The sequence below is a fragment of the Oncorhynchus keta genome, chromosome 27 (genome assembly GCF_023373465.1).
Source record: "Oncorhynchus keta strain PuntledgeMale-10-30-2019 chromosome 27, Oket_V2, whole genome shotgun sequence".
Classification (NCBI taxonomy): Eukaryota; Metazoa; Chordata; class Actinopteri; order Salmoniformes; family Salmonidae; genus Oncorhynchus; species Oncorhynchus keta.
This window is the reverse complement of record NC_068447.1, coordinates 38,473,003-38,545,091: the sequence shown is the minus strand read 5'-3', so window position 1 is coordinate 38,545,091 and position 72,089 is coordinate 38,473,003. Positions and strand designations below refer to the sequence as shown.

Sequence of the window (72,089 nt, the reverse complement as noted above, 5' to 3'; positions counted from 1 at the left end):
GGCGTTTTTGATACCATTACATGTATTCCGTTCTAGCAATTAAAATGAGCCCGTCCTCCGCAATTAAGGTACCACATACCGCCTGTGATCTCTGTGTGTGTTGCCACCAAATAGAGACAACTGTCAGAAGAAGATTAACTGCACAGCCGACACGGGTCATGTCTACTGTCATGACTACACTACAGCATACCAAACATTAGGAACCCGATCGAACATCTCTGGAGAGACCTGAAAATAGCTGTGCAGCGACACTCCCCATCCAACCTGACAGAGCTTGAGAGGATCTGCAGAGAAGAATGGGAGAAACTCTCCAAATACAGGTGTGCCAAGCTTGTAGTGTCATACCCAAGAAGACTTGAAGCTGTAATTGCAGCCAAATGTGCGTCAACAAAGTACTGAGTAAAGGGTCTGAAAACGTATGTAAAAGTGATATTTCCGTTTAATGTTTTTTCAAATTTGTTTTAGAATAAGGCTCTAACGTAACAAAATGGCAAGAAAGTTAAGGGGTCTGAATACTTTTAGAAAGCACAGGAAAATAACTTTGAAAGTTTCTTCAAGTGCTGTTGCAAAAACGATCAAGCGCTATGATGAAACTGGTTCTCATGGTGACCGCCACAGGAAAGGAAGACCCAGAGTTACCTCTGTTGCAGAGGATAAGTTCATTAGAGTTACCAGCCCAAAAAATGCCAGCCGAAGTAAATGGTTCTCAGAGTTCAAGTAACAGACACACATCAACATCAACTATTCAGAGAAGCCTGCATGAATGAGGCCTTCATGGTCAAATTGCTGCAAGAAACCACTACTAAAGGACACCAATAAGAAGAAGAGACTTGCTTGGGCCAAGAAAAAGTAGCAATGGACATTAGACCGTTGAAATCTGTCCTTTGGTCTGATGAGTCCAAATTTGAGATTTTTGGTTCCAACAGCCTTGTCTATGTGAGACGCAAAGTAGGTGAACGGATGATCTCCGCATTTGTAGTTCCCGCCGTGAAGCACGGAGGAGGAGGTGTGATGGTGTGGGGTTGCTTTGCTGATGCCACTGTCTGTGATTTATTTACAATTCAAGTCACACTTAACTAGTATGACTACCACAGCATTCTGCAGTGATACGCCATCCCATCTAACTTGCGCTTAGTGGGAATATAATTAGTTGTTTAACAGGACAATGACCCAACACACCTCCAGGCTGTGTAAGGGCTATTTGACCTAGAAGGAGAGTGATGGAGTGCTGCATCAGATCACCGTGCCTCCACAATCACCCAACCTCATCCCAATTGAGCTGGTTTGGGATGAGTAGGACCGCAGAGGGAAGGAAAAGCAGCCAACAAGTCCTCAGCATTTGTGGGAACTCCTTCAAGACTGTTGAAAAAGCATTCCAGGTGAAGCTGGTTGAGAGAATGCCAAGAGTTTGCAAGGCTGTCATCAGGCAAAGGGTGGTCACTTTGAAGAATCTCAAATAGAAAATATTTGGATTGTTTAACACTTCTTTGGTAACTACATGATTCCATATGTGTTATTTCATAATGTTGACATCTTCACTATTATTCTACAATGTAGAAAATAGTAAAAAAATAAAGAATATATATGCCATTTAGCAGACGCTTTTATCCAAAGCGACTTACAGTCATGTGTGCATACATTCTACGTATGGGTGGTCCCGGGGATCGAACCCACTACCCTGGCGTTACAAGCGCCATGCTCTACCAACTGAGCTACAGAAAGAAAAACCCTTGAATGAGTTGGTGGCAGCTTCAATCAATTGTCCCTGCAAAACTTCAGTCTCAATGTCAACAGTGAAGAGGTGACTCCAGGATGCTGGCCTTCTAGGCAGAGTTGCAAAGAAAAAGCCATATCTCAGACTGGCCAATAAAAGATTAAGATGGGCAAAAGAACACAGACCCTGGACAGAGGAATTCTGCCTAGAAGGCCAGCATCCCGGAGTCACCTCTTCACTGTTGACGTTGAGGCTGGTGTTTTGCGGGGACAATTTATTGAAGCTGCCAGTTAAGGACTTGTGAGACATCTGTTTCTCAATCTAGACACTCTAATGTACTTGTCCTCTTGCTCGGTTGTGCACCAGGGCCTCCCACCACTCTTTCTATTTTGGTTAGAGACAGTTTGCGCTGTTCTACATTTACATTACATTTAAGTCATTTAGCAGACGCTCTTATCCAGAGCGACTTACAAATTGGTGCATACACCTTATGACAACCAGTGGAACAGCCACTTGCATCTAAATCTTGTTGGGGGGTGAGAAGGGGGGGTGAGAAGGATTACTTACCCTTACTTCTATGAAGGTAGTAGTACACAGAGTTGTACGAGATCTTCCGTTTCTTGGTAATTTCTCGCATGAAATAGCCTTCATTTCTCAGGACAAGAATAGACTGATGAGTTTCAGAAGAAAGCCTTTGTTTCTGGCCATTTTGAGCCTGTAACCGAACCCACAAATGCCGATGCTCCAGATAGTCAACTAGTCTAAAGAAGGCCAGTTTTATTGCTTTTTTAATCAGTGCAAGTGTTCAGCTGTGCTAACATAATTTCAAAAGGGAATTCTAATGATCAATTAGCCTTTTAAAATTATGAACTTGGATTAGCTAACACAACGTGCCATTGGAACACAGGAGTGATGGTTGCTAATAATGGGCCTCTGTACGCCTATGTAGATATTCCATTAAAAATCAGCCATTTCCAGCTACAGTAGCCATTTGCAACATTAACAATGTCTACACTGTATTTCTGATCAATTTGATGTTATTTTAATGGACAAATGTGCTTTTCTTTCAATAACAAGGACATTTCTAAGTGACCCCAAACTTTTGAATGGGAGTATACATATTGTAAATATAAAAATAGAAACAATATTTCAGACCTACCGCTTGCATGTCAAGCTTAGATTTACTTTTATGATATCCCCCTATCTGCAAGCATGACCAATGGCATAACACCTTATTGATATGTAAATTCAAACAACCAATCGGAACACATAACATCTGATACATTCAGTGGGGCAAAAAAGTATTTAGTCAGCCACCAATTGTGCAAGTTCTCCCACTTAAAAAGATGAGAGAGGCCTGTAATGTTCATCATAGGTACACTTCAACTATGACAGACAAAATGAGAAACAAAATCCATAAAATCACATTGTAGGATTTTTAATGAATTTATTTGCAAATTATTGTGGAAAATAAGTATTTTTTCAATAACAAAAGTTTATCTTAATACTTTGTTATATACCCTTTGTTGGCAATGACAGAGGTCAAACGTTTTCAAAATCTCATGGCCCCATTCATTCTTTCCTTTACACAGATCAGTTGTCCTGGTCCCTTTGCGGTTGGGAGTGGGAGAACTTGCACAATTGGTGGCTGACTAAATACTTTTTTGCCCCACTGTATTTCTGCAGTGTCAAGTGGAAACATACCCAACCCTGTTGCATTCTCATCTGCTGAATTCCACTTGCACACTATAAACAAAATGAGAAATGCAATACCCTGCTCATCAAAACACCCACATACAATCAGTACAAGACAAAAAAATGTTGGTCGGTCCCATGTTCTTAGCACGCAATCACTCCATCACGTTTGTGACTCTACAAATTTCTTGGATGCATTTGCTCTTTGTTTTGGTTTCAGATTATTTTGTGGCCAATAGAAATTAATAGTAAATAATGTATTGTGGCATTTTGGAGTCGATACGAGTAGATTGTATTTCTGAACATTTCTACATGAATGTGGATGTTACCATGATTACAGATAATCCTGAATGAATCGTGAATAATGATGAGTGAGAAAGCTACAGTTGCACAAATAACATATCCCCAAGACATGCTAACCTCTCACCCTTACTGTTTTTTTCTGGGGGGCACGCATCTGTAACTCCCCTTTTTCTCCTGTAGTACATGATCAGCTCCTTGGTCTTACTGATGTTGAAGGGGAAGTTGTTGTCCTGGCACCACACTGCTAAGTCTCTGACCTCCTCTCTGTAATCGTAATGATACATGGGACGTACAGTATATAGCGCTTTTCAAGGACTCAAAGTCGCTTTACGATTGTAGAAATGAAAAGAAAAACAAAGAGAGGATTTTAAAGAAAACATCAGACCAAACAAAAACATGAATAAACAGAGGGGTCAAAGGGAAAGAATGTGTTGGATCAGTGTATAGGGAAGGAAGGGCTGGGATTTAGATATGAACCCGGTTTAGGGTAAGGGGCGGGATTGAGGTTAGGATATAAATCCAGTTCAGGGTAAGGGGAAGGATAAAAGTGTTGGTTAGTTGCTGCTCAGCATGATGAAGAGAGGAGTGGTGGAGGGGGCGGGTAGTCCACCTGGGGCAGGCCTGTCGGGAAGTCCAGGATCCAATTGCGAGGCAGGTGTTCAGTCCCAGGATCCTCAGTCCCAGGTGATGAGCTTGGAAGGGACTATGGTGTTGAACGGTGAGCTATAGTCTGTGAACAGCATTCTTACATACAGTTGACATACACCTTAGCCAAATACATTTAAACTCGGTTTTTCACAATTCCTGACATTTAATCCTAGTAAAAATCCCCTGTCTGTCACACCCTGACCATAGTTTGCTTTGTATGTTTCTATCTTTTGGTTGGTAAGGTTGTGATCTGTGTGGGCATTCTATGTTGGATGTCTTGTTTGTCTATTTCTATGTCTGGCCTGATATGGTTCTCAATCAGAGGCAGGTGTTAGTCATTGTCTCTGATTGGGAACCATATTTAGGTAGCCTGGGTTTCACTGTGTGTTTGTGGGTGATTGTTCCTGTCTCTGTGTTTTGCACCAGATAGGGCTGTTTTTGGTTTTCCACGTTTATTGTTTTTGTTAGTTTATTCATGTCTAGTGTCTTTATTAAAAAACATGAATAACCACCACGCTGCGTTTTGGTCCGCCTCTACTTCACCTAAAGAAAACCGTTACACTGTCTTAGGGCAGTTAGGATCACCACTTTCTTTTAGGAATGTGAAATGTCTGAATAATAGTAACGAGAATGATTTATTTCACTTTTTATTTCTTTCATCACATTCCCAGTGGGTCAGATGTGTATACACTCAATTAGTACTTTGTAGCATTGCCTTTAAATTGTTTAACTTGGGTCAAACATTTCGGTTAGCCTTCCACAAGCTTCCCATAATAAGTTGGGTGGATTTTGGCCCATTCCTCCTGACAGAGCTGGTGTAACTGAGTCAGGTTTGTAGGCCTCCTTGCTCGCACACACTTTTTCTGTTCTGCCCACAAATGTTCTATAGGATTGAGGTCAGGGCATTGTGATGGCCACTCCAATACCTAGACTTTGTTGTCCCTACTTTGGAAGTATGCTTGGGGTCATTGTCCATTTGGAAGACTCAAGACCCATCTTGAGATGTTACTTCAATATATCCACATAATTGTCCTCGTGGTGCCATATATTTTGTGAAGTGCACCAGTCCCTCCTGCAGCAAAGCACCCCGACAACATGATGCTGCCACCCCCGTGCTTCACGGTTGCGATGATATTCTTCGGCTTGCAAGCCTCCCCCTTTTTCCTCCAAACTTAACGATGGTCATTATGGTCAAATAGTTCTATTTTTGTTTCATCAGACCAGAGGACATTTCTCCCAAAAGTACGATCTTTGTTCCCATGTGCAGTTGCAAACCAGTCATTTTTTAATGGTGGTTTTGGAGCAGTGGCTTCTTCCTTGCTGAGCGGCCTTTCAGGTTATGTCTATATAGGACTCGTTTTACTGTGGATATAGATACTTTTATACCTGTTTCCTCCAGCATCTTCACAAGGTCCTTTGCTGTTGTTCTGGGATTGATTTGCACTTTTCGCACCAAAGTACGTTAATCTCTAGGAGACAGAACGCGTCTCCTTCCTGAGCGATATGACGGCTGCATGGTCCCATGGTGTTTATACTTGCGTAATATTGTTTGTACAGATGAGCGTGGTACCTTCAGGTGTTTGGAAATTGTTCCCAAGGATAAACCAGACTTGTGGAGGCCTTTCTGAGGTCTTGGCTGATTTCTTTTGATTTTCCCATAATGTCAAGCAAAAAGGCACTGAGTTTGAAGGTAGGCCTTGAAATACATCCACAGGTACACCTCCAATTGACTCCAATGATGTCAATTAGCCTATCAGAAGCTTCTAAAGCCATAACATCATTTTCTGACATTTTCCAAGCTGTTTAAAGGCACAGTCAACTTAGTGTATGTACATTTATGACCCACTGGAATTGTTATACAGTGAATAATAAGTAATAATCTGTCTGTAAACAATTGTTGGAAAAATGACTTGTGTCATGCACAAAGTAGATGTCCTAACTGACTTGTCAAAACTATAGTTTGTTAACAAGAAATTTGTGGAGTGGTTGAAAAATGAGTTTTAATGACTCAACCTAAGTGTATGTAAACTTCCAACTTCAACTGTAGTTATTTCCCCTCTTCTCCAGGTGGGATAGGGCATTGTGGATTGCAGTTGAGATTGCATCATCTGTGGATATGTTGGGGCGGTACGCGAATTGGAGTGGGTCCAGGGTGTTCGGGATGATAGTGTTTATGTGTCATGACCAGCCTTTCAAAGCACTTCATAATTACAGATGTGAGTGTCTACAAGGCGATAGTCGTTTAGGCAGGTTACCTTGGAGTTTATGGGAAAAGAGACAATGGTGATCAGTTTGAAACATGTTGGGATTAAGGACTGGGACAACGAGAGATTACAACTGTTTGTGAAGACACTTGCCAGCTGGTCTGGTTATACTTTGAGAAAGCGCCCTGGTATTCCGTTTGGCCCGGTGACCTTGTTTAAACAGGTTGTAAGTGGTAGCTCTAGCTTTTAGCCCAGCACGGATATTGCCTATAATCCCTGGTTTTTGGTTGGGATACATTCTTATAGTCACTGTGGGGACAACATCATCCATGCACTTATTGATGAAGCCTGTGACCGTTGTAGTAAACTCCAGTCTGTATTAGGAAAACAGTCTTGTCGTCTTGCGTCTGCTTCAGGCCAGAGAAGCTATGACTGTAGTGACAGACTAAGGACAAGCATAGCCACACCTCTGAAGACAAGTACTGGCCAATTTACTGACACATCACTCATCACTCTGGACCCAGGAACCTGTCTTCACCTAGCAACCAAACAGACCAGAACCTTGTTGCCCGATAGCAATGGAACTTAGGCTTACGAGTGTTTTATGAAGCATCTTTCCTACATCAGACAAAGATGTAACATATGTTTCCCAAAACACCACGCAGAGAGAACGTTCGCGAAGTGTTTCGTTGAGGCACGTGTCGATCCTGATGGGATCAAAAGAAAGGCAACGCTGCTCTTGGATCAGCAAATCCCATTCAGATCTTACCTTAACATTATAATTATTTCACAATACTGATGACGGCTAAGCTCCTAGGAAGATATCACCTATGGCTGCAAATATTGGGGAGTCTTGTTCTATTCTAATGCTTACCCTATCATGAACCACGAAATCAAGATTTGTCACATCTGTTGTGGAAAATCTTACTCAGGGACACTCAAAGTCAATCTTAAAGGAATCATTGTTCATTATCAGTTAACTGGAGAGGTTCCAACAAACTTGATGCACCATAGTGAACATCTGTAAGGAGCTCCATCGGGGGGGCAGTCCCGTTAGATCTCTTATATAGAGACAAGTTATAGTTGCATGATTTAGCTTATTCATTTGTCATTAATTCATCATTAACGTTTGCTTCATTCATGTGACCGACCAATACTGGGTCATGCGTGTGACAGACCAATACCTCACAAGGATTCTTGTCTCTAAGCTGAGACCTTGAAACAGAGAGATCTTTCATTCTCAAAACAAGCATCTGGGCGTACTGCCAAATTGCAGATACTGATAGTGAGGATTTGTTCAATCAGTCACTTGCATGAACACAGAAAACTGTTATTAGAAAAGCACAAACATTCAGTGGTTGCTCAACAAAAAGTTTTGCGATTATGCTGTGGGACTTACAGGTAATTTATGGTTTAGTACGGTACACTGCATCACTACTTCATTGCTCCAGACCAGTGCAAGGGGAGTTAGAGCACTGATTATACTTTTAGGCCCCAAGGTGGGTTGTGCCGTGGTGGAGATCTTTGTGGGCTATACTCGGCCTTGTCTCAGGATGGTAAGTTGGTGGTTGAAGATATCCCTCTAGTGGTGTGGGGCTGTGGTTTGGCAAAGTGGGTGTGGTTATGTCCTTCCTGTTTGGCCCAGTTCAGGGGCATCATCGGATGGGGCCACAGTGTCTCCTGACCCCTCCTGTCTCAGCCTCCAGTATTTATGCTGCAGTATTTTATGTGGGGCTAGGGTCAGTTTGTTATATCTGGAGTACTTCTCCTGTCTTATCCGGTGTCCTGTGTGAATTTAAGTATGCTCTCTCTAATTCTCTCTTTCTTTCTCTCTCTCGGAGGACCTGAGCCCTAAGACCATGCCTCAGGACTACCTGGCATGATGACTCCTTGCTGTCCCCAGTCCACCTGGCCGTGCTGCTGCTCCAGTTTCAACTGTTCTGCCTGCGGCTATGGAATCCTGACCTGTTCACCGGACGTGCTACCTGTCCCAGACCTGCTGTTTCCAACTCTCTAGAGACAGCAGGAGTGGTATAGTTACTCTTAATGATGGGCTATGAAAAGCCAACTGACATTTACTCCTGAGGTGCTGACTTGCTGCACTCTCGACAACTACTGTGATTATTATTATTTGACCATGCTGGTCATTTATGAATATTTGAACATCTTGGCCATGTTCTGTTATAATCTCCACCTGGGACAGCCAGAAGAGGACTGGCCACCCCTCATAGCCTGGTTCCTCTCTAGGTTTCTTCCTAGGTTTTGGCCTTTTCTAGGCAGTTTTTCCTAGCCACCGTGCTTCTACACCTGCATTGCTTGCTGTTTGGGGTTTTAGGCTGTGTTTCTGTACAGCACTTTGAAATATCAGCTGATGTTCGAAGAGTTATAAAAAAATGTTTTAAAAGGTGCTACTTTGTCTCTAAAAGTGTTACTTTGTCTCTAACTGACAATGAATGGGCAACATAAACCAAATAGAAACTGATAATTGTGCACTTACCTACTAAAACTGTTGTTCCACTAAGGTTTTTATTCTAAGAGAAACAGTACTGTGGTACTGTAGCCTACTCTACTATGTTGTACAGTGCCTGTGAGGCGCAGTGGTCTAAGACAGTGCATTGCAAACTGTGTTGCTACAGATGCTGGTTCAGTACCTGTGCTGGCTGCAACAGGGAGACCCATGAGGGAATGGTGGGCTTTTGGTTTCTCTCCCTCTAAAAACAGAAATAAATCATTCTAAATAACAAACTGGCTTTATTTACAAATTAGTAACTACTGTATGTCTCACCCCATGTTCAAGAATAGCCTTTTTCTCGCTCACTTTAGGTTATTGGAAACTAAATCATCTCCAAAATATAGTTATTTTTTAAACAAACCATAGAAAGTTGGTTGTAATTTCAGTTTAATCCACCAGAAAAGATAGAACAAATAATACAACAACTATTGTGGTTCATAATATACTAATTGATAAAATGCCCCTTATATAAATGTAGAATCATCCAATCCTCTAAATGTAATTATTGGCGGGGAGTCACATCAGACATTTTTGTTGTTGTCGTTCGATATACTGTAGGCTTAATGTAGGCGACATGAGTCTCACTAGTGTTGAGTATTGTGCTTTTAAAACTGGTGAAGGTCTTATTATTTTTCATGTGTATGCAGCATTTGTGTTGGAGTCACTTTTAATTCTTAATTGATCTACCATTTCTATCGTAGGCCACTGTAATCGATGGGGGCTCAGGGCGGTACCATTCTGCTCATCTGATGAAGATGCACATGGCTCCGATTCAAACTTCGAAGACCCGAGACCGAGTCATTGAAGGCAGACCAGCAGAAAGAAAAACATTATCTGAGGGCAGAGATACGGGCGACAGCTGATGCATTGGTCCAGAACCAGGCGGCATTGGCGGAGAGTCACACGTCATTGGCGGAGAGTCACACGTCATTGGCGGAGAGTCAGGTGGAGAATGACGTGTTGAACAGGGCGAGGAATGAGATGTTGTCACAATCCATGCCAGGCATACCTGTGAGCTCTGGAACTCCACTTCCAACAGGAAGAGTCAACATAACTGGCGGGTTCGTCAGGTCGTCGGTTCACCCTGACATTTCCATTCCTCTTCTGACAACAGAACTTGACCAACTGCTCACCAGGCACAGCAAGGGCCGTCTGGACCGTTAATGCTGTTCTGCTATTCCAAGGATGTGTACTTGTCAGACTGCACAGTAGCCTAATAAACAAATGCAGGCGGCTTCTATCTTCAAAATGCTTTAAATGCTTTATTATCCAAATGTTTAAAGTGTGTGCAGGCGACCTCATGCAACCGCAAAAATGTCGGATAAAGCATCTACTGTACAGTACAGTACTATATTTCTTCATCAACATCTTTGTGCTTTAGTTAAAAAAGAATTATAAAAATACTCTTTCAAAATGCAGATGTTAAAACTGTTCGCTGCTCTGGCTCCCCAATGGTGGAACACACTCCCTCACGACGCCAGGACAGCGGAGTCAATCACCACCTTCCGGAGACACCTGAAACCCCACCTCTTTAAGGAATACCTAGGATAGGATAAAGTAATCCTTCTCACCCCCCTTAAAAGATTTAGATGCACTATTGTAAAGTGGCTGTTTCACTGGATGTCATAAGGTGAATGCACCAATTTGTAAGTCGCTCTGGATAAGAGCGTCTGCTAAATGACTTAAATGTAATGTAATGTTAATTTCCTTAGAAATTCATAACAAATTACTATGGGAATAAATATCACTGAATGACAGAAATAATGGAAAAAAGTAGGCTAATGAAGGTAAACACATTGTTGCCTACTGGAAAATACTCAGCATTCAGAGGTCAAGCATGGGGAGACAAGCATGGGGAGACAAGCATGGGGTCTGGTCTTGATAAATCAATAAGATTTTTATTTTCACTGAATCTCCATTTGGGTAATGGTTAATCTACGATTAGGGTGTGGAAATGTTAGGATTATTTTGCTCTTACTGTAGTACTGTAGCCTACTCCCGACCAGTCACGATTTACAGCGCCATTATGGGCTATTAGCAGGACAATAGATACTTTGTGCAAGGCAATTGATCAGCATTAAACATTAGTGGATGGGACCTCCCGAGTGGAGCTGCGGTCTAAGACACTCACTCTCAGTGACGTTGCTACAGATGCTGGTTCGATACCCGTGCTGGCCGTGACCGGGAGATTCATGAATTGACGGTGGGCTCTCTCCCTCTAAAAACATAAATAAGTAAACTGGCTTTATTTACAAATTAGTAACAATTTTCAAGAATGGCCATTTACTCGCTCACATTAGGTTATTTGAAAATTAAATGTCCAAAATATTTTTTCTTTAAACAAAGCGATTTATTATTATTATTAATTCATTTATAATTATATAAGATATTCTCACAGATCAGATTTGCCCTTAGATATGCCACTTAGATATTAATTTAGAATCCTCCAATCCTAATTATTGGCTAAGAGTCACATCATTTTAAAAATTTATTTGACCTTTATTTAACCAGGCAAGTCAGTTAATATTCTTATTTTCAATGACGGCCTGGGTTAACTGCCTGTTCAGGGGCAGAACGACAGATTTGTACCTTGTCAGCTCAGGGGTTTGAACTCGCAACCTTCCGGTTACTAGTCCAACGATCTAACCACTAGGCTACGCTGCTGCCCCATCATTAAGAAGAAAAAAAATATATATATATATATACTGTTGGCGACATGAGTCTCACTAGTTTTGAGTAATGTGCTGTTAAAGGTCTTATTTATTTATAAAACATATTGAAGTTAGAAGCAATAGGATTTGAAGCGATAGCCTACCCACTGTGGTCAACTATTTCAGCACCGTTCCGTGCTGCTCTGAGACATGCATGGGGACAGGTCTTGACAAATCAATGAGATTTTTATTTTCACTGAATCTCCACTAAATTTCTTAAAATCAATCTATATACTATGTTCTTACAAAAAACGGTTTAAAATTCTCTAGAACAGTCAATATTGAAGGCTATCAAGTGAAACTGTTACAAGACAGTAATTTACAGCATGTTGAATATACTATGCTATTGTTATCAAATGTCAACATAATTAGATATTGTACATAATATTAGTATCTACATACATTATTGTTTAATTTAATTTCACATATATATTTAATTGTTTCCAATTTCATTTAATTGTAACATTTTGGTTCAACCATAATGCATTATAAGCATCATCAACAGGGGAAACATATTGGGTGTACGCTGATAAGCTGTAGAAATAATATATTCATTTATAAGACTTGTTAATAAAAAAGAGAATTGTTCATAAGAAGGGCCTGAGATCAAAGGCAATATTCAGACCACTAGGGGTCAATGTTGGTTAGGATAACCAGGAGGCCTCCCTCTGTAGTAGTAGGGTCTCAATGTTACCGCCTCTCCTTGGTAGGGTAACATGCTCGATACCTGTGTATTTGAGGGAAGAGATAGGATGTGAGCTGCTACTGGATAGTCAATGTTCTTACACCTGATTGAGCTGCGGTGTTTTAATTGTCTTGTCATTAATCTTATGTAGGCTTTCCCACATGGGCAGGTGATGATATTGATAACTCACTTTGTCTTGCATGAACCATCATTTTATAAGTTGCTGGTTTGTATCTATTGCAAAGACATTGGCAACTTTGTTTTGAAGTTATTGGAGGTCAGAGAGAGGTGGATAAACCATGTGATTGATTCTATGTTTGACAGAGCTCTTCCGTGTATAAAGTGACAAGGGAGGGCAAAAAAACGAAGCATCAAACGATGCACTTAGCTGTTCTACGAGTGGTCTGAGGCAGGCATTAGATTATGTGCGTTTTCAATTCAAATCATATCAAATGTATTGGTCGCATACACACATATTGTATATGATGGTGTGTATAGACATTATGGACAATATATGAATAGAAAATATGTTTACAGCAGCAGTTATATAAGATGAGCCTCAACTAGAATACAGTATATACATATGAAGTACGTAAAAAAAGTATGTAAAGATGATTAATGTGATCAGTTTTCAATGACTATGTACATAGGACAGCAGTCTCTAAGGTGCAGGGTTGAGTACCAGGTGGTAACCGGCTAGTAACAGTGAGTAAGTTCAGGGTAGTAGACTTGTCGGAGGACAGCTATTGTTGACTATTTAACAGTCTGATGACCTGGGGATAGAAACTGTTTTTCAGTCTCTCGGTCCAAGCTTTGATGCACCTGTACTGTCTCTGCCTTCTAGATGCTAGTGTGGTGAACAGGCCGTGGCTCCGGTGGCGGAGGTCCTTGATACTCTTCTTGGCCTTCCTGTGACACTGGGTGCTGTATACTGTATGTCCTGGTGGGTAGGAAGTGTGCCCCCCAGTGATGCGTTGGGCTGACCGCACCACCCTCTGGAGAGCCCTACGGTTGAGGAATATACAATTGCTGTACCAGGCGGCGATAAAGCCTGACAAGATGCTCTCAACGGTGCATCTTTAGAAGTTTGTGAGGGTCTGAGGGGCCAACCGCTGTTGCGCTTTCTTCACTACACTATCTGTGTGGATGGACCATTTCAGATTGTCAGGGATGTGCATGCCGAGGAACATGAAGCTTTTCAACCTCTCCACTAAGGCCTCATCGATGTGGATGGGGGTGTGCTCTCTATGCTGAGTACAGGAGGGACCTGAGCACGTCCCGTTGTGGGGCTCCTGTGTTGTGTGGCAGAGGTGTTGTTGCTTACCTTCACCATATGGGGTCAGCAAGTCCAGGACCCAGTTGCACAGGGCGGGTTTCAGACAAAGAGCCCCAAGCTTAGTGATGAGCTTGGAGGGCATTATGGCGTAGAAGCCTGAGCTGTAGCCGATGAACAGCATTCTTACACAAGTATTCTTCTTGTCCAGATGGGATAGGGCAGTGTGCAGTGCGATGGCGATTGCATTATCCATGGATCTTTTGGGGCGGTATGCAAATTGTAATTAGTGTAGGGGAGGGGTATTTTGAGTCGCGACCCACCATAAGGGTTGAGTGGTGAAAAAACATTCAGACCTAAGAATAAGTAAAAAAAGTTATCTTGGCAGCGAAGAGACATTTTTGCAGTTTCAAAGCTAGTCTCCTGAAATTCCACACATCCTGCCATGGAGCTGAAATAAAGTTTTAAAATGTTAAAGCCAATTTTCTGCAATTCTATACATTTTGCCTTGAGGTAGAGAACATTTGGCAGTTTTCTACGCATTTTGACATGTCAAATGCTGTGTTATTCTCAAACCTTTTAACAAAATCAATGGGGGCCTTATTGTCTAGCTTTTACTGTGTTGATTGTAAATTCTGAAAAATGATGGGCTGTTATTGGAAAATGTCCATTATATTACTAAATATATATATATTTTAAAAATCGGTTTTAGTGGTTTAAGTTGACACAAAATGCATTTTTCTATCCCCAAATGTATCCCCCCACCCAACTGGTCTAGGGTGTTGGGTAAGGTGGAGATTATATGATCCTTAACTAGCCTCTTAAAGCACTTCATGAAAACGCTTACCTCATTTGACTAGTTACAGAAAGGTTGCAAGATCGAATCCTGAGCTGACAAGGTACAAATCTGTCGTTCTGCCCCTGAACAAGGCAGTTAACCCACTGTTCCTAGGCCGTCATTGAAAACAAGAATTTGTTAACTGACTTGCCTAGTTAAATAAAGGTATAATAATATATATATGTGGTGGTCAAGAAGTGGTCTTGTGATGAAGAAAAGTGCACCATTGAAAGGAGTGATCACCTGTGTAAAGGCAGGGGTGAAACGGAAGATTCACCGGGCCGATGATGCCCGCCGTCTGGTGCGACACTGACCCCGGTGGAGAGCGTGGTGAAACTGCACAGAGTGATAAGATAATGAATGAAATTTACTTCAGTAAGGTTGGCTTTGAAGCGGTCATGGTTATCAACTGTACCGTAGGAATGGACCTTAAGTCACAGAAAATAGGTGTTGTGGTGACAGCTGCAGATAAGTACTTGCTATTACAACATTTAATCGAATATTTTTGTTATAGCTGTTACAACATTTAATCGAATATTTTTTTTATAACAATCCCAAGCTAGACAACAGTCTGTCCTTTCAATTGGGAACAAATGAGTCATTGTGGGCAGAACAAGCAAGAAGGTGGGCAGAGCCAAGAACGAGCTCCTATTGGCGCATTTCCGTTGGGGACGCATTCTCGGTGAAGAGAGCGTGTGCAATAAGTCAATTCCTTTGCACTCCTAAACAACAACACTTTTTAAAACTTTGGCAAAGGGTAAAGTCTACAAAAAGGTGTCCACTCTATTCATAACAGATTGTAGGTTTGGGAAGAGAAAAACTGTATTGAAATAAAATGTTCAGTTGATGAGTAAATTAGCAGAATGTCGGCCAAAATCCATCTGGTTCCATCTCCCACTGCCGGCCACTGCTTCACATTTATACAGCCGTCTCATTGTACAGCTGTCTCATTGTTCTGTCTGTGATTTAACTCCAGAAGAGCCACAGGGGGTATTTAATGGTAGTCTCCTGTCCTCCCAGGCAGGTGGCCTGGTGTAGGATCAAATAGGGTCACAATAGTGGAATGGGGTGTAGGGTTAGTAGGTTGGGCATTCCCCCTCCTTTTCCGTTGTTGTAGCGCATTCCCCCTCCTTTTCCGTTGTTGTAGCGCATTCCCCCTCCTTTTCCGTTGTTGTAAGCGCAAAGTATAATACATTTTTACTCCAGTCCAGTTCGTGGCGTTAATGCAACATATTGGATGCCAACCGCCGTTAAACCTCACCAAAGAAGAAGAAAGTGCGCAACACAAACGTACATTTGCTACTGCTAGACAGACTGTCATTTGGATTTTTAAGAAAGTATAAAGACTTTGAACAATAAAGGTAAGACTTTTCCAAATACCATAGCTGATAATTATTGGATATTATACAACGAGTGGGTCTAATCCTGAATGCTGTTTGGTTAAAAGCGCATTCCAGACGGTGTTTATTCTACGTTAAAATGCCTCATCATCAACCCTGCCAGGCAAATTCTAAACTTGTTCTCCACTATAAAAAACATCTAGACATAATCTCACATTTTATTTTAGACTAACATCAACGGTCTATTTGGCATTATGACTTATTTGTTATAGACGGTGCCATGTACGCAAACACGGTAGTTAACTGATCCAGTTAACGTTAGCCAGGCTAGATATCTCGCAGGTTCCACCCAGTGCCAGCTAACGGGTGGGTATAATGTGAAACGTTCCAACAGGAAACTGTTCCAAAATCTTCGTGAATAACAAGGATGCTAACAAACGCATACAAAGTAGCATGATCAATTCACCTAGCTAACTAGCTGCCGAATAGGCATCAACTCACCACGTAGCTTATTATTGTTTGTCCACAGGCTACCAGAGTGAGGACAGACATTTTTCGGAATAAACGTGGTGAGTGAAAAACTCAACAAAATTGCCCGCTCTCTACCTGGTATTTTACACTGCCGCTATACAACTTTGTATGCTTTGTTTGTTGGCAAACTTGTTATTTACGACGTTTTTGGAACGGATTCCTGTTGGAACGTTCCAGAAATTATACCCACCCCCAGCTAACATTAACATAATGGTGTCTCTTTCCATGTCAACACAGTCGGATTACGAAAAGTGGATATTGCGAGAAGATCATCCGTTTAGGTGGGGAACTTTACTCGAACAAACAAACAAACCAATCCAGGAAATCGTGTGTTGCTGCTTGTTACGGGAAAAGAAGACGTCATGCTGCCTTCTAAAAACGTCTGTTGGTCCTTGATAATAGGGATGGTACAACTTGCCTTCATGGTTCTTCCTGTTCAAGGTAGGGTCAACTAGAATCAGTTATATTTCTATGCAACTCACCCTGTCTATAGTCTATGGTTTAAAGGTTTTGACTCCTGCATTTGGCTGCCTTGGTCATTAACATGAACTCTTTCTTCCACATCTTTCAGCTCAAGAATGCTCCAAACCCATAGGAAAGCCCAACATGGTTTTGACAGAAGCCTTCATCACCAAAGAGACATTTGGAGAGGGAACAATCGCAAGTTTTGAGTGTGAAACTGGATATGTCCGTGCAGGAGGGTCTCGATCAGTCACATGTACTGCTGGCGTGTGGAGTACAGTGACACTGACATGCACAAGTAATTCCAATAATTGTATTTATTGTTGTGGTAAAAAGTTGATATATTCATTGCCCATCCATAAAACTCAGTGAAATTACTAGCCTAAGCCTAGCCTGGAATCCAGACTTGTTTTGTGCAAAAAAATCCACTCCTTGACACTCCATATCATATGCCAATATGTTTGGCATATGACATGGAGTGGCATGTTAGCACAAAACAAGTATATTCCAAGCTAGCCTACATTTCCTCTGTACATGAGTCTGACTAGTTTTCTTAATGGTTTTCAGGAAAGTCATGTGGCCACCCAGGAGAAGTGATGAACGGCAAATATATTCTCGATGAAGGCATTCTGTTCGGTGCCAGAGCTGCTGTTACCTGTGACACTGGGTCAGTGCAAGGCTGTTTGCCTCCACTCTCTCTCTCTCTCTTGTGTGTGCGCACTCTCATTCTTTAATAGGGCTCAACTGAGTACTTTAACATGTCAACTGTCATGTTTCACAAAGTTCACAATTTGCAGGCCTAATACTTTTCATCCCTAAAAGCTAAAGGAAATGTTTGTAAAGCTTATACCATGATCACTGAACAACAGTATGTTGTAACCCCTTGCTATCCCAAAACCAATGGTCCAAATACTGTCTCATATTGTGTCATCTTTTTCAGCTATATGCTTGTGGGCAGCGGTGTAAGGAACTGTATGGTCGAAGGCTGGGATGGCAGAGTTCCTGTATGTCAAGGTTAGTCAAGTGAAAATAACTATCTTAAACAGTTCTATGCCTGTGCCAAGATCAAAACTGTTCATAACTGCTGTTGTGTTCTACTCTGCAGTGGTGAAGTGTGGAAAGCCCCCCACCATTGTCAACGGTGGACTTGTTATCCCACCTGATGAAGAGTACCACTATAGAAGTGTTGTGGAATATAGCTGTGAGAAGGAATTCACTCTGGTTGGAACTAAATCCATAGTCTGTGAAAAGGACGGAGTATTCCAGCCAGCTCCACCGGAGTGTAAAAGTACGTTGAAAGCTTGCCTTTTTCCCCCCTTCTGTTTTAAACAATCATAATTATGGTTATTGACAAGACATAGAACCTCCACCACACAATCATGAGCATTGTCAGGGTCCAGATGACCTCATCTGAACATATTTTTTTAATTACAAAAATATCACTATCTAGCCTGATACAAAGAAATAACATAAGCAGAGATGTGCGTGAGACATTTAAGTGATAATGCCCGAGAAGCCGGTGTTTGAAGAATGTATTGGCACGGATGTTGTTCGTTTTCGTCGAGTGCCGGCAAACCGTGCCAATATATCCTCCAAACACCGGCGTCGAGGACATTATCACTTTTATACAACGAGTTACCAACATATTCAAATAGTGATTGACATATAAAAATAAACGTTATTTTGATTCATTTCTTCATACTATTTCATCCTTCCACAAGACATATTCCTGACACAAATGTAGGATTGCTCGAGACGCAACCCAGTCATTCAGTCTTTTGTTCTGTATCTATGGACGCGACCCAGTTGTTCGTTCTAAATGCCATACTGGCTGGCAATGGTCTTGTTGCTTGCTAGCTAGCCAACTACGGCTAACTTAGTCACGTCAAAGTGCAGCCAGAATAACAGCAAAGTAGCTGCATTTGCATTTCTTTAAGTTGTTTTCTAGTTAGCTTTATTTATTCCTCTTCACGACTGTCTTTGTGGGCTTGGAACCTGTTAGTTTGTTGGTGATGTGGACACCAAGGAACTTGAAGCTCTCGACCTGCTCCACTGCAGCCCCGTTGATGAGAATGGGGGCGTGCATGGTCCTCCTTTTCCTGTAGTTCACAATCATCTCCTTGGTCTTAATCACGTTGAGGGAGAGGTTGTTGTCCTGGCACCACACAGCCAGGTCTCTGACCTCCTCCCTATAGGCTGTCTCATCGTGGTTGTCATCAGCAAACTTGATGATGGTGTTTGAGTCATGCCTGGCCATGCAGTCATGAGTGAACAAGGAGTACGGAGGGGACTGAGCACGCACCCCTGAGGGGCCCTGTGTTGAGGATCAGCATGGCGGATGTGGTGTTACCTACCCTTACGACCTGGGGGAGTCCTGTCAGGAAGTCCAGGATCCAGTTGCAGAGGGAGGTGTTTAGTCCCAGGTCCTTAGCATAGAGATGAGCTTTGAGGGCACTATAGGTCTGAATGCTGAGCTGTAGTCAATGAATAGCATTCTCACATAGGTGTTCCTTTTGTCCAGGTGGGAAAGGGCAGTGTGGAGTGCAATAGAGATTGCATTGTCTGTGGATCTGCTGGGGCGGTATGCAAATTGGCGTGGGTTTCTGGGATATTGTTGATGTGAGTCATGATCAGCCTTTTCAGAGCACTTCATGGCTACAGACTGCTATGGGTTGGTAGTCATTTATGCAGGTTCTTAGTGTTCTTGGGCACAGGGACTATGGTGGTCTGCTTGAAACATGTTGGTATTACAGACTCTGTCAGGGATAGGTTGAAAATGTCAGGACACTTACTTATTTAACTCGGCAAATCGGTTAGGAACAAATGTTTATTTACAATGACGGCCTACACTGGCCAAACCCGGACGACGCTGGGCAAATTAGGCGCCGCCCTATCTCAATCACGGCCGGTTGTGATACAGCCTGGATTCAAACCAGGGTGTCTAGTGACGTCTCAAGCACTGGGATGCAGTGCCTTAGGCCACTGCACCATTCGGGAGCAACTTGCCAGTTGGTCAGCGCATGCTCGCGCTTAGTTCAGTACGGATGTTGCCTGTAATCCATGGCTTCTGGTTGGGGTATGTACGTACAGTCACTGTGGGGATGACATCATCGATGCACTTATTGATGAAGCCAGTGACTGATGTGGTGTACTCCCCAATGCCATCAGAAGAATTCTGGAACATATTCCAGTCTGTGCTATCAAAACAGTCCTGTAGCTTAGCATCTGCTTCATCTGACCACTTCCTTATTGACTGAGTCACTGGTGCTTTCTGCTTTACTTTTTGTTTGTAAGCAGGAATCAGGAGGATAGAATTTCGGTCAGATATCACCTGCCAAATGGAGGGCGAGGGAGAGCTTGTACGCTTCTCTGTGTGTGGCGTAAAGGAGATATATATATATATATATATATTCAGTCCTCTGGTTACACATTTAACATGCTGATAGAAATTAGGTAAAATGGATTTAAGTTTCCCTGCATTAAAGTCCCCTGCCACGAGGAGCGCCTTCTCTGGATGAGTGTTTTCCTGTTTGCTAATGGTCATGTATAGCTCATTCAGTGCGGTCTTAGTGCCAGTATCGGTTTGCGGTGGTATTTAGACAGCTTTGATAAATACACAAAATCTCTTGGCAAATAGTGTGGCCTACAGCTTATGGGAGACTACCTCAGGCGAGCAAACCCTTGAGACTTCTTTAGATTTCGTGCATCAGCTGTTGTTTACAAATATACATGGACCGCCACCCCTTGTCTTATCAGAGGCCGCTGTTCAATCCTCCTGAAAAAGCTTCAAACCCACCAGCTGTATGTTTATTAATGTCGTCGTTCAGCCACAACTCGGTGAAACGTAAGATATTACAGTTTTTAATGTCCCGTTGGTAAGATATACGTGATCGTAGTTTGTCTCTATTTTATTATCGATTGATTGCATGTTGTCTAATAGGAACGATTGTAAAGGTAGAATACCCTTTCAGCGACGGATCCTAACAAGGCACCCGGCTCTTCGTCCACGATACCTCTGTCTCTTTCACCTGCGAATTACAGGGATGAGGGCCTTGTCTGGCATCTGAAGTAAATTGAAGAAAAGTATTCCCCCAGTACGGGGTGAGTAATCACTGTCCTGATATCTAGAAGCTCTTTTTGGTCATAAGACACTGTGGCAGAAACATCATCAACAAAATAACTTAAAAATAACACAAAAACATGCACAATTGGTTACGGGATCTTAAAACGGCAGCCATCTCCTTCCGCGCCACTAGTTATACATTTCCTGGCAGGGTTGATGAGACAGTGGATTGCACAGTGCGATGGAACATAGTAAATAGATTAGCAGGTGGTATCTTGTGAAATACACAGGCTAATAGAGCAGTAGCTAATAATACATAGTTTTATCCAATCAGCATTCAGGATTAGACCCACCCGTTGTATTAACATACAACACAGGCTAATAGAGCAGTCTAAAACATGGTTTATGTGTACTGTGGGCCTACTCTAAAAACCAGGATGCAACATTGAGCTCAGACGAAGTGTGTAACAAAAACTCTAGCTTATTTATTGAAGGCCAAGTTCCAGAATTCATAAATAAGTGGCTATAGCAAAATTGTGATATTGCCTTCAAATAGCCTAAAACTAATGAGACTTGGGCCCACCTTGTTCACAACAGTAGCTAACGAAATTGCTCTTTGCTCTTACATCTGCAGTGGTTTCATGTCCTGCTCCTGTTGTTGAGAATGGCGTTAGGATTCAAGGTCGTCTGCCCCCCTACCAGCACAAGTCTTTTGTGACGTATAAGTGCAACGATGGATATAAGATGATGGGAGAGGCCAGTCTGACATGTGAAATAGAAGGCTGGTCAGCTTCTATTCCCACATGCAAAGGTAAGACTTTGTATTTTGGATCAGATATTTTGTGCGTCATTTGGTATTTAGTGCCAGATGACCAATGTGTCAGCAAACTGACTTTCTGAATTGACCCTATCTTATGTAAACATATTGAGACTTTTGATATCACAAAATGGTATGTGTGGTAGGCCTAGTCTTCATGCTAATCATTATTTTTCACCATATGCATGACTGCATAGCATCTTCAGTTAATTATTTTCCCAGTATGCATTAGTTTGGATTTGGTCATTTTGATTTCCATCTATTATTTCCTTCTAGTCCATTCCTTGCTACTCGCCTGCATGGTTTTTAGGGCTGACCCCAATTATTTGACTGATTGATTGTCTGGTCAATAATGGGCTGTTGGTCGACCAAGATTTTTATTTATTTTTTAGTCGAGCAGTAAAATAAATGTATTTATTTATACGGCACACGACACCGGTCTTATTCACGCCCATCTCAGTGAACAAATCTATTGCGGAGGCCGCAGAGATGGCACAGTCCAAGAAGGGGAGTGTGGCTGCACAATGCACGTCTCCCTTCAGAATGCGCAAACTCTCTCTTCACCTCAAACAGCAAGAAAACAAAGTCTGTTTTTACATCCATTGAGCATGACAATAGTTCCTCAATGTATTTGAAATATCTTTCCAGCTCTCTCCCTTTCGAGAACCACTTAGCGTGAAAGGGGAAAATGTTATGCTCTGATCCAGTGGAAATTTCATAAAATAGGCCTACCTGAATAATTCTTATCCCTTGCGCAAATTCCTTAGAGCTGTGTCTGTCCTGAGCTCACTGGTGCAGCAAACTCTTGAGGGGCCCAAAATATTTTATACAATGACAGTCTGGACCCAAGTAATAGTTGATACAATGTTTCAAGTTTGTTGCGGACTGGCCATGCTTAGCCTATGTAATTTATAGGGTATTTATTTTTCATCGGGATATTTTCTACCTACAGGCTGCAATGCTTTTACGTAGTTTGCAATAGATGTTACTTTTTAGGGTTGTAGAATTTATTTGGATAGACTTTTGTTTAATAACATGACAAAGATTGAGATACGAAGATGTTATTATAAATTAAATTAAATTAAACTGTTCCACGCAAAGTGCATATGAAAACCATTGGAATTCCACATGCGAAAGTTTGCAGACTCTGCGTGTAGCCTATTACTGGCAACTTCAGGAGAGTAACTGCAGAATTCCTGAATGTCAGTAGGAGTGGAAGGAGAATGATCGGACAGGTTACCTGTTTTCCCTTATGGTTATCTTGCTCTCTGGCTCGCTCTTAAGTCATTTGTGTTTTTTCGTCACCGTGAGTTTAAAGTAGAGGCCGACCGATTATGATTTTTCAATACCAATTATTGGGAGGACCAAAAAAAAGCCGATGCCGATTAATCGGCCAAATTAAAAAAAATACCCCCCAAAAAATAATTAATAATGACAATTACAGCAATACTGAATGAACACTTTAACTTAATATAATACATCAATAAAATCAATTTGGTCTCAAATGATGAAACATGTTACATTTGGTTTAAATAATGCAAAAACAAAGTGTTGGAGAAAAAAGTAAAAGTGCAATATGTGCCATGTAAAAAAGCTAACGTTTAAGTTCCTTGCTCAGAACATATGAAAGCTGGTGGTTCCTTTTTAACCTGAGTCTTCAATATTCCCAGGTACGAAGTAGTTATTATAGGACTATTTCTCTCTGTACCATTTGTATTTCATATACCTTTTGACTTTTGGATGTTCTTATAGGCACTATAGTATTGCAAGCCTAATCTCAGGAGTTGATGGTCATAAACAGCGCAATGCTTGAAGCACAGTAAAGAGCTGCTGGCAAATGCCGGAAAGTGCTGTTTGAAAGAATGCTGAGGAGCCTGCTGCTGCCTACCACCGCTCAGTCAGACTGCTCTATCCAATATCAAATCATAGACATAATTCTAATATAATAACACACAGAAGAGATGCATGTTAGCTGGCAATATTAACAAAATATGCAGGTTTAAAAATATATACTGTATTGATTTTTGTATTGATTTTAAGAAAGGCATTGATGTTTATGGTTAGGTACATTGGTGCAACGACAGTGCTTTTTTTCACGAATGCGCTTGTTAAATCACCCATTTGGCGAATTAGGCTGTGATTCAATGATAAATTAACAGGCACCGCAATGATTATATGCAACGCAGGACAAGCTAGATAACTAGACACGGTTGATGATATTACTAGTTTAACTAGTGATTATGTTAAGATTGGTTTCTTTTTTATAATATAAATTTAATGCTAGCTTGCACCTTACCTTGGTTCCTTGCTGCAATCGCATAAGTTAGTCAACCTGCCACAAATTCTCCTCGTGGAGTGCAATGTAATCGGCCATAATCGGTGTCCAAAAATGCCGATTACCGATTTTGTTATGAGAACTTGAAATTGGCCGTGATTAATCGGCCATTCCGATTAACCGGTCGACCTCTAGTTTAAAGCATCAGAATCTCAATGCATAGTTGATTTTATTAAAACACAAGGTGTGGTTATATATGGAAAAATACATTTTTAAAATCAATGGTTGAAAGAACAGACAAAGAGTATTATTATTTTTATTTTTTTTCCCGGAACAGTCCTAATGCTTTTAGTAGCAAAGTTGGTTACTATTTAAAACAAACTGGTGTTCAAATTCAACCTTTTGATCCATTAAAACAATCCCATGATCTAGTGAGCTGCTTACCTTCCATTGAGGGTCTGCTGAGTAACACTTTATTTGTGAATGATTAACCATCTTCTCCAAGACCATTCTACTCCTCAGACCACACTGGCTGACTAAAGCATTTGAGGGATCACAACAGGAAAGTGTTGTGACAGACTAGACAATAATAAGTACTGGCTTAATTGTATTGCGTTACTTTGTAGCCCTTTTGACTAAAACAAAGCCCCCTACTAGGCGATGTGTGTTTCCCAAAAACATTTTGAATGGTTATTACAGTGACCTGCAGTCATTTGGCTACATGACCGTCACAGCCCTACTAACACCTCAACTGACTTCATTAGCCTAACCTTTGATCCTTTATGGTAATAGAATAAGCCAGTGGTGTGTTTGTGGTGAGGCTTTCAAATGACCTCTACACAAAGTTGCATGTCAGTCTGGCTGAGGTGGAGAATCGTCATTGGTACTGTAAAGTACACAGCCTATTATGCTCGCTAAATTCCCCTACTTATTTGTGTCCAAAGATATATTCTTGTCTCAACTTGAATTGACACTTGAATTATAGATTCAAATTGAACCTGGCCGCCAACAAGTGGTAGTTTATGGTGGCTTTTCTCCTTCACCTGAGACGACAAAGGATTGATTTGTGATCTGAATATACAGTATGTAACAATGTACCTATCAAGTAGTCATGGGGAAATACAACCCATATCAAAAACGTTTGAAGTAAACCTCAATCTGTATTCACATAGGGCTGAACCCTACCTTGAGTTATGTTTCACATAGACAACCTCGAACACAGAAATAAAGTATTGGCTGTGTTGAAATTGAACACTAGTTTGTGCATGCCATGCCTCTAGCATCATCTAATTCTTTTTTATCTATTTGATTTATCAAACATCAGTAAGCTGTAATTGTTGGTGTTAAGTGTGTGTGTGAACCCTAATATCACCTCTTTTAGCAACAGATGGTGCACCTGATCCTGGTCCCACTAGTCCCCCAGCGGCCAACAGTAAGCTACCTATTGATGTTTTACATGCTCTTTCCATGACATAGACTGGCCAGGTGAAAGCTATGATTCCTTATTGATAACACTTGTAAAGTCCAATTCAATCAGTGTAGATGAAGGGGAGGAGACGGGTTAAAGAAGGGTTTTTAAGCCTTGAGATGATTGAGACATGGATTGTGTATGTGTGCCATTCAGAGGGTGAATAGGCACGACAAAAAATGTAGGTGCCTTTTTGAACGGGGAATGGTGCCAGGCGCACCGGTTTGTGTCAAGAACTGCAATGCAGCTGGGTTTTACATGCTCAATAGTTTAGTATGTATCAAGAATGGTCCACCACCCAAATGACATCCAGCCAACTTGACACAACTGAGGGAAGCATTGGTGTCAACATGGGCCAGCATCCCTTTTTTTTAAAAGAAAAAAATAACATTCTTATTTACAATGACCCTGGATGACGCTGGGCCAATTGTGCGCCGCCCTATGGGACTCCCAATCACGGCCGGATGTGATGCAGCCTGGATTTGAACCACTGCACTAAGATACAGTGTCTTAGACCGCTGCGTCACTCTGGAGTCCCCGAGTGTGGAGTCTATGCCCTGAGAAATTGAGCCTGTTCTGAGGGCAAATGGGGGGAGCGGCAACTCAATATGAATGTTTTGTACACTCCGTGTATATGTTGTTACAACAATAAGCTGTCTCCCAGTAGCTATTTATTGGTGTTGTATATGATCTCTTTGATGGTTCAAGCATTATTTAGGCTATTAAGTGATGATTTAATTATTACTGCAAATTCATGATGGCATATTCCTTCCCTCGTTTGTTTCTCTTACAGACCACACATGGAAAATAGTAGGGGGTGTTCTTGGTGGACTTGGTAAGTTGCTATAGAATTTGTGTGAATAATGACAGTAACCGTCCAACATGGTGACCTGTTAAATAAAACAAGAATTATACTATATTCCATGTTATAAAGACGAACGGGATAAGCAGTATTTGTTTGGTTTTATGTTGAACGTTTTCAAATCTAGTCATCATGCAACAATGTTGCTGTACCAATAATTGATTCTTTTAACATACTCAGCAAAAAAATAAACGTCCTCTCACTGTCAACTGCGTTTATTTTCAGCAAACTTAACATGTGTAAATATGTGTATGAACAATAAAAGATTCAACAACTGAGACATAAACTGAACAAGTTCCCCAGACATGTGACTAACAGAAATGGAATAATGTGTCCCTGAACAAAGGGGGGGGGTCAAAATCAAAAGTAACAGTCAGTATCTGGTGGGTCCACCAGCTGCTTTAAGTACTGCAGTGCATCTCCTCATGGACTGCACCAGATTTACCAGTTATTGCAGTGAGATGTTACCCCACTCTTCCACCAAGGCACCTGCAAGTTCCCAGACATTTCTGGGGGGAATGGCCCTAACCCTCACCCTCCGGTCCAACAGGTCCCAGATGTGCTCAATGGTATTGAGATCTGGGGTCCTCGCTGGCCATGGCAGAACACTGACATTCCTGTCTTGCAGGAAATCAGACACAGAACGAGCAGTATGGCTGGTGGCATTGTCATGCTGGAGCGTCATGTCAGGATGAGCCTATAGGAAGGGTACCATATGAGAAAGGAGGATGTCTTCCCTGTAACGTACAGTGTTGATTGCCTACAATGACAACAAGCTCAGTCCGATGATGCTGTGACACATCGCCCCAGACCACAACGGACCCTCCACCTCCAAATCGATCCCGCTCCAGAGTACAGGCCTCGGTGTAATGCGCATTCCTTTGTCAGTGAAGATCACTTTTTGCCAGTCCCGTCTGGTCCAGCGACGGTGAGTTTGTGCCCATAGGTGACGTTGTTGCCGGTGATGTAAGGCGGGTCCTCACCAGACAACAGGCCTACAAGTCCTCAGTCCAGCCTCTCTCGGTCTATTGCTGACAGTCTGAGCACTGATGGAAGGATTGAGCATTCCTGGTGTTACTTTGGCAGTTGTTGTTGCCATCCTGTACCTGTCCCGCAGGTGTGATGTTCGGATGTACCGATCCTGTGCAGGTGTTGTTACACGTGGTCTGCCACTGCGAGGACAATCTGTAGCGCTGTCTTATGCGTCTCACAGTATGGACATTGCAATGTATTACCCTGGCCACATCTGCAGTCCTCATGCCTCCTTGCAGCATGCCTAAGGCACGTTCACGGAGATGAGCAGGGACCCTGGGCACCTTTCTTTTGGTGCTTTTCAGAGTCCGTAGAAAGGCCTCTTTAGTGGCCTAAGTTTTCATAACTGTGACCTTAATTGCCTACCGTCTGTAAGCTGTTTTTTTATTTTATTTTTTTATTTTTTTTATTACCTAGGTAGTATTCTGTTCAAGCCTTTTCTTGCAGGACAGACATGAAGTTATTTGTAATACTTTTCTATTGTTACTGGTATACAAACCTATAACAATACCCCTTTCTGTTGACATCCCATAATTTTTAAATTAATGTTGTTCACAGTAAGGAGAAGGAATGTTGATGTTTTAAACTCTATGCCAAGTAAGAATTACCTAAATAATACCTCATGGATTCAAACTTCTCCTTTTTTTCTTTGTAGGTTTTGTTTGTGTTATAGGATTTATAGTCTACAAATATAAAGCACGGTAAGTCATTCTCATTTCATTAACATCTAATCAAGGCTTGTTTCCTGTCATGGCTCCTCCCTCTTTTCTTTGCGCTCACTAAAACAACTGTTCAGTTTCATGTGTTCTTTTGAGTTCTTACTGCTGTCATAGCCACCTATGCTGCTTCAGCTAAATGCTGCATGCTTTATATTTGCAAAGCTTTCTGGTGTTTAACATCAATATACACACACCAGCCACAGTAGTGGAGCTGCAAAGTAAACGCAATGGCCATTTTGTCAAATCTTCTAGTGTTCTTAAACATTAAACTGGTTGGTGGGTCTCATTGATGATGTCCAGACGGGTTGCCACTCACGTGTCGGGCAAGGGTGACAGATTGTTGGGGCAACGGGTTTGGCCTAGCCTGGGATCCAGACTTGTTTTTTGCTAACATTCCATGACACATGGCAAGGAGTGGGTTGTTGGCACAAAACAGGTCTGGGTTCCAGACTAGGTTTGGCCTCCTGGTCATCCAGAAATGCAGTCATGAAATACATTGCTCAACTTTTGGGTTACAGCTATCGATTTGGCTACGTAGGAAATGTGCCCACTAATAACTCTGAAGACAAATGTATCATGTTTATGTTCATTCTTTTAGCAGGACAGGTGTAGAAAAAAATGTGAAATGTATTTTCGTGATTTTTTTCTAACTGCAATTTTGGTATTTATTTTTCAGTGCCAGGTCGTCTTACTTGCCTTAGTTTCCTCTTGCTTCGTTGATAAGGGAGTCAAAGTGAACAGGCTGCTGTGATTTAATGCACTACCCTCCTGCTTATGAATGCACCAGCCCCTCCCAAACACCGGGTTCATTTCCTTTCAAAGGAAGCTTGATCATGTGATGTTTTAGAAACCTCACGATGAAGAATGAATTGGTTCATTCCAATTTGGAAGCTTGTGCTTAATGAGTGGCCTAACCTGATTATTCAATAACTATTCATGTTTCCAGTGTACTTCACAAATAACTTTCTTTATCTGAGCCTGCTTTCTCATTGCCAACCACCTTAGTTAAAATTCTCATGTATGGAAGCTGCCCTTTAGGGCAACCCTGCATGACAAAGCCTGTTTTGCCCGCTCTGAAATAAAGGAAATCATATCCATTAAGATGCCCAGCCAGACTCTCAGTATAGAACCATAAAGTGCTGTCATTTCTAAACAGTAAAACAGATTTGTATGAAAATACCCTCAAATGTGGCGTTCCGTACTGTCGCCTCGTATCAAACATTTGATCTAAACTGCTGGAGTACAGAGCCTAATTAAGTTTTAGCTTCACTGACAAAATAAATACATAGGGGAATGTGTTTGATGCAACGTCTTAATATAAGTCATGCCACCGAAGGTCAAGGTCAGATTTTTTTGTTGTTGTTGATGCAAATGCGATTTCATTTCTAATGTTTCATGGGATCTAATCACGTGTTTGCTTCATATGAACCCATGTTGTTATTTAGTAGAGCAGAATGTTAGGTGAATATAAAAGTAGGGTTGACTTTAATTTATTCTGATCAATGTACCCTACTAAATAAACAGAGCAGTGTTAAATGTAAAACAGCATGTTTTCAAAATGGAATGAAAATGCATGTTCCAAAAGGTTGTTTCATTATATCTAAGATGACTATCTAACAGGAGCACTTTTAATGAATAAAATGAAGTATTAATGTGTGTTTAAGTATAATGTAGCTCTCACCACTGACTCTAAATGCTCTACTTTACATCTGTCTATTACCAGTTTTATTATCAGTGTGGAACAACTTAAGATAGTAAGTTGTGGTCAGCCAATTATGAATGTTTTTTTTCTACACGTTTGATTTAATGTACCAATCAATTAAACAGCGCTCATTTATACATGAACCGGTGTCATTTGTGTGTCCATTGATTAATTTTGATACTGAACTAGTATCCATAGTTACTGTTACAGTATACTGTGTTTGGGTCATGGCAGTTCTTGGTTCTTTACCTAATATTTACACATCTCAGATGGGTCTGTTATCTTGCCGAAACTGCTCTGGGCCTCTGATCTAATTTAAAGGAATACTTAAGGATTTTGGAAATGATCTGCCCTTTTTATTTAGAGTCTGAGCTCATGAGAAAAACAAATTTGTATTAAGGGCGTTTGAGGTAGTTTTGCGAGCCAATACTAACCAGCATTTTCGCAATGACGAAGTTCAAGGTATCTACTAACAGTTACCATAGACTTCCAGTCATTGCGCTAACGCTAGTTAGCAACTACCTCCAAACTGCACGCAAAAACACACATGGTATCCACGAGTTCATATGACCCTGGGGAAGAAGGTGAAGGGCTACATTGCCGAAATCCTGACGTATCCCTTTAAACATTAAGATGATAGTACCAGATTCATCATTATTTAGGAGCCAACTGTATGTGTTTCACGAACACACAACTAACAATGTATGTACAACTAACTCATTTCTTAATTTTAAAAATAAATTTGCTAACATTTAAAAAAAATATTTTAAAAATTCCAGTTTAGAATAAGACTGTAAGGTAACATGTTGAAAAAGTGAAGGGGTCTGAATACTGACTTACTGTAGGCCTATTCTTGAGTGTATTAATAATCTAATCCTGATCTAGTGTGACAGTAAAACAGGAAGTGAATGATATCATGCAATAAACAAATGTTGCTTAATGAGTCCGGTGACTTTCATTGCGTTTGTCAGGAATTCATGTGTGTTCTTCCTGTGATTGCCCTGTATATAACAAGTCTTGTCTATTGATTTTGGTTGGAGACAGGAAAAAATAAGCTTAACATAAATGGAGTTGAGAGTTCAAAAATAAACGTCTGTATGTTGTAATAAATAAAAGATTCCATTGTGGCACAAATTTTGTTTGTTAGAAGGGGAGAATACTGAGTTGTGTGACAAGATGATTTCATGATCCATTTATAACCTATTGGTGATTGTTATTCTATCCCTCCCAGGAACTCTGTCATACAATGAGACAATTTTGCACAGCGTGAGTCACTTTTCACTGTAGCCACTCAACATAATGGAGAGCCAAACCTTTCAGATCTTGTCCAGAAATGACAAACCACTTCCGGTTGTAGCCCCTCCTTTAAACTAATAACCTCATAAAAGTTTTCCATCATGATATGTGATAGATTACTGTATAGTAAGAGATCAGATATGTGTCCCCCTTAGACTGAAAATATTTGTTATGGGTCCCCAGATCCTCAAATAGTTCTACAGCTGCACCATCGAGAGCATCCTGACCGGTTGCATCACTGCCTGGTATGGAAATTGCTCGGCATCCGAACCCAGTACATTACTGGGGCCAAGCTGCCTGCCGTACAGGACCTATATACTAGGCGGTGTCAGAGGAAGGCCCAAAAAATGGTCAAAAGACTCCAGTCATAGACTGTTATAATATATAATAATTCTCTCTGCTACCGCACTGCAAAAGGTACCAGAGCGCCAAGAAGTCAAAAGTCTTAACAGCTTCTACCCTCAAGCCATAAGACTGCTGAACAATTAATCAAATGGCCACCGGACTATTTACATTGACACCCCTCCATTTGGTTTTCACTGCTGCTACGTGCCGTCTATTATCTATGCATAGTCACTTTACCCATACCTACATGTACAAATTACCTCGACTAACCTGTACCCTTGCACATTGACTCGGCACCGGTACCCCCTGTATTTAGCCCTGTTTTTGTTATTTTATTGTGTTAAGTTTTATTATTTTTTTACTTTAGATTATATAGTAAATATTTTCTTAACTCTTTCTTAAACTGCATTGTTGGTTAGGGGATTATAAGTAAGCATTTCACTGTGTGACAAATAACATATGATTTGATTTATTACACCGCTTCTGTTGCAAAACATTTCTTAAATGGAAGCCAACGGAACGAAATGGGGAGGGACCTACCTGAATTTGTCAAGTAGAGACTCATTTTAGTTGAGAAACGGAACATTTGCAACTGTTTGGACTAATGATTACACCCCTGAAGGAGTGGCACGCTGAGCTGGAGGAATTGCTTTTTTATTTTTAAATAATCACCACTTTGGTATTTAAAGTATCAGAACCACTCCATGTAAATGTGCTACGTAGAACAATTCTAAGTGTGACTCATGTAGAGTAACTGAGGAAACGGCACACCCTTTCATAATTTCCTGCCACTCCTCCCAGCTCTGACATAATATTTGTCAAAGCTGTAGATATGCTTCCAAATACTTGGGCAAGATATCTGCATATTTTATGCATGGTTTCTAAGCAGTAAGATACTGTAAGTATTCTTGTGTGTTTGTGGTTAACACAATATCATCCCAGCTTCCTTGCGGACAATTCTGCTGTAACCATGTTCTTAAAGTGATGACAGTAAATACATTCCTTACATGTTTTACAAACTTTTATGGAAAAGGTGTTGTCATGCCCTCTTCACAACTGTCTTGATGTGTTTGGACCATGGTAGTTTGCTGGTGATGTGGACACCAAGGAACTTGAAACTCTCAACCCGCTCCACTACAGCCCCGTCGATGTCAATGGGGGCCTGTTCGGCCCGCATTTTCCTGTAGTCCACGATCAGCTCCTCTGTCTTGCTCACATTGAGGGAGAGTTTTTTGTCCTGGCACCACACTTCCAGCTCTCTGACCTCCCTATAGGCTGTCTCATCGTTGTTGGTGAATTAGGCCTACCACCGTTGTCATCAGCAAAATTAATGATGGTGTTGGAGTCGTGTTTGGCCACGCAGTCGTGGGTGAACAAGGAGTACAGGAGGGGACTAAGCACGCACCCCTGAGGGGCCCCCGTGTTAAGGATCAGCGTGGCAGATATGTTGTTGCCTACCCTTACCAGCTGGGGGCGGCCCGTCAGGAAGTCCAAGATCCAGTTGCAGAGGGAGGTGTTTAGTCCCAAGGTCCTTAGCTTAGTGATGAGCTTTGAGGGCACTATGGTGTTGAACGCTGAGCTGTACTCAACTGCATTCTCACATAGGTGTTCCTTTTGTCCAGGTGGGAAAGGGCAGTGTGAAGTGCGATTGAGATTGCGCCGTCTGTGGATCTGTTGGGGTGGTATGTGAATTGGAGTGGGTCTAGGTTTTCCAGGATGATGGTGTTGATGTGAGCCATGACCAGCCTTTCAAAGCACTTCATGGCTACCGACCTGAGTGCTACGGTGCGGTAATCATTTAGGCAGGTTACCTTCGCTTCGTTGGGCACAGGGACTGTGGTGGTCTGCTTGAAACATGTAGGTATTACAGACTCGGTCAGTGAGAGGTTGAAAATGTTAGTCAAGATACTTGCCAGTTGGTACACATCCTGATAATCCGTCTGGCCCCGCGGCTATTTTCCTATTCAGTCCCAATCTCACTGAAACACACATTCCTGACTCCTGTCTCGCATGAAAATTCCTATCTTTATTCTGTAATCCATTGGTTGCTTTATCAAAGCACTTCTCTCACTTATGGATGTGAAAATACTGCTAATAACATTTCCCCCGCTTCTTTGTGCTGTCTGGTACATGCTGCCCATCTGAGCGCTTCGGTTGAGAATGTGTGATCAACAAATGGTATGAGAGTAGATGGATATTTTCAGGGGCGCAACTTTGGTTTAAGAAGTGAGGGGGACGTAACTTGGGGGGGTCTGTGGTACCTCCCAGTTTTGGGGGCATCTGAAGCTCATTTCCTGCATTTCTACGCAATCTAAATATGACCCATGGCCCTTTCGCAGTCTCTATTTAGAACATAAAGTAAGCAAAAATGCCCAAGCTAGGTAAGATATCATTATTAAATATGTGTAAGTGTTAAGACCAAACTAGATCAATGATAATTAAATAACCAATATTGTGTTGCACCTTTAACCAATAGCTTAACAAATGAACAACTCTTACAAATGAAGTATAAAGATTCTTTATTAAACCAGCCCGAGCCGACTGCACGCCCCAACACAACTTCCTTTTATCTTTTTATCTTTTTCTCAAGGAAAGGTTTGGAAAAAAAGTTTTTTTAACAATAAAAACACATGCACATTAATACACAGAAACAGTACACCCTCCATATAATTCATATATTTTTTACTTGCACACAATGTAGCTGGGTCCCATTGTCCTGCCCCTAAGGGTCTACGTCCCTGCAGCGCACCAACCCAACACACCAACGCAACGCAGCGCACCAGCCCAACACACCAACGCAGCGCACCAACCCAACACACCAAACCAACATTCAATGTTGGTTTCAGGTGTGTAAGGCCAAGACCAGAGTGTCAACCAACAGTACGGCAGACCCCCAAGACTAGGACTGAGCAGCACAGCAGCTAGGGATTGCCTAATAGGTATCTCCCATGACGTGGGCATGTTTTCAATACAGACTCCTTTTGTCGACTGTATTCCATATGGCATCCAGACCTTATGAAAGTTCCACAGTATACCCTTAGTCTTGTAATAAGTACAATGTATACCCTTAGTCTTGTAATAAGTACAATCTAGTGATACATAATGTGACATTTCTTCCATCCATTGTGGGTGTAAGGGCACAAGGCGAGACCCAAATGCAGACACAGGAGGCAGATGGTTGAGCTCCGATATTTATTACAACAAAGGGGGTAGGCAAAAGGCAGGTCGGGGACAGAGTTCATAAACCAGGTCAGAGTCCAAACAGTATCAGGCGATAGGCAGGCTCGAGGTCGGGGACAGGAGAGAGTTCATAACCCAGGTCAGAGTCCAAACAGTATCAGGCGATAGGCAGGCTCGAGGTCGGGGACAGGAGAGAGTTCATAACCCAGGTCAGAGTCCAAACAGTATCAGGCGATAGGCTGGCTCGAGGTCAGGACAGGAGAGAGTTCATAAACCAGGTCAGAGTCCAAACAGTACAAGGGGATAGGCAGGCTCGAGGTCAGGACAGGCAGAGTGGTCAGGCAGGTGGATATGGCAACAGGACAGGCAAGGTTCAAAACCAGGAAGGCTAGGAAAAAACAGAGAATGGGAAAACTAGGAGCTAGAAGAAACACTGGTTGACTTGGCAAGACAAACTGGCACAGAGAGACAGGAAATACACTGGGGATTAACGTGGGAAACAGGAGACACCTGGAGGTTGGTGGAGACAATCACCAAGACAGGTGAAACAGATCAGGGAGGATAGCCAACCTTCCAATGAATGGCAATGCATTTCTTAGCTGCTATAAATGCTAGGTTACACAGTTTCTTCTGATAAGTCTCCAGTATCAACATTTCCAAGCAAACAAAAACAGGGAGAAGGGAGAATCTGTAGACATACTGAGATAGAAGAACATACTCTTTGACAGAATTCAGCCAGCCATCACAAGACCACAACATATGCAAATATGTCCCCTTTTGTGTTTTACACCTCCAACAGAATAATTACATTTCTGTGTGCATGATATTCAGTTTCACTGGCATATAGTATGGATAGGCTTAAACTGCAGTCATTTATGTCAGATTCTATGAACACGACTGGGCATTCTAACATATCTTTATCCATTCATCATCATCAACAGTGTCTCCCAGGTCTTCCTATTTATTTATTTTATTTTATTTCACCTTTATTTAGCCAGGTAAGCTAGTTGAGAATAAGTTCTCATTTTCAACTGCGACCTGGCCAAGATAAAGCATAACAATTCGACACATACAACAACACAGAGTTGCACGTGGAATAAACTAAACATACAGTCAATAACACAGTAGAAAAAAAGAAAAGAAAAGTATATATACAGTGAGTGCAAATGAGGTGAGATAAGGAAGGGAGTTAAGGCAATAAATAGGCCATAGTGGTGAAGTAATTACAATATAGCAATTAAACACTGGAATGGTAGATGTGCAGAAGATGAATGTGCAAGTAGAGATACTGGAGTGCAAAGGAGCAAGATAAATAAATAAATGCAGTATGGGGATGAGGTAGATAGATGAGCTGTTTACAGATGGGCTATGTACAGGTGCAGTGATCTGTAAGCTGCTCTGACAGCTGGTGCTTAAAGCTAGTGAGGGAGATGTGAGTCTCCAGCTTCAGTGATTTTTGCAGTTGTTCCAGCCATTGGCAGCAGAGAACTGGAAGGAAAGGCGACCAGAGGAGGAATTGGCTTTGGGGGTGACCAGTGAGATATACCCGCTGGAGCGCGTGCTACGAGTGGGTGCTGCTATGGTGACCAGTGAGCTGAGATAAGGCGGGGCTTTACCTAACAGAAACTTGTAGATAACCTGTAGCCAGTGCGTTTGGTGACGAGTATGAAGCGAGGGCCAACCAACGAGAGCGTACAGGTTGCAGTGGTGGGTAGTGTATGGGGCTTTGGTGACAAAACTCACTATTGTTCGACATGTTTTGTGTCATCGGGAAAAGCCTTTATCAACCCTTGATACAGTTTGGAAATAAACTTTAGAGACTGCCTTAAAATAGTTTCAATCTTTTTGCTTGTCCAGTGTTTGCTGCACAGAGAATGTAAATAGTAGAAATAAAGTGTATCTGCAAAAATTCACCTCAGCTCCGTCAGACTAGTCATCCCTGGCTGCCTGACCCTGATGAGACCCCTTTCACCATCTGATCCTGCTCAGATGAGTCACGACAAATAATTCCATTGGTGTACATTTATACATTCTATTACCCATGAATAGAATAAATGGTTCAACAATTTAAATGACTATTATTCCCAGATCTCAGACTGTAGCCTACCGATCAACTCAAGATGGAACTTTGAAACTGGTCTTCCCTGGCTGTCTGACCCTGCTGGGACCCCTGTCACCATCTGATCCTGCTAAGACATGATTAGCATAGTGTTGTGTACTGACTGTGCACCATGACAGTGAAGCCTTGTGAAAATGGATGGGGCAGCAGGTAGCCTACTGGTTAGAGCGTTGGGCCAGTAACCAAGGTAAAAATCTGTCGTTCTGCCCCTGAACAAGGCAGTTAACCCACTGTTCCTAGGCCGTCATTGTAAATAAGAATGTGTTCTTAACTGACTTGCCTAGTTAAATAAAACAATTAAAAGCCTGTAAAGCTGTTTATACCATGGCAGTGTGAAAAGTATGGAATTAGCTAGGGAAACTGACAGATCAATAACATTACATTGTTATACTGACTAATAAAAACTCACATTGCACTGAAAAAAAAAGAATATTGGAGAAGACCCAGATGCAGACAGTGTCGAAGTAACAGAGTGTATTACTAGAACAGGGGGCAGACAAAACAACAGGTCAAGGGCAGGCCGAGGTCAGTAATCCAGATCAGAGTCCATAAGGTACAGAACGGCAGGCAGTCTTGGGGTCAGGGCAGGCAGAGGTCAATATTCCAGGGTGGTGTGACAAGGTACAGAACGGCAGGCAGAAATGGTCAAAACTGGGAAAAATAGAAAACAGGAACTAAAAAAAAGACAGGTGCAAGGGAAAAACTCTGGTAGGCTTGATGAACAAAATGAACTGGCAACAGACAAACAGACAACACAGGTGATAATGGGGATAATGGGGAAGATGGGCGACATCTGGAGGGGGTGTAGACAAGCACAAAGACGGATGAAACAGATCAGGGTGTGACAGGTCTTCAATCGTTTGGCCGCTGGTTTCATCGTACTGTTCAGATCGAGTGTAATTGAGGAAAAAACAATAGCTAAGTTAGTGAACTAGCTAGCTAGTTAACATTAGCCAACTTTTGTATGAGATGTGGAGGGGGCAGGTAGGTTGACCTCAGGTCTCCCAACTGGAAGCCTGAGGTAAGGGGAGTGGATGACTATCAAATAGCGCACCTCTTACTTTGTAAAGTACTAATGCAATTAGTTTTGCAATTTAGTTTGTGTGTTTTTTGTTTGAAGTGCAATAGTGTAATTAATCAGGTTCTCTTCTTTATAAGTGTTTTATTCTATTTGTGTGATATAGGATTTGTGCAATTGAGTTGTATTTGTGTGTTTTTGTTAGCAATAGGGTAATAGTGTAATAATTCCATTATCTTTTTTTTATTTGTATTTATATACTACAATTTGTTTCTATTTGTCTTTGTTACTTCTTTTTTATATTTATGAGTCGTATTTTTGTATATATTTATATAGTTTTAAATGTTATGATTATTTATTTGTGTTGTTCCAAATGTCGGAATAAAAATTACAGTTAGTGCAGAATGGTGCTTTTTTTGTTGGGGGCGGCTAAAGGGGGGTGGCGGGGTTCGCCCAGGGAGCCATACAAGCTAGAATCGCCACTGCAGGTCATTCACCTAAGTCAAAAGGGGATGAAATATTAGCTAATGTAACATGTCAGTTACACTACTAGCTCAGCACTGGGAATACACATTTTTGTTGTTGTCAAAAAGCAGTTACCTTGCCAGCTAGATCACTCAACTAAAGAGTAGCCAGTTTCTGCTCTGCTTGCATTTATAACTCGGAGAACAAAAGCACTTGCACTGAGACGCAGTGCTTTAGACCGCTACGCCACTCGGGAGGCCAAGAACAGAAGTTCTTCCACACCGATCTCGACAAGCCACTTCTGTATGGACCTCGCTTTGTGCATGGGGGCATTGTCATGCTGAACCAGGAAAGGGCCTTCCCCAAACTCTTGTCACAAAGTTGGTAGCACAGTATCGTCTAGAATGTAATTGTATGCTGTAGAGTTAAGAGGCCTAGCCCGAACCATGAAAAACAGCCCCAGACCATTATTCCTCCTCCACTATGCATTGGAGCAGGTAGCGTTCTCCTGGCATCCGCCAAACCCAGATTCATCCGTCGGACTGCAAGATGGTGAAGTGTGATTCATTAATCCAGAGAACATGTTTCCACCGCTCCAGAGTTCAATGGTGGCAATCTTTACACCATTCCAGATGATGCTTGGCATCGGTGATCTTAGGCTTGTGAGTGGCTGCTCGGCCATGGAAACCCATTTCATGAAGTTTCCGACAAACAGTTATTGTGCTGACGTTGCTTCCAGAAGCGCTACGCGCTTCAGCACTCGGCGGTCCCATTCTGTGAGCTCTTCAGTAAGGCAATTCTACTGCCAATGTTTGTCTGTGGAGATTGCATGGCAATTTTATACACCGGTCAGCAACAGGTGTGGCTGAAGTAGCCAAATCCACTAATTTGAAGGGGTGTCCACATTATTTTTGATATATTGTGTAGTTACTCTATCATTACTACCGGTAAGTATCTGTTTAACTTACTCTGAAATCTTTACATAGTGGCGCAGCCAAGCCGACAAGGTAGTGCAACGCTCCTCTTATTTGGGGAGAACCCTGCATAGTGACCATATCTTGGTTTTAAAAGGGAATTTCACCCTGAATCTCCCATGGAATATAGTCACTACTATATTAACTACATTACATTTTTGCAGTGATGTAAAAGTACTTAAGTAAAAATACTTGAAAGTGCTACTTAAATAGTTTTTTTTTAGGTATCTGTACTTTACTATTTATATTTTTGACAACTTTATACTTTTACTTTAATACATTTCTAATAAAAGTGATGTACTCCATACATTTTCCCTGAAACCCAAAAGTACTCCTTACATTTTGAAAATGGTCTAATTCACACACTTATCAAGAGAACATCCCTACTGCCTCTTATCTGGCAGACTCACTAAACACATGTTTAATTTGAAAATTCTCTGAGGGTGAGAGCGTTCCCCTGGCTATCCGTAAAACTATAAAATGGTGCCATTTCAAGGAATTTGAAATTATTTATACTTTTATTTTTGATACTTTAGTATATTTTGGCAATTACATTTAATTTTGATACTTAAGTATATTTAAAACCAAATACTTTTACACTTTTACTCAAGTAGGATTTTACTGGGTGACTCACTTTAACTTGAGTCATTTTCTATTAAGGTATCTTTACTTTTACTCAAGTATGAAAATTGGATACTTTTCCTACCACTGCGTTTGTCATAAACGTTATAAACATTATCCAAACCACAAGCTAGAACGAGCACCTTTTCATTTGACGTATTTTCATTGGAAAGTTTCGACTTCCTGTGTATTCGTCTGCTCATAGTGAGTCACAAAGTCAGGCATTCATGCAGCCACCGCCCCACTACGTAGGAGGGACGTCCCCACAAACTTGCCTGGTGGTGTTGTTTACCAACAAGCACTAATATCAGAACTTCTCAAGGCACATATTTTTTTATGGTCTGTTTTTCACTCACTTTTGTCATCAAGCGCGAAAATGTGTTATCTTTCATAGTTTCTACCTTCCAGATATTTACTGTGTCAGTTCATATATTTAGCAACGAATCAGCTGATAGGAACATCACTGAAAGACTTCCGAACAAGGACAACCATATACATACCCACAAAAACGTGGGTTTGTGTTGATTTGGCACTCGAGCATCAATACATTACCCACCCCCCAACACTGTCAACCAAGTCAAGACTAAACTAATTCACCTTGGTGGTGTGCAAACTGGTTTTATATTATTCTTAACGATTTTGCACACACCAGAAAAAAATGCAACAATATGTCTGTGAAACTAATATTCACAGTATTATGAATGAATTGTGGTTTATTTTTAGATGCACTATTGTAAAGTGACTGTTCCACTGGATGTCATAAGGTGAATGCACCAATTTGTAAGTCGCTCTGGATAAGAGCGTCTGCTAAATGACTTAAATGTAAATGTAAATTTGGTAGCATTTCGTAGTGTGACTAATTTTACTAATTGCATTAGTACTGTACAAAGTTAGAGGTGCACTATTTGATAGATTCTCCCGCTCCCCCTGACTCGGGCTTCCAGTGGGGAGACCTGAGGTCAACCTACCCCAGCCCCCCTCCCCATCTCATACTTCTGAATGGGAGACCATCCCAGGCAGTAGCCTGCCTAGCTCAAAAACTAGAATCAGGGCGCCCACTCCGACAAGGTTAATTGACCCACAGTCCCACATGGTGACATGATATCATTGACGTGACGTGCAAATGAGCGATAGAAAACAGATCACGCAAATGTCACCATTACAAAATTAATTGTGCGGTCGCCCTGTGCCCACGTCGCCTATTCCTAAATCCGCCACTGCCTACAAGAATAGTCTCAGTAAGCAAAAACTACGCTGAAAAGACGTCTAAAATATGTATTTTTCCAGACGTTGAAGTTCGATTTAGGTTCTGAATGAAAGGTGAAAATATGTATTTTCCGGACATTGAAATCAGTTAAATTTTCATTTCTCAATGAAAGTTGAAAATATGTCATTTATAGGCATCTATGTTTGGGCCAAATCAAGGCTGGTCCAGACTGGACCAAATCTGAAGCAAACATAGACATCTTTTTATTTATTTTTAAACCTTATACTTTTACTCAAGTATAATTTTACTGGGTTACTTTTATTTGAGCCATTTTCTATTAAGGTATCTTTACTTTTACTCGAGTATGATAGTTGGGTACTTTTTCCACCACTGGAAATTGGGTAACGGTGCATATGTATGCTCCCAATGCAATTATGCAGCAATTATGAAGTCCAGTATGTCTAATAGAGCGGTCTCCAAACTTTTCTGGAATGAGATACTGAAAATATGTTGTTTTTTTTTACATGTTGTGAGCTACATAACTAGCTTTCAAATAGGCACATTATTCTCTTCCCTGTAACTCTTCCCCAGGTAGTTAGTGTACAATAGAAAGTCGTGCACTATATTTTCTGGCAATATACCTGGTAGAATAATGGTTAAACCAGCTCAGAGGGTCCATGTCAATGCTTAAATCTGAATACCTTTTTCAGGGATGGGGGGATGAAAGATTTTTTTTATTTTTGTATAATTCAAATGACAAATAATATTTAAAAATAATATACTTACTCATGATATACACTACATTTGCCATGTAAACCTACTTTGTAGTTAACGTTTAATTGAGAAGGTTTCGGGGAAAGTATTTCTGTCATCCCTCAAGATGGTTATCACATCAATTGGCGACACACAGTGATAGACAAATTGAGACCCCTGATCTAATACATCCACAGTGGGATTTCGACTGTTTATATTTATTGTAAATATAAATCATAATTGTATTTTATTTATGTAACACCATTACAACCCTGTTTAGCATTTTTTAGTCCAAATATGGCATTATTCCACTCTTTGGATTAGTTTACATGGGGAACTTTTATTTTGAAGGCCAACCGCAAATTCAACAATTCTCACGAGCTTCAAGACTGCCGCCAACCAGGAAATTCGCAAAATAAACGTTCATTTGCTGTTGCGAAACAGGCAGACAGAGCTGTCAGTTGAAGAAGTCGTAGCTAGACTACTTGTACAATAAGGTAAGACTATGAGTTTTCCTAATACTATAACTGATCATTATTGGACATTGTTATAGAAGAAAGTGCGATGTACGCAAACACAGTAGCTAGCTAACGTTAATTAGCCATGCTAGCTACCTCGCAGTCTCCAGTACCAGCTAGCTAACTTAGTTGTGCCTGTATTTTATTGTGAACACAGTGTGATTACGACAAGTGGATATTGAGAAATTCATCCGTATAAGAGAGGATCAAACTTTACAGTACAGATTATCAAGCAAACCAACCAATTCAGGAGATTGTGTGCTGCTGCTCGTTACAGGAAACGAAGACGTCATGCAGCCCTCTAAAGACGTCTGTTGGTTCTTGACAATATGGATGGTCCACCTTGCCGTCATGGTTCTCACTGTTCAAGGTAGGGTCATCTACAAGCAGAACTCTATTTCAATGACTGCATGTTTTCATCCATTGGTTTGAAACTCTGGTTTGAAGCGTGTACCACAGTTTCTAAACCCAGGGGCGCAACACTCACGCTTTTCATATAGAACAGGGTTTGAGAATAGTTGGGGAATACCAACATTCATTTCTTATTGACCCCCATTGTAAAATCGTCAACTTGGTCGTCATCGATTATTTGTGTTGTACATAAATAGCACAACATACCGATAGGCTCCAGTGTTGTTCAGGAGGAGTACATGAAGCCAGGTCAAAAATCCCAACCGATGGTTTGGGAAATAGAGCCAATAAAAAGACCCGAGGTAAAGTTCGTTTTATATTCGGACATTCAGACATTCAACATACATTAGCCAAAAGCCATTTTAAAATGGTAAAAATCAATAACTAATTCATTGATTGTCACAAACATAAAAATAGACATGGTTTATTCCATAAATTACTTTTTACAACCTGTTTTGAATATGAATTCCAGTTTTGATTTGTTGTAAATGTAAATCTTTAAAATGATATTTAAAGCTGCATAAATCATTAACTAATTCACCGTTTGTCACAAACATCAAACTACGTATGATTTATTCTAGAAAGGTTTAGCATACTTTTACAACCTTTGTTTCGTGTAAACATTAAATTTTTTGATAGAGGGCATGTATTCCGTCTAGAGGGCATGTGGTCAAAGTTCTAACGAGTCTGTTATACCCTATGAGAAGGGGCCTGGCATAAAATGTGCATCTTAAATCAAATTCGATTACAGGAAAAAAAATCTACAGGATGAAGGGGTCATCAAAGAAGACCGGTTGGAGGACCAATCGGATCAACATGGACATTCCACAGTGGAGATAACGAAAACTAAGAGTGAACCATAACATGCACTACAGTTCAAAAGTTTAGGGTCACTTAGAAATGTCCTTTTTTGTGAAAGAAAAGCAAAAAAGAATGTCCCTTAAAATAACATCAAATTGATCAGAAATACAGTGTAGACATTGTTAATGTTGTAAATGACTATTGTAGCTGGATACAGCTGAGTTTTAATGGAATGTCTACATAGGCGTACAGAGGCCCGTTATCAGCAACCATCACTCCTGTGTTCCAATGGCATGTTGTTAGCTAACCCAAGTTGACCATTTTAAAAGGCTCATTGATCATGAGAAAACCCTTTGCAATTATGTTAGCACAGTTAAACTGTTCTGATTTTAAAGAAGCAATAAAACTGGCCTTCTTCAGACTAGTTGAGTATCTGGAGCGTCAGCTTTTGTGGGTTCGATTACAGGCTCAAAATGGCCAGAAACAAAGCACTTCTGAAACTCGTCAGTCTATTCTTGTTCTGGGAAATGAAGTCTATTCCATGCGAGAAATTGCCAAGAAACTGAAGATCTCGTACAACGCTGTGTACTACTCCCTTCACAGAACAGTGCAAACTGACCAAAAAAAATAATCTACTGGCCCAAATCAGCACTACATAATTCAGCAGGGAGGTGTGCAACTACCACACAATTATACCCATTATACTAGTGGGTATCCCTTTCAATTCACATTCCTTGCAGAAAGAACTATTTGCAAACCTTTTAAAACATCCAGAAAGACAGTGGTCTTAGAAAGGTATTTATACTTTTTGAAAGACATACTTTATGTGGATGAAAGAATTCTGCCAGCGTTTTAATGTCCTAGTTTTATATATTTTTTCTTTACCTCCAACTCTAAATATCCAAGTGAGCCCTTGGGGATCAGATTTACCATTATACCCATTGATCAAACGTATAACAGACAGACACTGCTCAAAAGGAGTTGTCTGTGATATCTAGACTCGCCACTTTACTAGGTTCACCACCCTATTCACAATAATAAATTGCTCCTACGTACACCAAGTCCCGTGGTCTTGGCTTGCTAGACACTAAAGCATGCAGAGAATTATTCAGGTATTATGTTACTGTTTGTTAGAACTGTAGAATGTGCAAAATGACAGCACAGTCCGATGGTCTTTTGTAACTCAGAACCTGTTCGCCGGGGTTGGAGTAGCCAGGAGGAAGGCATGGCCAGCCGTTGAGAAATGCTTATTGAAATGTTCGATTATCATGGATTTATCAGTGGTGGCCGTGTTACCTAGCCTCAGTGCAGTGGGCAGCTGGGAGGAGGTGCTCTTGTTCTCCATGGACTTTAGTGTCCCAAAACTTTTTGCAGTTAGAGCTACAGGATGTGAATTTCTGCTTGAAAAAGCTAGCCTTTGCTTTCCTCACTGACTGCGTGTATTGGTTCCTGACTTCCCTGAACAGTTGCATATCGCGGGGACTATAAGACTCTATTGGCGGACTGCCACAGAATGTGCATATTTTCACTTTTCTGTGAAATCACTGAATTAGTTATTGATATTTTTTTCTGTCTTTAAATGCAATATTTGAGATTTTATGTATTTATCAAAACTGGAATTTCTACTCTAAGCAAAGGTTGTAAAAGTACACTAGACATTTATAAAATAAATCATACCTAGTTTGATTATGTCAGTGAAAACGCTATTGATTTATACTGTTTAAATGGCATTTTATAGATGCCATAGTTATGTATTTCTATCAAGTCAACTGGAATTTCTACAAAAAAAAGGTAAACCTATGCTAGACATTTATAGAATAAGTCATATCTGGTTTGATTTTGTGACAAACGGTGAATTAGTTATTGATTTTCAAATGGCTTTTGGAGAAGATCTGTTGAATGTCCGAATGTGCAATTTATAAAACCAACTTTACCTCTGTGAAAAGAAGACTGGTGTCCTAGCTAGCTTCTTCTGCAGGGTTTATCAGTGGTTGGCATCCAACGTTATGTACTGGAGCACCCCCAATAGAAGTATAAAGAGGAGTTCCGTACAGAGATCCCCAATGCAGGAACTCCTCTAATTACGAGCCGCAATTACGCCCTTCTCGACCGGGTTAGAAATTTGGCAAGTCTGTGAAGTGAAAAATTCGAAAGGCAACCTAGATTCGAGCCAATGTCTTTATATAGCTGAGCCTGTCATTAACTACAACCGTGTGAAAGTGACACTGACACGTTAACATTTTTGTTAAGAACAACTTTATATGGAATAGCAGTGCCTTTTCATTTGACGGCCTGCACTGGTAGACCTGACGAGGCGTTTCTTCGCGTGAGCTATGCTAGCTAACTTTGCCATGACATTGCTTCAATTATTATTTTTTTTAACCTTTTATTTAACTAGGCAAGTTAATTAACAATTTACAATGACGGACGACGCTGGGCCAATTGTGCGCCGCCCTATGGAACTCCCAATCCCGGCCAGTTGTGATGCAGCCTGGATATCTTCATACTGTCTTTGCTTATACCGTCTATGGTTTGAATCATTGTCTCACGTCAGATTGCGTGACGGCCGTCTGCACTGATAGTGTACTGAAATTCTATCTAATAACACAAATTCGTTTTTGTTATAGTTAATGTTCTGATTAGTGTGCCGAATTCTGCAGCACAGATAACGGTTCTAGCTGCGACATCATCGCGTTGGCCAAACGTTACAAAGCAGTGAGACAGTGCCAGTTGTCAGTCGGATGCATGATGATTTCTAAGAACAGTCCCGTATCTTTAGTGGCATACAACTTCATCAACAAGCTGGCAAACTAGCTACCGTAATGGCCATTCAAACAAGCTAGCACAAGGTTGCTAACTGGGGCAAGAGGAGCTGATCAAGCATGTCTTTCTGTAGGAGCCAGCAAAGAAAGACATTCTGGTCTACTTAACGGGGTGGGTCTCCTATAGACACCAATGCAATAGTAACTGAGTCTGATCTACTTAGTTAATTTGCCTTTAATTGAACCAGAAAAAAAACAGTGGGGTGTCTTCCACTTCCGTCTCTGGTAACCAGTGTGTTACATCTGCGTGATTTTCAAAACTAAGAACTAGTGTTTGGAAAATGAGCAAAATCTCAATATAGGAGATGTGGCTTTCAAGACAGCTCAAAACTAACATTTTTGACTTGGAAACCCACTGTAGAAAAATGAGCTCCGAGCTTCCTACTTGGAATAATCGACCAATAGGAAGCTCTACGCAAAACACGTACGTAAATGTTAACCCTTCGAGTGTATGAGTTGTCTTGAAAGCACCATGAGTTCCACGTTTAGTTGGACACATGACTCCTGGCAACTACGTGTCGGGTTACAATGACCCCATCTGACATGACAATGTGGGTTTTGAAGGTGTTGTCTCCAGTATTTGTCCACCTTGGTCATTCAATTTTGTCTCCTTTGTTTTCAGGTCAAAACTGCTCCAAACCCGTACCGTTAGAAGGGTCAAGCATGGTTTTGACATCAACTCAAGAGACATTTGGAGATGGAACAAAAGCAAGTTTTGAGTGTTCAACTGGATATATCCGTGCAGGAGGGTCTCGATCAGTCATCTGTACTGCTGGCGTGTGGAGTACAGTGACACTGACATGCGAATGTAATTCCAATAATTGTATTTTTTATTGTGCTAAGAAGTTAGGCCATATTCCTGTAAATGTTTTTAGTTCTAAAAATAAATAGTCGCCCACTCTATATATGCTCCCAGTAATTTAGTGCCTTCTTCAGGGTAATATAAGGTAATGCTTGAACCAGGGCTTCGCTCAGTAAATGTTTACTTTCTGGAGCGTTCAATTAAACGGAAACTGCTGTATGGAACGACCTGTTGAAAAACGTGGAGGGGTTGGGGAGCCTTGTCATCGTGGCTCTGTCCTTTTTTTAAATACGTCACTCATTGCTTCAAGCCACACCTCGCCACACAGGAGCAAATGTACCTCTGTTCAAGAGCGATTTGGGGAAACGTGTCGTTCAGCACAAATCGTTCTGCAATGTAGCAACCGTTCAAGCGAACTGAGCGCACCTCAGACTATATAGACAAACAGTTTGTGCAACCAATGACAATAGTGAGGTGTGTCATAATCTAAAAATCCCTGTTAGTGGTGTCATCTCATGCAAGACACATGGAGGAATCTATCACCTCACCTGTCCATGTGGGAAAACCCATGTAGGGGGGGGGTTAAAACAACGCATAGCTGGACACCGCAGCTCAATCAGGTGCAAGAACACTGACTACCCAGTAGCAGCTCACTTTGTTTGAGCTAACCATCCTATTTCTTCCCTCAAATACAAGAGGTATCGAGCATGTTCCCCTACCAAGGAGAGGAGGTAACATTGAGACCCTACTACTACAGAGGGAGGCCTACTGGATCTCCTATACAAAAAATACCAGTGGTCTGAATGTTGACTTGGACCTCGGGCCCTTTTTAATAAACAAGTCCCCCCCCTTTTTATGACCAGGTCTGCTAAATGAATGTATTCTTTCCACAGCTTATCAGCGTGCACCCAAGATGTTCCCTGGTAGAGATGCTTATTATGCATTGCGCTTGAAATTAATTGGAAACAATTAAATCTATATATGAAATAGTAAAATGCATTTTCATGTTAAAACTATGTACAATATCTAACCATGTTGTAATATGATGAAAACAATAGCCTAATATATTTAACATGCTGTAAACTATTGTCTTTTAAAAGTAATTTTTTCATCCTCAGCACCCTAATTACTATGACATACCCCTCACTAGTCATTGGTTGCATTAATTGCACTGGTTGTTTATATAACCTGTTCAAGCATTCATGATATTACCCTGAAGAAGGCACAGTGATCTAGAAATGTTGGTTTACCCAATAAATTGCTGGGAGCTTGTGTATACAGTTTGCAACTCTTTTATTTATTTTTATAGCCTATAGTTTACTCGTCGTTAGTCTGCACCTCCTAACTCTTTTGGGTATGCACCAGCTCATGCTTTTCACTAAACAGTTTTTACCCACCCACTCACAACTTGATATATTCATTGCCCATTCATAAAACTCACTGAAAAAGTAGGCTAACCTGGAATCTGGACCTGTTTTCTTTCAACATTCCACTCTTTGCCACTCCATGTCATGTTTGGCATATGACACAGAGTGGCAAGGAGTGGAATGTTGGCACAAAACAGGTCAGGCTAGCCTACATTTCCTCCGTACATGACTCTTTTTCTTTATGGTTGTTTCAGTAAGGCCGTGTGGCTCACCAGGAGAAGTGATGAACGGCCGATATAATCTCTCAGGGGTTCTGTTTGGCGCCAGGGCTGTTGCTTTCTGTGACACTGGGTCAGTGCAAGGCTATTTGCCTCATATCTCTGTCTCTTTCTCTATGTCTCTCATAGGGCTGAACCATAGAGAGAGCACTCATCTTTGTATCTGTGCCATTATAGCATCTGTGACCACTACTTTTTAAAGTTGTCCATTTGTATTATTCTTCACTGGGCTCCCAACTCAGGAATCCCCACCCAGTTGGCTATTTTAAAATGCTTTAAGCCCTTATTGGCCATGATGAGTCTATCTTCATGGGCTGAACTGAGTGGTTTAACATGTCAACTGTCCATTTGTAGGCCTAATTTTATGATTTCCAGATCGGCCTTAATCAAATTTCACCTCCCTAAAAGCTGAAGGAAATGTTTCATGTTTAGCCTATGATCTTCCTTTGCTATCTTGCTTAAGGTCAGAGCCGTCTCTGTTGTAATCCTTGCTATCCTTAAAGCAGTACTCCAAATACTGTCTAATATTTCTCTTTTTCAGCTATATGCTTGTGGGCAGCGGTGTAAGGAACTGTTTGGTCGATGGCTGGGATGGCAGAGTTCCTGTATGTCAAGGTTAGTCAAGTGAAAATAACTATCTTAAACAGTTCTATGCCTGTGCCAAGATCAAAACTGTTCATAACTGCTGTTGTGTTCTACTCTGCAGTGGTGAAGTGTGGAAAGCCCCCCACCATTGTCAACGGTGGACTTGTTATCCCACCCGATGAAGAGTACCACTATAGAAGTGTTGTGGAATATAGCTGTGAGAAGGAATTCACTCTGGTTGGAACTAAATCCATAGTCTGTGAAAAGGACGGAGTATTCCAGCCAGCTCCACCGGAGTGTAAAAGTACGTTGAAAGCTTGCCTTTTTCCCCCCTTCTGTTTTAAACAATCATAATTATGGTTGTTGACAAGACAGAACTGTTCGTATGAACTGTTCACACTGATAAGATATTTTAATCAGATTACATATACTTTTGAAAACTAGATTACTTCTTGCATTATTTGACTTCAGAAAGTATTCAACTAGAGGTCGACCGATTAATCGGAATGCCCGGTTAAATAGGGCCGATTTCAAGTTTTCATAACAATCGGTAATTTTGGACGCCGATTAAAATAAAAAAAATAAATCTTTTAATCTTTTATTTATTTATTTTTTACACCTTTTATTTAATCTTTATTTAACTAGGCAAGTCGGTTAATAACACATTCTTATTTTCAATGACGGCCTAGGAACGGTGGTAACTGCCTTGTTCAGGGGCAGAACGACAGATTTTTACCTTGTCAGCTCAGTGATTCAATCTTGCAACGTTACGGTTAACTAGTCCAACGCTCTAACCACCTTCCTCACGAGGAGCCGGCCTGTTACGCGAATGCAGTAAGAAGCCAAGGTAATCACTAGTTATAACTAAACATGGTTGGCGATATTACTAGTTTATCTAGCGTGTCCTGTTGCATATAATCGATGCTGTGCGCATTCGCGAAAAAGGACTGTTGTTGCTCTAACGTGTACCTAACCATAAACACCAATGCTTTTCTTCAAATCAATACACAGTAGTATATATTTTTAAACCTGCATAATTAGCTAAAAGAAATCCAGGTTAGCAGGCAATATTAACCAGGTGAAATTGTGTCACTTCTCTTATGTTCATTGCACACAGAGTCAGGGTGTGTGCAACAGTTTGGGCCGCCTGGCTCATTGCGAACTAATTTGCCAGAATTTTACGTAATTATGACAACATTGAAGGTTGTGCAATGTAACAGGAATATTTAGACTGATGGATGCCACCCGTTAGATAAAATACGGATAAAAGTCTTGTTTTCGAGATGATAGTTTCCGGATTCGACCATATTAAGGACCAAAGGCTCGCATTTCTGTGTGATATTATGGTATAATTAGTCAATGATTTGATAGAGCAGTCTGACTGAGCGACGGTAGGCACCAGCAGACTCCTAAGCATTCATTCAAACAGCACTTTCGTGAGTTTTGCCAGCAGCTCTGCTGTTTATTACTTCAAGCCTATCAACTCCCGAGATTAGGCTGGTGTAACGTTGTGAAATGGCTAGCTAGTTAGCGGGGTGCGCGCTAATAGCGTTTCAAACGTCACTCGCTCTGAGACTTTGAGTAGTTGTTCCCCTTGCTCTGCATGGGTAACGCTGCTTTGAGGGTGTCTGTCGTTGTGTTCCTGGTTCGAGCCCAGGCAGGAGCGAGGAGAGGGACGGAAGCTTTACTGTTACACTGGCAGTACTAAAGTGCCTATAAGAACATCCAATAGTCAAAGGTATATGAAATACAAATGGTATAGAGAGAAATAGTCCTATAATTCCTATAATAACTACAACCTAAAACTTCTTACCTGGGAATATTGAAGACTCATGTTAAAAGGAACCAACAGCTTTCACATGTTCTCATGTTCTGAGCAGGGAACTTAAACATTAGCTTTCTTACATTGCACATATTGCACTTTTACTTTGTTCTCCAACACTTTGTTTTTTTTCCATTATTTAAACCAAATTGAACATGTTTCATTATTTATTTGAGGCTAAATTGATTTTATTGATGTATTATATAAGTGTTCATTCAGTATTGTTGTAATTGTCATTATTAAAAATACATTTTAAAAATTGGCCGACTGATCGGTATCGGCTTTTTTTGTCCTCCAATAATCGGCATCGTGTTGAAAAACCATAATTGGTCGACCTCTAGATTCAACACCTTTCTGTTTTCTCAATAACATTCAATTCAGCTTTGAAAAACAGCGCAAGTTTTAAGTTTGTTCCACCAGAGCGAGTCTGACCATAAGTCAGAGACCACTATGATGACACCCCAAATGCGTTTGATGGATCCTTTGTCTACTTCTGCCTTTTAAGGGAAAAGTAATCAGATTACATTACTGCGTTTGAGTACGCCAAAGGTTATGTAACTGATTACAATTTTGGACAGGTAACGGATTATATTTAGAAATGAACCTACCCAATCCTGTCCACTACACAATCATGAGCAAGGTCACGGTCCAGATGATAAAATAAGTGTATAAATATCACAGTATCTAGCCTGATAATACAGATGTACATGAGACAGCCTAAGGAGCGGTCTGAACAGTGCACCCCCTAATGCAGGGCTGCCCAACCCTCTTCCTGGAGCTCTACAGTCCTGTGGGTTTTCAGTCCAACCCTAATTTAACAGACCTGATTCTACTTATTATCTTCGCAACAAGATCTTAACTAGCTGAATCAGATCTGCTAAATTAGGGTTGGACTGAAGACTTACAGGACAGTAGATCTCCAGGAAGAGGTATGTGCAGCCCTGCCCTAATGTGTACTATACACTTAAAACCATGATGCAACATTGAGCTCAGGGGAAATTAGTTACAAAAATATAGCCTATTTATTGAAAAGATTAGTTGCATAATATACATAAATAGGTGGTTATAACAACATTGTGTTTTATATTGCTTCAAGTAGCCTAAAACCAAAAAATAAGAGACTTGGGCCACCTTCACAACCATAGAGAATAAACATCTCTTTGTTTACATCTGCAGTGGTTTCATGTCCTGCTCCTGTTGTTGAGAATGGCGTTAGGATTCAAGGTCGTCTGCCCCCCTACCAGCACAAGTCTTTTGTGACGTATAAGTGCAACGATGGATATAAGATGATGGGAGAGGCCAGTCTGACATGTGAAATAGAAGGCTGGTCAGCTTCTATTCCCACATGCAAAGGTAAGACTTGTTTCAGTGCGTTACTTAACATACTTTATCCTGTATTTTGGATCAGATATTTTGTGCGTCATTTGGTATTTAGTGCCAGATGACCAATGTGTCAGCAAACTGACTTTCTGAATTGAATTGATCTCATATAAACATATAGAGAATATTTTGATAAGACAATATGGTATGTGGAGGGATAACAACAGTACATTGATGTGACAGACTGGACAAGAATAGTTATTGGCCTAATTGCATTGCATGCCTTTATAGCCCTTCCGACGACAACAAAGCCCCTACTACTACTACTACTACTACTACTACTACTACTACTACTACTACTACTACCACAACAGCTACTACCACTGCTTCAAAGAAAACCACAAACGAAGGTACAGTCTTTTTTGATACTGCTTGGCACAATCCTAATCTAATTTTCCAGTGAGCTACAAAAGTATTGGGATAGTGAACATTTTTGTTGTTTTCGATTTGACGTGATACAGTGTCATAGAAATGAATGGTAAATAATGTATTGTGTCATTTTGGAGTCACATTTATTGTAAATAAGAATATTTTTTTGTTTTACCCCCAATTTCGTGGTATCAGATGGTTTTACGCGCTTCAGCACTCTGAGGTCCCGTTCTGTGAGCTTGTGTGGCCTACCACTTTGTGTGTTGTTGCTCCTAGACGTTCCCACTTCACAATAACAGCACTTACAGTTGAATGGGGCAGCTCTATCAGGGCAGAGATTTGACAAACTGCTTTGTTGGAAAGGTGGCATCCTATGACTGTGCCACGTTGAAGGTCACTGAGCTCTTCAGTTAGGCCATTCTACTGTGTGTGTGTGTGTGTGTGTGTGTGTGTGTGTGTGTGTGTGTGTGTGTGTGTGTGTGTGTGTGTGTGTGGACCAGAAGTCCCCACAAGAATAGTAAACTAAAAATGTTTTGACCAACTGAGGACAGTTGGTTCCCAAAAGGTCAAATGCTATTTGTAGGGGGTTTAGGATTAGGAGATAGGGTTAAGGGTACAGGTTGGGGAAAATAGGATTTTCAATGGGACTGAATTGTATATCCCCATAATGTTAGCTGTGCAAGACTGTGTGTGTGCGTGCTCGCCAGGACCAGACATGAGTGCTGCAGCTCTGTGGTAAAACATGATTATTTACTAGCATAACAACTGCCACTGTTAATGCAGTAAAGGTTGGATGATATTTTGGACAATTTTTTTGTTGTTGCTTGTTACAACACTAAAATCAGCTTTCAAACAAGTTCTACTCAATGGCCGAGTCTACCAGCATCAATGGAGCATTCACGACCCATCCCCAGTCCATGTAGTGGGCGGGGATACCTGGCCGTACTTCTGAGTATGAACCTCAACTGTCGCAACATGAATGGAAATGGGTGTAGGTGAAAGCTGGTGGCGTTGATATTTGGCAGTCTCTGCCACATACACAGGCTTGCAGTGCATAGCCTCCAGATTGCGAGCCTGAACTAGGGCAAAGCAGCTGTTTCAGCTGTCGTGGGAAGCCCAGCAGTTTGGAGAAGGTGCTTTTCCTGTACCCTTGAGTGCCATGCATACAGGGACCTTTTGAAGTGTTTGGATGCTTTTTTTTTTGTACATTTGATTGTTGGATTCAAATAAAGTATTTATTGTGTGTGTGAGTGTGTGTGTGTGTGTGTGCGCGCGCAAACCTTAATATCTCTTCTTTGTGTTATAGATCGCGTACCTGGTCCCCCTGATGCTAAAAGTAAGCGGTCACCCAGCTTTTACCTATTGATGTTAGAACAGTTAGCTCTCATCCGTACATGTTGTACAGTGTATGATGTTACAACAGTTAGCTCTCATCCGTACATGTTGTACAGTGTATGATGTTACAACAGTTAGCTCTCATCCGTACATGTTGTACAGTGTATGATGTTAGCTCTCATCCGTACATGTTGTACAGTGTATGATGTTAGCTCTCATCCGTACATGTTGTACAGTGTATGATGTTAGCTCTCATCCGTACATGTTGTACAGTGTATGATGTTAGCTCTCATCCGTACATGTTGTACAGTGTATGATGTTAGCTCTCATCCGTATATGTTGTACAGTGTATGATGTTACAACAGTTTGCTCTCATCCGTACATGTTGTACAGTGTATGATCTCTTTGATGGTTCAAGCAGTGTTTAGGCTATTTAGTGATGATTCATCTTCACTGCAAATTCATGATGGCATCTTCCTTCCCTCGTTTGTTTGTTTCTCTTACAGACCACACATGGAAAATATTAGGGAGTGTCCTAGGCGTACTTGGTAAGTTGCAGTGGATTATGACAGTAACAGTACAATATGGTGACCTGTTAAATCAAGTCATACCATCTTCTCCAAAACAAGTTCCAAGAATTATACTATATTCCATGTTATAAAGACGAACGGGATAAGCAGTATTTGTTTGGTTTTATGTTGAACATTTTCAAATCTAGTCATCATGCAACAATGTTGACCCAATCATTTATTTTCCAGCATATGCTCACCAATGTATTTTTATTACCGAGGTAGTATTCTGTTCAAGCCTTTTCTTGCAGGACAGACATGAAGTTATTTGTAATACTTTCCTATTGTTACTGGTATACAAACCTATAACAATACCGCTTTCTGTTGACATCCCATTATTTATTAATGTTCACAGTAAGGAGAAGGAATATTGTGGTTTTAAACTCTATACAAGTAAAAATGAACTACTTCATATGTTAAACAAAATAATACCTTATAAACGTCTCCTTTTTCTTTCTAGTCGTTGGTTGTATTATAGTATTTATAATCTACAAATATAAAGCACGGTAAGAAATTCTTATTTCATTAACTAACATCCAATTGAGGCTTGTTTCCTGTCATGGCTCCTCCCTCTTTTCTTTGCGCTCACTAAAACAACTGTTGTACAGTTTCATGTGTTCTTTTGAGTTCTTACTGCTGTCATAGCCACCTATGCTGCTTCAGCTAAATGCTGCATGCTTTATATTTGCAAAGCTTTCTGGTGTTTAACATCAATATACACACACCAGCCACAGTAGTGGAGCTGCAAAGTAAACGCAATGGCCATTTTGTCCCAGCAATCTGCTAGTGTTCTTAAACATTGAGCTAGTTGGTGTGTCTGTTGTTGAAGAGGTCCAGAGGGGTTGTCACACACATGGCAGGCAAGGGTGGCAGATTGATGAGACCAATGGGTTTGGCCTAGTCTGGTATCCGTAACATTCCACTCACCACTCCGTGCCATATAGCAAACCGTTTGGCATATGACATGTGGCAAGGACTGGCTTGTTTGCACAAAGCATGTCTGAGTTCCACGCTAGGTTTGGCCTCCTGGTCACACAGAAATACAGACATGGTGACCAGTGCTCGACTTCTGTGTTTACAGCTCTCGAGTTGGAAATGTGGCCACTAGTAACTCTGAAGACAGAGAGTTGTAGCACCCTTGGCCACGGTAAGAAGATGGACTTCTGAGCTCACCGTTTTTATTTAATTTTATATAATAAGACGTCGGCGTTCCAATTCATCCCAAAGGTGTTCGATGGGGTTGAAGTCAGGGCTCTGTGCAGGCCAGTCAAGTTCTTCCACACCGATCTCAACAAGCCATTTTTGTATGGACCTCGCTTTGTATTAAAATAAGATGGAATAAAAAAAAATATGGGTGATGTGATTGAGTATGGTTTAGCAGTGAAATGCTAAATGTTTTTATTTTGATGGGTGAGCATCGCTGAGCTCTTCAGTAAGGACATTGTACTACCAATGTTTGTCTATGGAGATTGCATGACTGCGATTTTATACACCTGTCCGCAACGGGTGTGGCTGAAATAGCCAAATCCTCTAATTTGAAGGGGTGTCCACATACTTTTCAATATATATTGTATGTGTCAAAGTCCAACAGATTTATCCCGTTTATGTTCCACAGGTCCACCCATCCACACAGAGAATGTGTGGAAATAAATGTGAAATGTATTTTCTGGGGTTGTCTTAACTGTATTTTTTTTGTTTTCTTTTTCAGTACCAAGTCTTCTGATTTGCTTTAGTCTCCTCTTGTATCCTTGAGAAGGGAGTCACAGTGAACATGCTGCTGTGATTTAATGCACTCCCCTCCTGCTTATGAATGCACCAGCCCCTCCCAAACACCGGGTTCATATCCTTTCAAAGGAAGTTCTATTACGTGATTGTTTAGAAACCTCATGATGAAGAATGAATTGGTTCACTCTCATTTGGAAGCTTGTGCTTAATGAGTGGCCAAACCTGATTATTCAAAAACTATTTGTTTCCAGTGTACTTCACAAATATCTCTATCTAAGCCTGCTTTATCTCATTGCCAACATTCTTAGTTACAATTCTCCCCTTTAGGGCAACCCTGCATCACAAAGCCAGTTTTACACCCTTTGAAATAAAGAATTTGAAGGAAATCATATTTATTAAAATGTCCAAGATTCCCCTGTGTATTTAATAATAATAATAATAATAATTATTTATTTGGATAGTGAAGCTAAAACTTGGCTCTGTACTGAAAAACAGCTTGTAGCCTACGGCTATCAGACTCCTGATCAGCCAACAACCATCTCCTGTAGTTAGAGTAGTAAGTAGTACTCCTGGAGTAAGTAAGAGACAAAGAAAACACCCACAAGCTCATACACGTAGTCGCCATACTCACATATATACACATACATACCAGTGGAGCCTCCTCAGAGGAGGAAGGGGAGGACCATCCTTAGTGAATGGATTATTTTTCAAATAGAGACATTAGAGGTCATCCTCTTTAGATAAAACTATACTAAATATATTCACACACTGTTTTGCACTGAAGGTCTACAGAAGCCCCAACAACACAATGGTGTAGACTGAGGACAACTGCTTTCTGTCCTCTGGGTACATTGACTTCCATTTATGATATGACGGTTTGCCTGGTTGTGATTGATGTCCACACGTGAAGGGAAAAGGTGAGAGGAGGAGCGTAGATGCGAGATGATGATAATAATCAAAGGGTTCGTGCTGTTTGTATGTGGCGGCTATGAAAATCAACTGTTTGCGTGTGATCAGGTCTATTCATTCCGACAATTCTGTTTAAAAAAAATTCTACGACGGAAGCAAACTGAACAAAGTGGGAATAAACATACCTGAATTTGTTCAATATAAACTATTTTGCAACTGTTGGACTAATGATCACATCCTAGATCAGCTAGATGCAGGCAAGAGTGTGCAAAGCGGTGTTGAATGTGTGAACCCTGTGTGTCCATATACTGTATTCTTCACATTGCTCATTCTAATAGATCTACTGTGCGTTGCATTTTTGCTACACTGTTTTGCACACTGCCTGTATTTATCAACTGAATTCTTGACATAGTTCACTGTAATAAATCTACTGCTGTACATATCATTCTTAGTGTGTGTATATATATATTGGTTTATATACACAGATTGAATTTGGATTACTGATTCGTGTTATTTGGGTTGTTAACTGGATGTCATTTGTGATTTCTTGTTTCAAATTTGTTCTTATTTGTGTACTTGCTTGACATTTTTTTACAAGCATTTCGATGTACCTGCGATAACATCTGCTAAACTGTGTATGCGACCAATAAACTTGGATTTGATCTATCTAGTCCCCCCATTTCAAGGTGTCATAAGTATTTGGACAAATTCATTTGTGTGTTAAAGATATGCTCCGGAACTTTGGCGACTACTAAGTATTTTTTTAAAACTTCCTGCTTTGGACTGGATGTGTCGATGTGTAGTTCATACATGCATAATCTATGAGCAGAATTACTGTTTTACCTCAATTATCCAAGAAATCCCTAGTTTTGAAAGCAACAGTTTTTCTGGAAGATGTGCATTTTCCTCCACGTGAGCCAGCCCCTTACCAATTCAAGTTCAACCAATGAGCTTCAGCCACTCGCCATATCAGTGACAGCTAGCAAGATGAACATGATGCACCCACAGCAGAGCAGGAGAGAGCAATGATGTGGTGTACAAACGTGTCATTTTCAGGGAAATGTTTTTGCTTGTGAGTGCTACTTCAGATCTTCCCCACAATGCAGAGAGAAAAATAATAACACCATGAATAAACACAACAATAAAAGAGGAAAGGGGGGAACCTAGTCGGCTGTACAACTGAAATGTGTCTTCCGCATTTAATCCAAACCCTGATTACTTGATGTAGGGGGAAAAGTATTCCGGAAAATGTTCAGACCCCTTGACTTTCTTCACATTTTGTTACGTTACAACCCGATTCTAAAATGGATTCAATCGTTTCCCCCCCTACATCAATCTACACACAATACTCCATAATGACAAAGCAAAAACTATCACATTTACGTAAGTATTCAGACACTTTATTCAGTACATTGTTGAAGCGCCTTTGGCAGCGATTACAGCCTAGAGTCTTCTTGGGTAGGACGCTACAAGCATGGCACACCTGTATTTGTGGAGTTTCTCCAATTCTTCTCTGCAGATCCTCTCAAGCTCTGTCAAGTTGGATGGGGAGCGTCGCTGCGCAGCTATTTTCAGGTCTCTCCAGAGATGTTCGATCGGGACTTGACTTGTGTATCGGAGGACATCCTGACATGACCCTCCAGCATGACAATGCCCCCAGTCATACCGCTCGTTCTGTGTCTGATTACCTGCAAGACAGGAATGTCAGTGTCCTGCCATGGCCAGCGAAGACCCCGGATCTCAATCCCATTGAGCACGTCTGGTGACCAGTGAGTTGAAATAAGGTGGGGCTTTACCTAGCAAAGACTTATAGATGACCTAGTGCCAGTGGGTTTTCGGCGATGAATATGAAGCGGAGGGTCAGCCAACGAGAGCAGGTCGCAGTGGTGGGTAGTATATGGGGCTTTGGTGACTAAAAAGAAAGGCACTGTCATAGCTTGCATCCAATTTGCTGAGTAGAGTGTTTAAAGCTATTTTGTAATTAATATCGCTGAAGTCAAGGATCGGTAGGATAGTTTACGAGGGTATGTTAGGCAGCATGAGTGAAGGATGCTTTGTTGCAAAATAGGAAGCCGATTGACCGGGGTAGGGGTAGCCAGGTGGAAAGCATGGCCAGCTGTGAAAATGCTTATTGAAATTCTCAATTATCGAGGATTTATCAGTGGTGACAGTGTTTCCTAGCCTCAGTGCAGTGGGCAGCTGGGAGGAGGTGCTCTTATTCTCCATGGACTTTACAGTGTCCCAGACCTTTTTGAGTTTGAGACTGCAGGAATATCCACCAGAGCTGTTGCCAGAGAATTAAATGTTAATTTCTCTACCATAAGCCGCCACCAACGTTGTTTTCGAGAATTTGGCAGTATGTCCAACCGGCCTCACAACTGCCGACCACGTGTATGACGTCGTGTGGACGAGCAGTTTGCTGATGTCAATGTTGTGAACAGAGTGCCCCATGGTGGCGCTGGGGTTATGGTATGGCCAGGCATAAGCTACGGACAATGAACACAATTGCATTTTATCGATGTGAATGCACAGAGATACTGTGACGTGATCCTGATGCCCATTGTCATACTATTCATCCGCTGCCATCACCCCATGATCTGTACACAATTCCTGGAAGCTGAAAATGTCAACGTTCCTCCATGGCCTGCACTCACCAGACATGTCACCCGTTTAGCATGTTTGGGATGCTCTAGATCGACGTGTATGACAGAGTGTTCCAGTTTCAGCCAATATCCAGAAACATCGCACAGCCTTTGAAGAGGAGTGGGACAACATTCCACAGACCACAATCAACTGCCTCATCAACTCTATGCGAAGGAGATGTGACGCGCTGCATGAGGCAAATGGTGGTCACACCAGATACTGACTGGTGCATATCTGTATTCCCAGTCATGTGAAATCCATAGATTAGGGCCTCATTTATTTATTTAAATTAACTGATTTCCTTAAGAACTGTATCTCAGTAAAATCTTTGAAAATGTTGCACCTCTATTTTTCCATTACTGTATTTACCAAAATAAATATGCATGTATAAAAATAAATATATATATACTTTCTGAGTCAGGTGACATGGTCAGGAAAACTATGGGCGATGACAAATTCCCACTGTGAGAAGGACACTGAGAGACTGTGTTCATGTGATCATTGCCACCTGGTGGACTAAATAGCAAATTACATCAGATTTCCTGGCTGGTGTGAACACTGCAAAGAAAGAGGCAATGTCTGATTCATTTATGTTCATTGCATTGTTATTTACCTTTGACCAGACTCTAATACCTTATTACTCATTAAAGTGAAGTGATTCAGTGTGCAATGTTTTACAAATGCATGGTCCATTTTAAACTAATGTACCCCATAATCTGGGATGCAGCAAGAGTCCCTCAGAAGTCCGGTTCTTCACTCAATGCAGTCATTTCCCCTGCGTCTGTCCAGTTGACTTTGTCCTTTATTGTAACCGATTTCAAATGGTGCTAGAAACACAACAAGACTCTGAACACCAAAAGAAATCGGTCACCCTTGGTGATAGGACAACTAGCCGTAGGTGTCTGTCTGTCTCTGCTGTGACATTCGTGATGACTAGAGGCCATTACACCACTGAGGGATATAGTCAATGGCACTTAGGGACCAATTTAATCAGATACGCTTTAGCCGACATCCACATAGCTGATGTTTTGATGTGTCGGAGGTGGAACTGCGTTAGAGCTGTTAAATCCACAAGCGGCTGCCGGCATTATACCCGAAGGAGACATTGCCATCGGCTGCATGGAGTCACATAATGAGAAATCCCATGCAGCCTTGTTTACAAGTTAGAACACTGGAATGTGAGCGGTGATCTACACCTCAATAAGGCTGGTAGAAATCGTGATTCTGTTTGAATGATTTTCAAATTGAGCGTTATTATTTCTATATAGCCCACACATTCTCGTTCTGAACTTCTAACGGGAGTGGGACTGGTGTGGCTTCCATGACAATGATCACAAGAGCAGCTCCTCACCGATTTGACAGCCCCAACACCACCAAAACATCAGCTATGCAGGTGTCGGCTATCGCCGGTTAAAGTTTGAATCTCGGCCTTAGTGTTTCCCCCCACTCAATATGAAGTATCTTTTTCTCACTCGGCTGCTTGTCCGTCAACTCCAGTCATTCCAGGCGTGTTTGGTTAGGTGTTGATGGTCCGAGGCACAGCGAAGACGTTGCTACTTCCCACCCCAAGAACACTGATTTCAAATGGTGCTAGATAATGACTACAACACTCTAAGCCACCACCTGAAACCAGCTTCCAAGAGGAGCATTGTTAGATCACGCCAACCTTAACTGATGAAACTAACGACACACTGAACCTGCCGGACATTAGAACACAAAATGTGACATGGTTAGTATTCATCTTGGGTTACAAAATGATTCATCATTGCAAGTGTCAGGATACACGTTAGAGCTCATGGAGTCATGTGCTGCACATAAGTCAAATTCTCACACGTTTTGCGGAGTTGATGGGTGTTTGACAAGCGTTAAATCAGGTTAGATGGCACCTAGCTAGCAGAGAAACTGGCAGAGTTCATCCATGTCAACATGTATGATGTAACCAAGGCTGGCAATGTACGATACAAAGGTTTGCAGGATGTCAAGCTACCAAACAGCTTGGGAGGTGTGTCTGATTTAACACGATTGATACCTCTGATACACACGAAACATTCATTAGCACTTTGCATTACAGCACAGAATACATTGGTAATAACATAGTAATAGTATGGTACCACTTTATTCCGTGCTGTAAATCACGTCAAGCCCACTTATTGAACAACACATTTTCTTCCCATTCTCCCTCCTGGCATGTTTACATTTATTTGAGTGTTTTCCCTGTATAAACATTCCTGCAAATAACTATTTTTATTCCATTGAGCTTATTTGATTATTCCATTTTATTATTCTTGGATCATTCAGAGATCCTCACTGAACTTCTGGAGAGAGTTTGCTGCACTGAAAGCACTGAAAGTAAATTAATTTTGCACGCCCAATTTTTCAGTTTTTGATTTGTTAAAAAAGTTTGAAATATCCAATAAATGTCTTCCACTTCATGATTGTGTCCCACTTGTTGTTGATTCTTCACAACAAAATACAGTTTTATATCTTTATGTTTGAAGCCTGAAATGTGGCAAAATGTGGCAAAGTTCAAGGGGGACGAATACTTTCGCAAGGCACTGTATATATATATATATATATATATATTCCTCTATCAGTACATTGGAGTTTAGCCATTATTTGCTGTAATATCAGATTGGCCTTTTCTGGAGGATGAAATTGAAATTGTAGCCAACTCTGCATGACTTCATTTAAAAAGGAGCATACTTTAAACAGGGATCTATTGTCAATCCACCGAAAATGTAAGGTTTTAATCTGCAAAAACGCAAAGAGCCCACTCTTAAGCATAGGATGGGCCTCTCCTAGTACCTTGCTAGAAAAATTCTTTGGATTTAGACACGATTTCGGTCCAATGGAGGCTTTAAGAGAGATGTTTAATCATATTTAACACTCCAAACTCATGTTCGCTATATAAATATGCTTGTTTGGTTTACCATTCCACCAGCTGCATTAAGTACTGCAGTGCATCTCCTCCTCATGGACCTCACCAGATTTTCTCTTGCTGTGAGATGTTACCCCACTCTTCCACCAAGGCACCTGCAAGTTCCCGGACATTTCTGGGGGGAATGGCCCTAACCCTCACTTTCCGGTCCAACAGGTCCCGGACGTGCTCAATGGGATTGAGATCCGGGGTCTTCGCTGGCCATGGCAGAACACTGACATTCCTGTCTTGCAGGAAATCACTCACAGAACGAGCAGTATGGCTGGTGGCATTGTCATGCTGGAGAGTCATGTCAGGATGAGCCTGCAGGAAGGGTACCACATGAGGGAGGAGGATGTCTTCCCTGTAACACACAGAGTTGAGATTGCCTGCAATGACAACAAGCTCAGTCCGATGATGCTGTGACACACCGCCCCAGACCATGACGGACCCTCCACCTCCAAATCGATCCCGCTCCAGAGTACAGGCCTCGGTGTAAAGCTCATTCCTTTGACGATAAACGTGAATCCGAACACCACCCCTGGTGAGATAAAATCGCGACTCGTCAGTGGGTTTGTGCCCATAGGCGACGTTGTTGCCGGTGATGTCTAGTGAGGACCTGCCTTACAATAGGCCTACAAGCCAGTCCAGCCTCTCTCAGCCTATTGCGGACAGTCTGAGCACTGATGGAGGGATTGTGTGTTCCTGGTATAACTCGGGGGGTTGTTGTTGCCATCCTGTACCTGTCCCGCAGGTGTGATGTTTGGATGTACCGATCCTGTGCAGGTGTTGTTACACGTGATCTGCCACTGCGAGGACGATCAGCTGTGCGTCCTGTCTCCCTGTAGGCTGTCTTAGGCGTCTGACAGTACGGACATTGCAATTTATTGCCCTGGCCACATCTGCAGTCAAAAATGCCGCCTTGCAGCATGCCTAAGGCACGTTCACACAGATGAGCAGCGACCCTGGGCATTTTCCTTTTGGTGTTTTTCTGAGTCAGTAGAAAGGCCTCTTTAGTGTCCTACGTTTTCATAACTGTGACCTTAATTGCCTACCGTAACCGTTCCACAGGTGCATGTTCATTCATTGTTTGTGGTTCATTGAACAAGCATTGGAAACAGTGTTTTAAACCCTTTACAATGAAGATCTGAGAAGTTACTTGGATTTGTATTAATTATCTTTGAAAGGCAGGGTCCTGAAAAAGGGATGTTTCTTTTTTTTCTGAGTTTGAGTTTTAATCCAGATAAACTGGAGAAATTATCCAGGTCCTCAATGAGGCCATTCAAGGTTGAAGATTGAAGACTCAAGAGAATTTAAATTATCGGCATACATTGATACTTCTGTCTCTAATCCCTTCATGTTTTGCCCCTAAGAAATAGGTATGGTGACAGAGGGCAACCTTGTTTTATGTCTCTTGACAATTCAATGTTCTCAGCAATACATTTTGCAAATATTTTGTGAGGGGCCTCTAATTTTTTTAAGAGACTGGGTCTTTGTATTGCCACCTGGCTTCTGCTTCAGTAGAAGAAAGATCAGTCTGTATTTTTGTGTGTATGACAGATTGCCATTAATATGAGTAATTCAAACATGACAGTAATGGATCTTTCAGGAGTTCATAAAGTTTGACATATCTATATTGGAATGGAAAGGAATCAACGCCAACCATAGTTTGCCATGTGTAATTTAGGCCTTCACAATCATTTTTTGTGTCACAGATAGTTTAACATGATGTTTTGGGAGAAGGATATCACAAAACTTATCGTCCAGTGAGCTTGGAGGAACTTGACCAGAGAACATACAGTATTTTACCTCCTCATTCAAATCCTTCTTTCGTGAGATTTTGTGCAAAAAAAAGCCTGTTCTGAATTCCCTAGTTTTTGTAAAGAAAGTAGTGTCAGTCAATAAATCCTGGTTAAATTTCCAATATCCCCACCCTCGTGGAAAGTCTGTTATAATTACATGGAGGGCTATAAACTGATGGTCTGATCGCATTCGATCCTCAATCCATACTTTCACTTTTGGTACCATAGAAAATAAAAAAATAAAACATAAAAAAATATATACGACTAGCTGGATATCCAGGTTTTTGAAGGCTCCAAATATCCGTGAATTCCAACCTGTCCTTCCAATTTGTAATCTCTTTGAGCCTAAAATAATAATAACCTAAAAGGCCGCTCAGCAAGGAAGAAGCCACTGCTTCAAAACCGCCATAAAAAAGCCAGACTACGGTTTGCAACTGCACATGGGGACAAAGATCGTACTTTTGAGAGAAATGTCCTCTGGTCTGATGAAACAAAAATAGAACTGTTTGGCCATAATGACCATCGTTATGTTTGGAGGAAAAATAGGGGCGGCTTGCAAGCCGAAGAACATCATCCCAACTGTGAAGCACAGGGGTGGCAGAAAGTTGTGGTGGTGCTTTGCTGCAGGAAGGACTGGTGCACTTCCCAAAATACATGACATCATGAAGAAGGAAAGAAGGCAAACTGGCTTAAGGACAACAAAGTCAAAGTATTGGAGTCGCCATCACAAAGCCCTGACCTCAATCCTATAGACAATTTGTGGGCAGAACTGAAAAGGCGTGTGCGAGCAAGGAGGCCTACAAACCTGACTCAGTTACACCAGCTCTGTCAGGAGAAATAGGCCAAAATTCACCCAAATTATTGTGGGAAGCTTGTGGAAGGCTAACCGAAACATACCCAAAACGTTTGACCCAAGTTAAACAATTTAAAGGCAATTCTACCAAATACTAATTGAGTGTATGTAATCTTCTGACCCACTGGGAATGGGATGGGATAAAAGCTGAAGGCATGTCCACATACTTTTGGCAATAATATATATAAACAGTGCCAGTCAAAAGTTTGCACACCTACTCATTTCAGGGATTTTCTTTACTTTGAGTATTTTATACATTGCAGAATAATAGTAAAAACATCAAAACTATGAAATAACCCAAAAAGTTTTAAACAAATCACAATACATTTCATTTGTGAGGTTCTTCAAAGTAGCCACCCTTTGCCTTGATGGCAGCTTTGCATAGTCTTGGCATTTTCTCAACCAGCTTAATGAGGTAGTCACCTGGAATGCATTTCAATTAACAGGTGTGCCTTGTTAAAAGTTAATTTGTGGAATTTCTTTCCTTCTTAATGCGTTTGAGCCCATCAGTTTTGTTGTGAAAAGGTAGGGGTGGTATACAGAAGATTGCCCTATTTGGTAAAAGACCATATTATGACAAGAACAGCTCAAATAAGCAAAGGGAAACGACAGTCCATCATTACTTTTAAAAACATGAAGGTCAGTCAATCTGGAAAATTTCAAGAACTTTTAAAGTTTCTTCCAGTGCAGTCACAAAAACCATCAAGCGCTGTGATGAAACTGGCTCTCATGAGGACCGTCACAGGAAAGGAAGACCCAGAGTTACCTCTGCCGCAGAGGATAAGTTCATTAGAGTTACCAGCCCCAGAAATTGCAGCCCAAATAAATGCGTCACAGATTTCAAGTAACAGACACATCTCAACTGTTCAGAGGAGACTGCGTGAATCAGGCCTTCATGGTCAAATTGCTGCAAAAAAAACATTACTAAAGGACACCAATAAGAAGAAGAGTCTTGTTTGGGCCAAGAAACACGAGCAATGGACATTAGATCGGTGGAAATCTGTCCTTTGGTATGATGAGTCTAAATTTGCGATTTTTGGTACCAACCGCTGTGTCTTTGTGAGATGCAAAGTAGGTGAACAAATGATCTCCGCATGTGTGGTTCCCACCGTGAAGCATGGAGGAGGAGGTGTGATGCTGTGGGGGTGCTTTGCTGGTGACACTGTGATTTATTTAGAATTCAAGGCACACTTAACCAGCATGGCCACCACAGCATTCTGCAGTGATATGCCATCCCATCTGGTTTGCGCTTAGTGGGACTATCATTTGTTTTTCAACAGGACAAAGACCCAACACACCTCCAGGCTGTGTAAGGGTTATTTGACCAAGGAGAGTGATGGAGCGCTGCATCAGATGACCTGGCCTCCACAATCACCTGACCTCAACCCAAATGAGATGGTTTGGGAAGGAAAAGCAGTGTTCAGCATATGTGGGAACTCCTTCAAGACTTTCGGAAAAGCATTCCAGGTGAAGCTGGTTGAGATAATGCCAAATTCCAGGTGAATAATGTTGAGAGAGTGTGCAAAGCTGTCATCAAGGCAAAGGGTGGCTACTTTGAAGAATCTCAAATATAAAATGTATTTTGATTCGTTTAACACTTTTTTGGTTGCTACATGATTCCATATGTGTTATTTCATAGTTTGGATGTCTTCACTATTATTCTACAATGTAGAAAACAGTAAAAATAAAGAAAAACACGGTATAATACACTGCTCAAAAAAATAAAGGGAACTCTTAAACAACACAATGTAACTCCAAGTCAATCACACTTCTGTGAAATCAAACTGTCCACTTAGGAAGCAACACTGATTGACAATACATTTCACATGCTGTTGTGCAAATGGAATAGACAACAGGTGGAAATTATAGGCAATTAGCAAGACACCCCCAATAAAGGAGTGGTTCTGCAGGTGGGGACCACAGACCACTTCTCAGTTCCTATGCTTCCTGGCTGATGTTTTGGTCACTTTTGAATGCTGGTGGTGCTTTCACTCTAGTGGTAGCATGAGACGGAGTCTACAACCCACACAAGTGGCTCAGGTAGTGCAGCTCATCCAGGATGGAACATCAATGCGAGCTGTGGCAAGAAGGTTTGCTGTGTCTGTCAGCGTAGTGTCCAGAGCATGGAAGCGCTACCAGGAGACAGGCCAGTACATCAGGAGACGTGGAAGAGGCCGTAGGAGGGCAACAACCCAGCAGCAGGATCGCTACCTCCGCCTTTGTGCAAGGAGGAGCACTGCCAGAGCCCTGCAAAATGACCTCCAACAGGCCACAAATGTGCATGTGTCTGCTCAAACGGCCAGAAACAGACTCCATGAGGGTGGTATGAGGGCCCGACGTCCACAGATGGGGGTTGTGCTTACACCCCAACACCATGCAGGACGTTTGGCATTTGCCAGAGAACACCAAGATTGCAAATTCGCCACTGGCGCCCTGTGCTCTTCACAGATGAAAGCAGGTTCACACTGAGCACGTGATAGACGTGACAGAGTCTGGAGACGCCGTGGAGAACGTTCTGCTGCCTGCAACATCCTCTAGCATGACCGGTTTGGCGGTGGGTCAGTCATGGTGTGGGGTGGCATTTCTTTGGAGGTAGCCTGACTGCCATTAGGCACCGAGATGAGATCCTCAGACCCCTTGTGAGACCATATGCTGGTGCAGTTGGCCCTGGGTTCCTCCTAATGCAAGACAATGCTAGACCTCATGTGGCTGGAGTGTGTCAGCAGTTCCTGCAAGAGGAAGGCATTGATGCTATGGACTGGCCCGCCCGTTCCCCAGACCTGAATCCAATTGAGCACATCTGGGACATCATGTCTCACTCAATCCACCAACACCACATTGCACCACAGACTGTCCAGGAGTTGGCGGATGCTTTAGTCCAGGTCTGGGAGGAGATCCCTCAGGAGACCATCCGCCACCTCATCAGGAGCATGCCCAGGCGTTGTAGGGAGGTCATACAGGCACGTGGAGGCCCTTACACACTACTGAGCCTCATTTTGACTTGTTTTAAGGATATTACATCAAAGTTGGACCAGCCTGTAGTGTGGTTTTCCACCTTAATTGTGAGTGTGACTCCAAATCCAGACCTCCATGGGTTGATAAATTTGATTTCCATTGATAATTTTTGTGTGATTTTGTTGTCAGCACATTCAACTATATAAAGAAAAAAGTATTTCATAAGAATATTTCATTCATTCATTCAGATCTAGAATGTGTTATTTTAGTGTTCCCTTTATTTTTTTGAGCAGTATATATATATACTATATATAGTACCAGTCAAAGGTTTGGGCACACCTACTAATTCTATACGTATTGCAATTCGATACTGTGATTTTATTGTGATTTGATGTTCCAAACATTGCTCATATTGCTCACCATATATCTGCTGCAGAGGGACAAGAGAGAGCCACGAGAAAACACATTTTTTTTGATCATGGAAATAAAAGTGCTGATAACGAATTTGCTCCTATTTAAAAAGAAGATGGAGAACAAGTGAAGAAGGAAAAATACTGGAGTTTTGGTGCAGGTGCAGCCAACTAGCGCAAAAATAATAATGCGATATTGTCAAAACGATACGGAATACAGTATGGTCAAAAACAATATTCCGATATGAAACTGTGTCGATTTTTTTCTCCCATCACTAACAGATAGAAAGAGAGAGAGACATGTAAAACCATTGCGAGAACACCACACATACTCCCTCCTAGCAAACCTGAAACTTGATCCAAACAAAGCAGTCATGCTTGGAGCGGAGCAACACTCCACAACACATGCCAAGTCAACAGATGTATATATTTTTTAAATCTACAGTTTTACCTGCAGCCCTGAAGACAGAGACAGATGCTGGCTGGACGTTTGACTTCGGTCCCCTCGCCTTTCCTCACAGTGGTGTGGTATTCACACTCACAGCCCTCTACTACTGCCATTATGGAGAACACTGAGGAAGTGTTCAGGTAGATTCGGTCAGGGAGAGAACCATGACGCAGGCACAATGTAAGGGCGTGGTATTAGGCAGTGGCCAACTCACTGACTTACAGTGGTGCCAAATGATTAGCTCGGCGAAATACAAAACTGCCTAACCTCTCTCCCAAAATCCCCTTCAACCCTCTATGTAATTCAACGTCTAACTCTCTGTTCTATTCTCTCAGCTCCATCATCACACCTCCGTCCTACCCCCCATCTTAATCTGTTTTTATTTTCCCTCGTTTTCATCCCTCCTCCGTCCTACCCCCCTTATTTTCCCCCCACAAACACTCCTTGTACTTTATCTGATTAAAAGAGGGTCAGGGATGTAAGGCTCCTGCCAAAATATTCCCTACCTGTTTTTTTCTTTCGATTTCAAATATGCATATTTACTTTGATTTCCACAATGAGAGGAAGAGCAAAGACCCTGGCACCCTAGAGCTCTTATCAACCTGACCTATAGACAGACTGGAGAGTCAAGTGAGTCAAGGGAACTCAGTGTTTATTTTCATTGGCCACGGTGACAGGTCAGGGTGTCTGGTTCCTCCCTGGCTCAACCCTACCCTGGCAGGCAGATTTCTTTTTTTGGGTTGTTTGTTGCCTGTGTTCCCTGGACCTGTTGTGTAATGTTCATAAACGAGTTAAAGGGACAGGAGCCTTTCCATGTGCAGTCCAAAACAACACAGACAGCACTGGCCTGCCTAGATGGACTTGACTCTTTTGGGGGGGTATATTTGCTTAAATACATTTTCAACAGCATTATATTCAATATAATCAATCTAGCCAGTTCACCCTGATCAAGAAACACCCATCAAAACTAAATTAAACCCAAAGTATAAGCCAGATGTACAGAATATAGCCTAAAGCCTAAACCAATGTTATTATTTTCTCACTAAGGTGGTCTTAATCTGTGTAGACCCAATCCAAACAGCCCATTACAGGGGGTTTGAACACATGCGTAGGAGTAATATAATATTACACCCTGAAGTGACTATTAACCCATTCAGAATCAAATCATTATACCATGACTAAGTGATAATAGATATCTATTAAAAAATAAGCATCACGTTACCTATTAATGTGAAAAGAAAGTGCCACGCATGTACACACACACACACACACACACACACACACACACACACACACACACACACACACACACACACACACACACACACACACACACACACACACACACACACACACACACACACACACACACACACACACGCCAGCGTGTGCTGGGGACACGCACAAGTATGGGTGTCCTCCCTGTGCCCTTCTAATTACTTTCTGTGTGTGCCCCTATCACACACTGGCAGGCTAACCCTCTCCTGTTGCATCCTCATTCATCAGAAATGATTCCCCATGGGGTGCCACCGGGATGTAGCACCCTCAACCTCTGAGATGAGGGCCGTCTGCGTAAGACAGACTCAGTGTGTGTGTTTGAGCGTGTGTATTGCCTTCGTTTCGTAAAAACCTTGTGTGTGTGCACGCTTGAGTGTTCCTGAGAGCGAAAGAGTGGTGCCAACTGCAGCAGCAGCAGCTGCAATGCAGACCCTTGGCAAACAGTTGTTCTTCCATCAATTTAGAAATGGCCAATGTGGCAGGTTTGTGACATCACAGAATGCCAGCTCAGAGAACCCTCGGTCTCAGGGACCGTAACCGTACTACAGCAACCAAACCAAACACTATTAAGAGACTTGAGAAGCTGGCTCATCTGGGAAGGGAAGGGGAAGCTGGACAGAGCAGGAAGTTGACTGTGGTTGGCCCCCAGTGTCACAGGAAACAGACAGGAGCTGATCAATGTCAGCAACACAGAACACAAACCAATCAGACTGTGAGAACAGATTACACAAGACATTACTGGAAACTAGCAAACAGATACACACTCATGTGTGTACCTACAGTGCACATAATGTTTCCACTCCTTTCAGAATAGAACAAACAATACAGCCACATGTGCCGTCGAAAAGAAACAATAATGTAAAAACAAAACCATATACTATAACTGTACACATTTCATTAGAACCCCTATAGAACTTGTACAACATCTTTTAAAAAAAGAAAGAAAACTCCGTACACAATAACACTACTTCTCCATCAATCAGAAGCTGTCCTCCACCTGCTCCCTTGTGCCCGTCCAATAACATTGTGCTACCAGCAGTGTCTAGGGAGCTCCTCCCACCCAATGGGAGGCCAGCTCTGGCACTGGGGCCTGTGATGCAGCAGCTTCAGGAAGTCTAGTCAATGTGAACTGGAGAGCTGCCAGTGCAGAGTTACCAAGAGAGCAAGGTAAAACATTTCTCCTTCTCACTGTCTCTGTCTCCCTCCTTCTTTCTCTCCCTCTCTTTCTCTCTCTCTCTGAACTCGAGCCATGACATTT

General features: G+C 41.5%; 2 protein-coding genes across 3 annotated transcripts; both read left to right on the top strand.

Moving 5' to 3' along the window:
- Positions 1–15,744: 15,744 nt before the first annotated feature.
- On the top strand, positions 15,745–29,997 carry LOC118359976 (C4b-binding protein alpha chain-like). Of its 2 annotated transcripts, none has more exons than XM_035738943.2 (11): positions 15,745–15,944; positions 16,692–16,895; positions 17,026–17,214; positions 17,484–17,583; positions 17,857–17,930; positions 18,022–18,204; positions 21,614–21,790; positions 25,459–25,503; positions 26,333–26,374; positions 28,089–28,134; positions 28,829–29,997. In XM_035738943.2, exons 2-11 carry the CDS (start codon positions 16,817–16,819, stop codon positions 28,851–28,853), a joined length of 960 nt encoding a protein of 319 aa, XP_035594836.1. In that variant the 5' UTR covers positions 15,745–15,944; positions 16,692–16,816; the 3' UTR covers positions 28,854–29,997. The 2 variants fall into 2 exon arrangements, with proteins under 2 accessions (XP_035594836.1, XP_035594834.1); XM_035738941.2 differs by having other exon boundaries at positions 15,753–15,944; positions 25,453–25,503.
- Positions 29,998–42,170: 12,173 nt separating this feature from the next.
- LOC118359975 (C4b-binding protein alpha chain-like) lies at positions 42,171–58,204 on the top strand. The gene is made up of 11 exons (XM_035738940.2): positions 42,171–42,329; positions 42,628–42,720; positions 47,007–47,192; positions 48,808–48,904; positions 49,373–49,446; positions 49,538–49,720; positions 52,415–52,591; positions 54,294–54,323; positions 54,829–54,870; positions 55,352–55,397; positions 56,600–58,204. Exons 2-11 carry the CDS (start codon positions 42,642–42,644, stop codon positions 56,622–56,624), a joined length of 939 nt encoding a protein of 312 aa, XP_035594833.1. The 5' UTR covers positions 42,171–42,329; positions 42,628–42,641; the 3' UTR covers positions 56,625–58,204.
- The last annotated feature ends 13,885 nt before the right edge of the window (positions 58,205–72,089 follow it).

Bases quoted from the DNA above. Each gene is read 5' to 3' on its own strand.
- LOC118359976 (XM_035738941.2), top strand. From the start codon at position 16,817: ATGCTGCCTTCTAAAAACGTCTGTTGGTCCTTGATAATAGGGATGGTA. The intron at 21,791-25,452 runs GTAAGACTTTGT...CACCTCTTTTAG, and splicing joins TTCTATTCCCACATGCAAAG to CAACAGATGGTGCACCTGAT. The intron at 26,375-28,088 runs GTAAGTTGCTAT...TTTTCTTTGTAG, and splicing joins GGGTGTTCTTGGTGGACTTG to GTTTTGTTTGTGTTATAGGA.
- LOC118359975 (XM_035738940.2), top strand. From the start codon at position 42,642: ATGCAGCCCTCTAAAGACGTCTGTTGGTTCTTGACAATATGGATGGTC. The intron at 42,721-47,006 runs GTAGGGTCATCT...CTTTGTTTTCAG, and splicing joins CATGGTTCTCACTGTTCAAG to GTCAAAACTGCTCCAAACCC. The intron at 54,871-55,351 runs GTAAGTTGCAGT...TTTTCTTTCTAG, and splicing joins GAGTGTCCTAGGCGTACTTG to TCGTTGGTTGTATTATAGTA.